Source organism: Nicotiana tabacum, chromosome 1 (assembly GCF_000715075.1).
Source record: "Nicotiana tabacum cultivar K326 chromosome 1, ASM71507v2, whole genome shotgun sequence".
Lineage (NCBI taxonomy): Eukaryota > Viridiplantae > Streptophyta > Magnoliopsida > Solanales > Solanaceae > Nicotiana > Nicotiana tabacum.
In genome coordinates this window covers 162173661-162245749 of record NC_134080.1, presented here as the reverse complement: position 1 = coordinate 162245749, position 72089 = coordinate 162173661, and the positions used below count along the sequence as shown (strand labels likewise).

The 72089-nt window shown below is 40.5% G+C and overlaps 2 protein-coding genes and 1 long non-coding RNA gene across 3 annotated transcripts; all 3 read right to left on the bottom strand.

Annotated features, from left to right (window-relative positions):
• Positions 1–31038: 31038 nt before the first annotated feature.
• On the bottom strand, positions 31039–55691 carry LOC142181435 (uncharacterized). Its single transcript, XR_012710084.1, has 2 exons — positions 55197–55691; positions 31039–54064 (listed from the first exon to the last, which is right to left on the bottom strand). It is a non-coding gene; the product is annotated as an uncharacterized LOC142181435 (long non-coding RNA).
• A 1128-nt stretch (positions 55692–56819) lies between these two features.
• LOC107795516 (pectinesterase inhibitor 9-like) lies at positions 56820–57848 on the bottom strand. Its single transcript, XM_016618177.2, has one exon. The coding sequence runs from the start codon at positions 57700–57702 to the stop codon at positions 57070–57072; it is 633 nt and encodes a 210-aa protein (XP_016473663.1). The 5' UTR covers positions 57703–57848; the 3' UTR covers positions 56820–57069.
• A 2731-nt stretch (positions 57849–60579) lies between these two features.
• On the bottom strand, positions 60580–61248 carry LOC142164249 (uncharacterized). Its single transcript, XM_075221824.1, has one exon. It carries the CDS (start codon positions 61246–61248, stop codon positions 60580–60582), a length of 669 nt encoding a protein of 222 aa, XP_075077925.1.
• Positions 61249–72089: the final 10841 nt, after the last annotated feature.

Here is a 72089-nt window from a genome sequence, read left to right as displayed (position 1 = left end):
GGGTTTGGCGGTTTTGGCTCGATCAGACTCAGCATACCCAATTGTCTCAACCTATGGAACAAACTGGTATAGTATTCTCCCAATGGAGTGAAGGTTTTCTTCTTTTGCAACCTCTCGTTCTTAAATGCTTGGTTGGGCCGGAAACCTGATCCAGGAAGGTTTCGGTAGGCTCTTGGGGGTGGATAGACATTTTGTGGAGCTAGGTATGTATTTTGTGGGACTGGCACACGCCATTGTGCATGGGCCGGAGGTTGGCTGTATGTTTGGGCATGGTGGACAGAAAAATGGGGGTCTGGTGGTGGGTAGTAGTGTTGAGGTGGATTATACGGGGTATGGGGGTAGGTTTGGTGGTGGGGACGAGGATGATGATAGTAGTGAGGTGAACCCCTAGGCCCGAACCAAATTCCTGAATTAATTGTTGCTACATCCTTTTTCTTCTTCTTTCCAATTACTCCCCCAGTCCCACTTTGAATGGCCTGGGTAGTTCCCTTAATAGCCGAGTAGCTCATAATTTTGTTGGACTTGAGCCCCTCTTCTACCATGCTCCCCATTTTCACTACTTCATTGAAGGATTTGCCTACAGCCGATACCAGATGACCGAAATAAGTGGGCTCTAAGGCCTGCAGGAAGTAATCCACCATTTCACTTTCTTTCATCGGAGGGTCAACCCTCGCTGCTTGCTCTCTCCAACGGAAACCATACTCTTTGAAACTTTCACTGTGCTTTTTCTCAAGTTTTGTCAAGGACAGTCGGTCTGGAATGATCTCGAGATTGTACTGGAAGTAACAAGCAAATGCCTAAGCTAGATCATCCCATGTGTACCGCCTTCCGTGATCTTGCCGGGTATACCATTCCAACGCTGAACCACTCAGACTCTGACTAAAATATGCCATTAGCAACTCATCTTTCCCACCAGCTCCTCTCATTTTGCTACAAAACCCTCTGAAGTGCGCTACTGGATCACCGTGCCCATCGTACAAATCAAACTTGGGCATCTTAAACCCTGCCGGCAATTGCACATCTGGAAATAGGCATAGGTCTTTGTAAGCCACGCTTACCTGACCTCCCAAACCTCGCATGTCCCTGAATGTCTGTTCTAAGCTTTTAACTTTCCTGAACATCTCCTCATGTTCGGGATTTTTGGACGGCTTCTCAACTTCTACAGGAAGATCAAAACGAAGAGTGTAGGATTAGGGTTCCGGAGCTTTGAAAGTGGGCTCTGGGGGGTAGTACTGGTTGTCATGATCTTGGAACAAAGGCTCGCTGGAAGATCTATGAAGTGTAGCGGGAGGGGGCGCCACGAAGACAGGAGTGGCTGGTGGAGGAGGTATGAAACTGGTTTGGGTGGTGGAGCTGGTGGTGTTTGGGAAGTTGTGCTCTGGTAGTGTTGGTAGATGGGAAAGCTCGGGGATGAATCGGTGGCAGGGTGATCCTGAGACTGAGCCAGTGGCGGGATAAAGGCAGGGTTGGTGGGGTAAGCTGGTGGTGGTTGCCCATTTGCCCACACCTGGTACATTTCGGCCATCTGCTGCTTCAACTTATACATCTCTTCTTTCATCGAATTAACATCCAACTCTTCCACCTCTATTGAAGGATCAATGACACTCGCATCAAGTTCCTGATTGGCCATGATCACTTTGTTTTTGGAACGGGTGTTGTAAGGGTGAGTTGCCAAAATGCCACACAAACTAACCACCTACATGTTACTTGACGACAATAGCAAACTTGTTAGCGATCAGGGTTTCATAGATAGGCAACCGTACATATGGGTGATGAATGCACCTAAGCAATTAAACGTTTCTATTATGTATTTGATCGGTTGTTTGCGTCATTCTGGCTTTTCCTTATTTCTATTTGCAAATACCCTTTTTCCTCTTTTCTTTCTTTCATGCTTTTCCATGCTTGATTTCTTTTTGTTTTTATCCTCTTATTTCTCTCTCTTGTTTTGACATTGTTTCCTCCCCATGGTTTCTTATTTTTTTTCTTTGTCTTTCCTCTCTTTTTCTCTTCTTTTCTCTTTTTTTTGGTTATGGTCGAATCCTATGGAGATTGCCTACGTATCATGATCCCGCATGAATCAGATCGAGCGTAGTTCTTGGGGATAAGTGTAAAAATAATAGAACATTTTTCGGGATTTTTAAATTTTCATAAAAAGCAAATGCTTTGATTACAATGACTCAAAAACTAACAGACTCAAAAAGAAACTAACAGACTCTGGTGAAAAGACAAAATAAAGACTCAAAAACAAACTAACGGACTCCAATAGAAAGAAACTACCAACTCAAAAATAAACTAACAGACTTCGACAGAAAGAAACTACCAACTTGAAAATAGACTGACAGACTTCGACAGAAAAAAATACAGACTCAAATAAAAACCACGAATACATCAGTGCCTCAACTTCTCCTGGGGCCCGCGGGACATCATTCGGTCTCGCCACGGGTCGACGCGCTAAATCCCCTTGGAGGTGGTAGAGATCTTCCATTATCCGGCGGACAAAGGTCATCACGGTGGCAAAGAAAATGGATCTAGTCATCTCCTCACAATTACTGCACTTCATTGCGATGTAGTCGGCGATCCTTCTGACTCTCTCTCTTATGACACCCTTTTCTTTCAACAAACGCCCAATCTACTGGGTCCTGGCTTCCAAAGTTTGTTCGGCTACATGATTCTGTTCTTGAAGTTGTTGCAAATCTCTTTCTAACTGTGTCATCGCTACGTAACAGTGTTCCCTTTCTACCTTAAAGTCTTTTGCCTGCTTGGTCATTTTGTTCTCAAAGATGGTGACCCTTTTCTTCAACCCCACAACTTTACTGTCATATTTCTCTTTTAATTGCTTAACGAAGCGCTCTCGTTCCTCCGCATTTTTAGCCAACTTTGCTCGAGCACTCGCTAATTGTGAGCACGTGATTTTTGCCCTATATGAATTATTTCCATAAATTCAAGCAAAATAAATCTTTCCCATTGTTTGCAATTTCGTGGATTTTTGTAGCATTTATTGTTAATTGCTTGCATTTATCTGTGCATATTTATTTTATTTAAATCACGAAAAATACCAAAAATATCACGCATGACATTTAGGCTTTATTTTTACATTTTAAGGATTAATCGGTAGTTTCTTTTAATTTAGGATTAAGTAGGTTTTATAATTTTTATAATTAGTTAATTAGTTTAATTTCACACTTTTGGAATTTAGAATTTTTAATTTGTAGGATTTTAATTAAAAGAAAGGGAAAAATTAGAAAACAAAAGAAAGGAAATTGAAAAAATAAGAGTTTAATTTGAATTTGGGCCAAATCCTATACCCAAATCTGATTCAAAACTTCCTTCGACCCAAGCCCAAATGCATAAACCCAACTACCCACATTCCAGCCCAATTGTTTTGGCCCATTAGCCTTTACCCTCATTAAAACCCAATCCCTAATTCCTTATAACAATCACATGATATACACATTAGGGAGGACCCCCTTCCGGATCTTTGAGAGAGCCATGGCGCTGCTCCTTGTCTTCTTCAAAAGAGAAAGATCAGAGAGCTTCCCCTGGAGATTGAGAAAACAAAAACGAACGGCGCCCCTGGAAGCTCCTGTTGCTTCTTCATTTTTTTTTAAAGGAACGAGCAAAACAAAAGAGGGAAAAAAATGGAAAATCGAAAAGGGAACTAAGTTTGGTTTTGGTTTCTGTACTTCTCTTCTCTGATTTGTCATTTAGTTCTTCGATAAGAAATGTAGTCCAATTTGATTTCAAACCAGAAAAATACATAAAAAAAGTATTTCAGTTTTCGTTTGCGGTTTTCAATTCTGGGGTTTTGTTGAAATTCAAGGTTAGTTTGTTGTATACGGTTTCAAGCTTGCTGTTCGATTGCTATGTTCGAGGTTGTCGTCGGCGTTGGTTTATGGTCTGTCGCTGTATCCGGTCGAGATCCCTATTTTGTTTGGTTTATCTTGCTGCTTACCTCAAATTAGCCGTCTCCATCAGCTTCTCTACTTCAACTTGTATTTGGTTTATAGTTGATTTCTTTTAAATATCAAGTAAGTTCTATGATCTCCTTGTATTTGTCTATGCAAATTGATAAATGAAATCTTGTATTTTGTCATACTAGATGTGGCTGGTGAGTTCAGTACGCTCATTTCTATGATTTGGTGCTGTTTGCGTTCCCATAATGTGAAATTACAAAAAAAATATAAAAAAATTGATATGCAAGGTGATAGAAGATCCAGTTAGTATGATTTTTTGTCGTTGTTTGTTTTGTTGAAATGTTCATTTTTAAATAAGTTTCCCATTTCTCTGTTACCGTGAGACGGTGTTGTGCGAGCCTATTGTTCTCGTTTCATTTTCAATATCTAATATTAATTGAGAACTAGAGTTTCTAAGTCTAATAATGACTTGATTACGTTACTGTTCTAATTTGCATTATCCCTTCTGAAATTGGATTGCTATTGCTATATGATGGTTCCCTGAAGTTACTTTTAAACTTTAAATTATGAGTTAAATTGCTATATCCTCATACCTCCCCAATTTAGTTCAATTAGAATCTTAGCACTACTTTACCTCAAGCGAGCCCAATTTCAAAGCTCATTTCGAAAGGTGCCTCAAACTTTAGCCAAATAATCACTTATGAACATCCATAGTTTGTTCTAAGTTGAGTGCAACCTGAAATAAATTGAGCCGGGCCAGGCCAAATAAAATTTCAAAACTTATGGCCCTCGCTTAATTAATTTTGAATCCTTAGAAATCGAGGTGTTCCATTAGTGAACTTTTCATGGCCCTCGCAAAGTTGCTAACGCGTAGTTGCTTTAGGCGCGTTATTTTAATAATTTACCTTCTTAAGCTCGGGTGCGCATTTATGTGACCCAAATCCAAATCTCAACAATGTTAGATGAAAATATGTCGAGGACCGTAGGTGCATTTATGTGACGTTGTTCAAGACATGTTTTAATAACGTTGCAATCATCCTAAAAATGAATAAAAGTGGTTAATAAGTTAAAATTGAACTATAGGTTAAAGCATGTATTAAAATCAGATAATAGGCCAATTATAACAGTTGAGCAACCGTGCTAGAACCACGGAACTCGAAAATGTCTAACACCTTCTCCCGGGTTAACAGAATTCCTTACCCGGATTTTTGTGTTTGTGGACTGTAAAACAGAGTCAATCTTTTCCTCGATTCGGGATTTGAAACGGTGACTTGGTACACCGTAAAATTATCCCAAGTGGCGACTCTGAATTTGATAAATAGATAATTCCGTTTTGATTGTCACTTAAATTGGAAAAACTCCCTTATATACTCCCTTACGGGGTGTAGGTAAAAAAGAGGTGTGACAGCTGTGGCGACTCTGCTGGGGACTGAACCCAGAATCTTTAGTTCAGGGTTCAGAATTCGAGCTTAGATGAATTGTTATATTTGGCTTTATTTATTATCTGATTTCATTACATGTTTGGGCCTAATGTGCTAAATGTTGTTTTTCACCGCTTTGATATTATCTGAACTGTATATATAAACTACTACGAAACCCTCTCTTCTCTCTCCCGAGGAGTGCACGCTGGTTGTGACTTCTTTCTGTTAGTGTCATGTCCCAAATAGAACGAGGTTCGGACAAGTTGCAAAGCCAGATGATATTTTGGTTACCGGTACGCAGTCCCCCTCGGCTCGAGTTGTCCGCTCGGGTAAGCCAGGTCTAGAACAATACACCCAGGTTTTAAACCTAGAATAACTCAGCCTTATGGGGTTGTCCGTCTAGGACAGGTGTACCCGAAATGAAAAGAATATCCTGATGCATCCTATGTGCTACATGTTGCATTTTTTCAAGGGTAAAAGGGCATTTGGCGGACCAATGATAGCCGATGGCAAATGAAAAAGGAAAAAACAAAAAAAAAGAGAAAAGAATAGAGGGTGAAGTGTAAAAATAAAGCAAGTAGGGCCTAGTTATGTTTTTGTTACATTTTTATTAAGAAAAAGAAAAAAATGAAAAGTCAAAAAGATTTTGCACTTTTTCATCGTTTTTCGAAAATCAAAAATCAAAAAAAAAAGAAGGGAAAAGAAAATAAAAAAAATGTGTTGCATGTTTCATCATTTTCAAGGAAAAGACAAAAAAAAATATTTTCTCTAAATTAGTTGTTTTTGTTTTAATTCTCGCCCGTATCCAATTTGCCCGAACTACGCATACCTGATTCTCGTCTTTCGAGGCATGATACGTAGACAACCCACATAGGGTCCGGTCTTCCTAGTAATCTTACGTTCTTGGCTTTGCGGGGTCTTAGCCAAATTTTGAACTTCTAGCCATCTTTTGGCCAAATAAGCCATTTTGCAAAAATAGCCTCAATCATGTCTTGCATGTGTCTTAAGGAATGTTATTGTCTCATATAGTGTTGGTTTAAGTTTTCTCATAAAGGTGTGGATCTACTTACCGGAGTTTGAGCATGACAGATACCTCAGGATCACTGCATTCAGGAGCTGCTTGAGGAGCCATTTTATGTTTTTGAGTCAATTGTTTTTGTTTTATATTCTAGTCATGTATAGTAGTATTCAGTTTTTTAGGTGATGTTAGAGTTTGTATTGTCTAGTTAAGTTTGCCTAGTCTTTTGTTATTGTATTTCTTATTTTGCTTTTGGAAATGTGACAAGTCAAAAATCCAAAAAAAAAAAAAAAGAAGAAATTTTGCGTTTTTATATTTTCGTCATAAGTTTTCTTTGGAATACTAATTTTAGAAATGAAAAAAATTCTTTTGAGATTGTTTTTACTTTAGGCAATTAAATTCAAAATAGAAATTATTTTTATATTTCCGTTACTATATTGGGACCAAAATTCAAAAAAAAAGAGAATTTTCTTTTAGTACCTCTTTAAAAGTTTTCTTTAAGATATTAATTCTAAAATCCGAAAAGATTTTCTTTTGAGGTGTTTCTTTGGGAAATTAGTGAAAAATGGAAAAAAAATTCTTTTTATTTTCATTAGAACTTTAGAATATTGTACATAAAAAACATACTTTGTCTTTTGTCTATCATTAAAATTTTTCCTTTAGGCAATCATAATTGAAATCCAAAAAATATTTTGTTTTATTTTGTTTATTGATTGTTTCGAATCTTGCGTCGGGATATCAAATGAAAATTCAAATACTTTTCTGTGGTTTATTCTTTAGATTTTCTTCATAAAAAAAAAGAATAAAAAAGGGTTTTTCTCTTCTAGGATTTTCCTTAATAACAAGTTTTTCTCGTTAAACTTGAGTTTAGAATAGGTTATAGAACATTCAGTCTAGGAAATTCAAAAAAAAAAAGATTTACTTCTTTTATTTCTCTTTTCTCATCGGAGTAGTCACTAAGGTAAAAAGGAAAAAAGAAGAAGAAAATGAAAAAGAAAACGTTAGTTTATGTGCTTTACTCTCGATCTTCCCGAACTACGTAAAGATCTGATTCATGCGGCGTCATGATACGTAGGCAACCTACATAGGGTTCGATCGAATTATTTTTTTATTTATTAAAAGAAAAGAAGAAAAAAAGAAAAAAAAAATGGTGAAATTATGGGATGTGAGAATTGAGAAGGAAGAAAAGAGCAACAATCAGAAAGGAAAAAGGGGAAAGAAAATGAGCAAGCTAAGAAGTGCAAGGAAAGAAAATAAAAGAGAAGATTCAAATGGACAAATTGGGATGATGCCAAGTGACCTTATGACCCTCGAAGTCATTCTAGAACCATTAATTGTTGCTAGGTGCATTGCACGCAATGTGATATTTTTGTTGTTAAATGCCCTAACGCTAACGGTATGACCCCATTTTGTTCATTTTGGTATCTTCATAGCAGAAAAGTGGTTGGTTTGTGGTTCTCGAAGTAGTGACTCCTCTCCATAACATAAAGTCAAAAGGCAATGGTAGACAACAACAAAACTGAGTTGGTTGATACAGGGTGCCCAAAAGCAATTGGTCGAACGGGACAATGAGTTGGTTGAAGAGGTGAGGATATTAAGACAACACATGACAGACATGTATCATGCCTGGATGACTGGGAAGGTACCACCCCCGCCACCACCTAGCTTCCTAGATGCTACCCTTACCCAAACATCGGTCATAGTGCCAGATGATCCCCCATATTCTCCTGAACCACCCGCTTATCATGGCTTTTCCAACCATCCTAGTAGCTCCATCACTCATCTTCCATTTACCTTTCCCAAAAATTGCCCTCCTTTCTTTTCCACCATCCCTAACAATGAACACTCACTCAAAGCTCACGGTGCCCAATATTACCCCTCAGAGGTTGCCCACAAAGTTCCCTACTCATACAAGCAGGGCCAGCGGGATGAGCCTCATGTTTAAAATGAAAAGTTCACAGGAAGAAAAGGGCGAGATGGGATACCCAGGGGGCTGAAAGGCATAGAACAGTCCTTAAAGAATAAGCAAGGAATGGGAGACCAAGGTAGCATGTCTTACAAAGAATTGTCTATGTTCCCCGACGTTTATCTGCCTGCGGGGATTAAAGTGCCAAGGTTTAACTTGTATGATGGATGTGGAGATCTGATAGCCAATTTGAGGGATTATTGCAGTGAAATGAGAAGTGTTGGCGAGAAAGATGATTTGTTGATGGCATATTTTAGTGAGAGCCTGACTGGGGCAGCTTTGGAATGGCATAATCATCAAGATGTCGGTAGGTGGCCTACATTGGGTGACATGGCTCAAGATTTCTTTCAATACTTTCAATACAAATTAGGCGTTACCCCAGATCGTTCCTCCCTATCTAAAATGGAAAAGAAGCTGGAGGAAAGCTTTAGGGAGTTTGGGCTCAGATGGAGGGAGCAAGCTGCTCGAGTCAATACCCCGATTGGCGAGGAAGAAATGGTTGAACTTTTCCTACAAACCCAGGGACCCACCTACTTCAGTCATTTGGTCCCGGTCTTGGGAAAGCCTTTCAATGATGTGTTAAAAATGGGGGAGATGGTAGAAGAAGGAATTAAGTCAGGCAAAATCATGAGTTATTCAGCATTGAAAGATACCACGGAAGACATTCAGAACATCCCAGTAAGCTTGGGTGGAAGAAAGAGAAACATAAAAGATGATCTGATGGGCATTCCTGCTCAACACTTCCAGCCTCGATATCGTCCTCGTGGATACCCTGGTGCACCAGATGACCCTCCCCAATGTTACTTCTCTCCACAAAACTCCCAAAATCGTACATCATTTTCCCAGTACCCTCTCCACAATGCACCACCATATGATCCACACTCACAAGGCCCGCGATGGCCCGTACTACTTCCCTAAATGTCTTACCCACGAGCCTACCGAAACCATCCTGGATCAGGTTTCCGGCCCAATCAAGCATTTAAGAATGAGAGGTTGCAGAAAAAAGAGAAGGCTCTCACCCCTATTGGAGAATCATATGCCAGTTTGTTCCAAAGGTTGAAGCAATTGGACATGTTGAAGCCGATTCAGATAAAAATGCTGAACCCTCTGTCAAAGAAGTTTGATTTTTCTCAAAGGTGCGCATATTGCTCAGGTGCCCCGGGTCACAGTACAGAAAAGTGTTGGCACCTGAAAAAGGCAATTCAGGAGCTTATTGATACAGGTGACATTGTCGTGCAAAATCCAGATGCAGCAGACACTAGCAAAAGTCCATCGCATGTGCATAATGAGACGCATATGGTGGGTATGACTTATTTTGAAAAGGAATATGAAAATTCTCTTGAGATCCTCGGAGGTCCACGTGCTACGAAGCTTTTAGCGCTATCAGGGGATGATCCTAAGAACGAGCAGGCAAAGGGAATCCAAAGGCAATCTGTTAAGAACAATGTGATGGAGACTTGTGAATGTCCTAGTATTGTTGATGCAGAAGTCAGTGGCTAAGATGTTGAGTTTGATGATTGAAAGACGCTCTTTTCTTGGTTAGCCAGGGAGGAGTTTTTGTGGTTTATTTTGTTGTCATTTCTGTTATCCGGGTTATTTCAAGGTTGTAATCCGGATATTGTCTTGTGACTCAAACCCTTCTATCCTTTTATTTTGCCTAGTTTGTTTAGTCATAGTAGCTCGTTTAGTATTGTCTAGGTTTGTTCTAGGTTTGTAACCCCAGTTTAGTTTGTTTGTTTTGTTGTCCAAACCCTTTCACCATCTGTCTAATGTAATTTTCTGTTTTTTGTAATTTCTAATCATTTTTGTTTAGTTCTCTTCTCCTTTTATAGTTCTTTTCATGCTGGTTCTAGTGACATAACATGCACGCATACTTCTCAGCCTGATCTTTAAAAGTCATTTAGTCAGAAAGCAATGAAACAATTTTGAAGATGATAAGGACGTTTGAGGGAAATAAGTAAAGGCATTTTGAGATCACTTCAAGCCCGAATTGTGTGAAACTGGGGCAGATAGAACATAAAGTAACCCTATTGAAATGCATCATGCCGCATCGGGTTGAAGCTAAAGGCAAGTTTGCCCAAATTGACAGGGGCCGTTCATGGTAATGAGAGTGAGAGTATTATCCAATGGTGCTTTGTATTTAACAGATGTAGAAGGCAAATGGGTAGAAATGGCCATCAATTCCGACGCGGTTAAGAGATATTATGTATGATTTCTTTGGTTAAATTGTATTTGTTTGTACTTGACATGTCTTGAAGATTGGAATGACGAAGACATTTTGTTTAGCTATCTAAACACTTTATCCTTTGTTACCCATTTGAGCCTTATTTATTTCCTTTCATACCCCTCTTTTGGAATCAGTAGCAAAGTTCAGAAACGCGAGCGCAAACGATAAGCAACGGAAAAGAGAGAAAAAGAGAAAGAAAAGAATGAAAAAAAGAAGAAAAAAAAGCAAAAAGAGAAAAAGGAAGAAACAAAAGAAAAGAGAAGAGAAAGAGAAAAGAAAAATCACAACAACAAAGCAATTCCTATGACATGAACTATGTTCGACATGATTCATTCTAAGGATACATAGGCAGCCTTATGGTTCGGTCCCATCAAAATAAAAATCCAAAAATCCCCCAAGCAAAGAAACTGGGGCAGAGGTTGTGGTTGTTGTAAGAAATCTGATTTTGAAAGTTGTAATCTTGAACCCATTTGAGTTGTTTTGAGCCCTTTGATACCCTTTCTTTCTAACCCTATCCAAAAGCCCACATTACGGTCCAAAGAAAGACATTCCGATCAGTCTTCGAGAGATGCTAAGTCGAGCAAGTAAAGGTAATTCATATCAGGGGTAACACTCCGGTCCAAACAAGGAAATGAAAAATGAGAAAGTCTTATTTGTGAAAACACTCATGGGCACCGTAAGGCGACGGGAGCTGAGAGAAATAAAAAATGAGAGAGTCCTATTAGTGAAAACCTCGCGGGCACCGTAAGGCAATGGTAAGTTGAGAGAAAGAACAAAATGAGAGAGGCTCGATGGTAAAAACCCTTCGGGCACTACAAGTCAAATAAGGATTGTGAATCAGATTGGATAATCGGAGCACTGAAGCCCAGTTTTATGGTTTAGGGGTATAACAGGAGTTGAACATCAGATTGCTCAATAGAATAGGCCACATGTGCATGTCATGGTCATTAGAGTTGGTATCCACATTTGATAGGTTTCTACTTTGTAGTTTTCTTGTTAGGAATCATCTCTTTCCTTTGTCCTTTACTCTGTTCCTTTTGTCTTGTTTACTTTCTCTTCCTGAGTCTGTTTGGTCAAAATAAGTGAGAAATGACTTCAAAATTTGCCACCAGCTTTCCAATCGCACAAAACAGGATTTGGCTAGCACATCAAAGTGGCATAAGTCAGGAAAGACAATAAACACATTGAGTTGGTAACAAACAACATGTTTTGGGATTCGCGTGAAATACAAAGGCTTGGTATATATCAATTCATGAACAATGCAACAGATAGAGGGTTAGAGTGAATGGATCAAAGGTATTTTCTATGATAAGATTGACAAAAAGGGGGCGGTAAACCAGTGACAAGCAGGATCTTCCAAGTAGAAATCAAAGTTATCATGGCAAGCGATGGAGCAATAGACCTCAAGGTCAAGGCCAGTGATTTAAATCAGGAAAGAACAACATGCGAACTGAGTGGATGGCAATTGACGTGCTTTGGGATTCATGAGAAACACAAAGGTTCAGTACATATCAATGCAAGAGCACAATGTAACAGATGAATGGTATTGGGTTTGAACGGATCAGAGGTGTTTTCCGTGATAAGGGTGACAGAGAAAGTGGTTAGTCAATAAACAAGCGAGGTTGTCGAGTAGAAATCAATTATCATGGGAAGTGAAGGAGCAATCACCCTCAAAGTCAAGGCCACAAACCAACCACCACATTTTTAAACTGACAAGATTTTTCTTTGATTTGAAACAGGGGCAAAAAATCTTGTTTGTTTCGGAGAAACCCTCCGCAAGGAAAGGCAATCACCAGATAGGTTTGACCATAAATTGTCAGGACCCTCCCGGAAAATGGGATCTAGTTTAAAATTCAAAATAATCATGAGTAGCAAGATCTAGCATAAGTGCGCCCCAAAGGAACATAAGTAGGCTTCAAAGTTTGCATGTTTGAGATAGGATTCAATTAAGAGTTTTCAGGACCCTCCTGAATAACGGGACCTAGCTTTAGGATTTCCATTGGATAACAAGGTTTAGAGTAAGTTCTATTGTAGGGTAATATAATTTAGCCGTAAGATTGTAACTTTTAAAATAATACTTGATTTTTGATTTTCAGGACCTTCCTGGATAATGAGACTTAGCTTTAAGACTTCCATTAGATAACAAGATTTAGCGGGAGTCACAACTTTAGAAGATATAACTTAGATTTAAAATCGTCGTTTAGTTAAGAATTATCAGGACCCTCCTGGATAATGGGATGTAGTTTTAAAACTTGCTTGGATAACAAGACTTACCATAAGATATACCTTCAAAAGACATAATTTAGCTTTAAAATTGTCATTAAATAGGAGTTATCAAGACTCTCCTGGATAATGGGAACTAGCTTTCATATTCTTAGTAATATTTGGTAACATGATTCAGTTTAACACTCACATATGTGCCCAGCTACCAAACTGGGGCAGAAAATTTTCTTTGTTTTGACTATTTTTGTTGAAATCAAGTACCCACTTGGGGACAAGGAGAATACATTTCAAGTCAGCAGTCAGGAGCCCACCTGGAGAGCACGAGAATACAGTTCAAGTTCAGCAATCAGGAGCCCGCTTGGAGAGCAGGGAATATATTTCAAGTTAGCAGTCAGGAGCCCGCCTGGAGAGCAGGGAGTACATTTCAAGTCAGCAATCAGGAGCCCACCTGGAGAACAAGGGAGTATAACTCAAGTTTTAGCTTTCAAGTTCTTATTGATATTTGGTAATGTGGTTCGTTTTACACTTACATATGTGCCCAGATACCCAAACTGGGGCAGAAAATTTTTCTTTGTTTTTGTTGAAATCAGGCGCCCGCCTGGAGAGTAGGGAATACATTTCAAGTTAGCAGTCAGGAACCCGCTTGGAGAGCAGGGAATACATTTCAAGTCAGCAATCAGGAGCTCACCTGGAGAACAAGGGAGTGTAACTCAAGTTTTAGCTTTCAAGTTCTTATTGATATTTGGTAATGTGGTTCGTTTTACACTTACATATGTGCCCAGATACCCAAACTGGGGCAAAAAAATTTCTTTGTTTTTGTTGAAGTCAGGGGCCCACCTGGAGAGCAGGGAATACATTTCAAGTTCAGCAATCAGGAGCCCGCCTGGACAGCAGGGAATACATTTCAAGTTTAGCAATCAGGAGCCCGCTTGGAGAGCAGGGAATACATTTCAAGTTCAGCAATCAGGAGCCCGCCTGGAGAGCATGAGAATACATTCAAGTTCAGCAATCAGGAGCTCGCCTGGAGAGCATAGGAATACATTCAAGTTTAGCAGTCAGGAGCCCGCATGGAGAGTATGGGAATATATTCAAGTTAAGCAGTCAGGAGCCCACCTGGAGAGCACGGGAATACAGTTCAAGTTCAGCAATCAGGCGCCCACCTGGAGAGCACGGGAATACAATTCAAGTTTTGGCAATCAGGCGCCCACCTGGAGAGCACGGGAATAGAATTCAAGTTCAACAATCAGGCGCCCACCTAGAGAGCATGGGAATACAGTGCAAGTTTTGGCAATCAGGCGTCCACCTGGAGAGCACGGGATGTAGTTCAAGTTCAGCAATCAGGCGCCCACCTGGAGAGCACGAGAATACAGTTCAAGTTTTGGCAATCAGGCGTCCACCTGAAGAAAAGGGAAAGCATCTAAAAATTACAATTCAAGTCGGCAACAAAGGAATTCCACTTGGAAAATACAAGACAACAAGGCAACAGGAACTGCAAGATTAAGTTTGAAGATATAGATATGATTCTTTTAATTCATAGATCATAGTTTAGCCTAACTCCTTTTATTTTGTCATGATGTAATAAGGAGGTCAGTAAGCAGTAGTAGCAGCAGCAGTAACAGTGAAATCACAGCTTCGTGGTAGTCCTAGCTACCGAAACTTCCTGAACTACACTGACCTGTTTCCTTTATAGCCAAGGATATGTATGCAATCTCGGAAGCGGGGTGCGGTCAAATCTTTCAAAAAAGCTTCCCACGGAGTATTCAAACGGGCAAAAATCGCTCGTATCCGCTCACATTATCTTTGCGCGAAAACTCTTCGTGTTTCCGAGCAAAGAGGGGCAGCTGTGAGCACGTGATTTTTGCCCTATATGAATTATTCCCATAAATTCAAACAAAATAAATCTTTTCCATTGTTTGCAATTTCGTGGATTTTTGTAGCATTTTTTGTTAATTGCTTGCATTTGTCTGTGCACATTTATTTTATTTAAATCATAAAAAATACCAAAAATATCACGCATGACATTTAGGATTTATTTTTACATTTTTAGGATTAATCGGTAGTTTCTTTTAATTTAGGATTAAGTAACTTTTATAATTTTTACAATTAGTTAATTAGTTTAATTTCACACTTTTGGAATTTAGAATTTTTAATTTGTAGGATTTTAATTAAAAGAAAGGGAAAAATTAGAAAATAAAACAAAGGAAATTGAAAAAAAATGAGTTTAATTTGAATTTGGGCCAAATTCTATACCCAAATCTGATCCAAAACTTCCTTTGACCCAAGCCCAAATGCTTAAACCCAATTACCCACACTTCAGTCCAATTGTTTTGGCCCATTAACCCTTACGCTCATTAAAATCTAATTCCTAATTCCTTATAACAATCAGATGATATACACATTAGGGAGGACCCCTTCCGGATCTTTGAGAGAGCCACGGCGCTGCTCCTTATCTTCTTCAAAAGAGAAAGATCAGAGAGCTTCCCCTGGAGATTGAGAAAACAAAAACGAACGGCGCCCCTGGAAGCTCCTGTTGCTTCTTCATTTTTTTTTAAAGGAACGAGCAAAACAAAAGAGGGAAAAAAATGGAAAATCGAAAAGGGAACTAAGTTTGGTTTTGGTTTTTGTACTTCTCTTCTCTTATTTGTCATTTAGTTCTTCGATAAGAAATGCAGTCCAATTTGATTTCAAACCAAAAAAATACATAAAAAAAGTATTTCAGTTTTTATTTGCGGTTTTCAATCCTGGGGTTTAGTTGAAATTCAAGGTTAGTTTATTGTATACGGTTTCAAGCTTGTTGTTCGATTGCTGTGTTCGAGGTTGTCATCGGCGTTGGTTTATGGTCTGTCGCTGTATCCGGTCGAGATCCCTGTTTTGTTTGGTTTATCTTGCTGCTTACCTCAAATTACCCGTCTCCATCAGCTTCTCTGCTTCAACTTGTATTTGGTTTATAGTTGATTTCTTTTAAATATCAAGTAAGTTCTATGATCTCCTTGTATTTATCTATGCAAATTGATAAATGAAATCTTGTATTTTGTCATACTAGATGTGGCTGGTGAGTTCAGTATGCTCATTTCTATGATTTGGTGCTGTTTGCGTTCCCATAATGTGAAATTACAAAAAAAAAATATAAAAAAATTGATATGCAAGATGATAGAAGATCCAGTTAGTATGATTTTTTGTCGTTGTTTGTTTTATTGAAATGTTCATTTTTAAATAAGTTTCCCATTTCTCTGTTACCGAGAGACGGTGTTGTGCGATCCTATTGTTCTCATTTCATTTTCAATATCTAATATTAATTGAGAACTAGAGTTTCTAAGTCTAATAATGACTTGATTACGTTACTGTTCTAATTTGCATTATCCCTTCTGAAATTGGATTATTATTGCTATATGATGGTTCCCTGAAGTTACTTTTAAACTTTAAATTATGAGTTAAATTGCTATATCCTCATGCCTCCCCAATTTAGTTCAATTAGAATCTTAGCACTACTTTACCTCAAGCGAGCCCAATTCCAAAGCTCATTCCGAAAGGTGCCTCAAACTTTAGCCAAATAATCACTTATGTACATCCATAGTTCGTTCTAAGTTGAGTGCAACCTGAAATAAATTGAGGCGGGCCAGGCCAAATAAAATTCCAAAACCCATGGCCCTCGCTTAATTAATTTTGAATCTTTAGAAATCGAGGTGTGCCATTAGTGAACTTTTCATGGCCCTCGCAAAGTTGCTAACGCGTAGTTGCTTTAGGCGTGTTATTTTAATAATTTACCTTCCTAAGCTCGGGTGCGCATTTATGTGACCCAAATCCAAATCTCAACAATGTTAGATGAAAATATGTCGAGGACCGCGGGTGCATTTATGTGACATGGTTCAAGACATGTTTTAATAACATTGCAATCTTCCTAATAATGAATAAAAGCGGTTAATAAGTTAAAATTGAACTATAGGTTAAAGCATGTATTAAAATCGGATGATAGGCCAATTATAAAAGTTGAGCGACCGTGCTAGAACTACGGAACTCGGAAATGCCTAACACCTTCTCCCGGGTTAACAGAATTCCTTACCCGGATTTTTGTGTTTGCGGACTGTCAAACAGAGTCAATCTTTTTCTCGATTCGGGATTTGAACCGGTGACTTGGGACACCATAAAATTATCCCAAGTGGCGACTCTGAATTTGATAAATAGATAATCCCGTTTCGATTGTCACTTAAATTGAAAAAACTCCCTTATATACTTCTTTATGGGGTGTAGGTAAAAAAGAGGTGTGACACTAATTCACCCTCTGCCTTGTTCAAATCGAAGCCATACTCACTCACCTTCTGCCTAAGGTTCTTTATGAGTTTTTCATCTTTTGTGCTTCTGTCGGGATTTTCAGCTACTATTTTCATTTTCTGAATCTGGGCTCGAAGGGCTTCATTTTCTTTGGCTAGTCTTTTCTTTTCACCCTCATCCGCCACGACTTATAAACCACTCTCGAACCGAAGATCCTTGACTTGCTTCTGTAGCTTGCTTATGGTAGCCCTATACTCATTTTCTTTGGCCAACCAAGCCCACTGTTCTTGTGATGCCTCGACAAATTCCTGAAGATGGGGTATTTTGGCCGGCCTCCCAAACTCAATTTCCCTTTTATACCAAGCAAGGTACCCCGGTGAAACTTCACCTTTGGATCTATCACGTACACAGGTATTTGCCGTCAAGTATTGACACTCACTCCAAATCTGGCGGACTGCTGCTTCATGAAACTGACCATCAGGGCCAATCTCGACTACTTGAGCACTAATATCTTCATCTTTCAAAAATATTTGGCATCTCCCCAGCTGTCTCAAAACTCAGTATGGGGCATAAGGATGGATACTCCTGAGACCCATCAAGAGGAAATAAGGCCCGGTAGCTGGCATGTATATGATCTCATCTACAGGAAGCCATCCAAACGTCCACTCTATTTGGTTTGTAGTGAGGGAACGGAGGTGTGATACCCATTCTGTAACCCTTTCTAGCAAGCTGATTCCATCAACCCTTGTGTAAAATTCCTCTATGCAGGTTTTCTCTGTTGACCCATAACTCATGAATTGAGGACGATGGCATGTATATTCAATCATCCACATCTGCAGCAACAAATTGCATCCCTCAATAAAGTCTCCTCCGGTTTTGCAGGTTGTGAGAATGCGGAAGATTTCTGCTACTATCGTGGGTGCGAGGGTGCTTTTAGCCTGAGTAAGCAAAGTGCTGACAATCACAGCTATTCATATGTCGATATTCCCGTCTTTCCTAGGAAACACCAGAAGTCCCAAAAAGACCACCATAAAATCAAAACACCTGTGTTCTTCCCATTTGAAGCGATTCCCTTTGCTACAAATTTTATTTTCTGGATTATTAAACCCTCCTATGTGACTGTATCTCTAGTATATAAACTGCGGAGTAGAAAAACCGACTGCCAAATCTGAGTTGTGAACCCCCCTGCTTATCTTTAAGGAGTCTAGGAATCTCTGCACAGCGACGACTCTTGGAGCAACCAGATACTTGTGTCTCAGAGGAATCTCAGTGCTCCCAATATATCCGGCTATTTCTTTCAAAGTTGGGGTGAGTTCAAAATCTGAGAAATGAAACATGTTGTGGGTCGGGTCCCAGAATGTAACCAACGCCTTTATGATGTCCCCTCTAGGCCTGATCTTCAACAACCCGGTGAGTCCTCCCAAGTATAGATTGACCTTATCTAGCCCTGATTTACCCAGATTTTTCCACCACATACACAGCTCCAAAGGGATCTTGTTCATGGTTGTTATTGACAAATTTTGACTCGTGCTCATTCTGCACATTTATTAAGGTGATTAAGCAAAATCATGACTCATTTGACTCAAGAAAAGTTAAATTTATTTTCAAATTGTCATTTCAAAAATAAAACCCGGCTTTGCAAATACAGCCTTTCAGCACCTCCGGGGAGAAGATTTTAAGGCTGTGCTTGCTAACCGGCTAAAATTTGAAAAAGAGACCAAAGGGTGGCTGTTCTTGCTAAAACAGCCTTTCGGCGTCCTTTTGGGGGCATTCGGCTATTTTAGACAAAAATGGCATCACCCCGCTTATTTAAAATAATTTTTTCTGTTCTTTTAGGCTATTTTTGCAAAAGAGAAGTTGGACCTGATGGGGGTTGCCTACGTATTCCACATCCGGTGAGAATCAAACTGGCGTAGTTCGGTCAATTTTGACAAAACAAAAACCAACTCCTTTTTCTTTTTTTTCAAAACAAAACAAAATTTCTTCTTCTTTTTTTTTTTTCAAAATTCCGGCAGAGTTTCGGTATATTTTGGGACATCGGTTTTTCAAAACAGAAAATTATCTCTTTCAGCTTTCTCATTGACTTCCCCTAAATTTTCCCTTACAAGCCGGTCAACCAAATCCGAAGCAAATGAATGCACAAGTAGTAATTAAGATGCATCAGGATGGTCTTTTCATTTTGGGTATACCTGTCCTAGACAGACCCAACCCCTGTGTTGAGTCTCCAAAGTCAAATGCACATGATGCAAACAAATGTTCCTACTAGGGATCCGGCATGAGGCTGAGTTATTCTAGGTTCAAAACCTGGGTATTTGTTCTAGACTTGTGTACCCGAGCGGACAACTCGAGCCGAAGAAGGGGCTACATACCGGGAACCAAAAGGCCATCCGGCTTAGTAACTTGTACGAGCCTCTTTCTCTTTTCAAGGTATGACACTAACAGAGTAGGGAGTCTCGACCAGCGAGCACATCCCCGAAGATGAGAAGAGAAGGGTTTCGTAGCAGTTTATATACAGTTCAGATAATATCAAAGCGGTAAAAGCATCATTTAACATATTAGGCCCAAACATGTAATAAAATCAGATAACAGATAAGACAAATACAATAATTCATCTAAGCTCGAATTCTGAACCCTGAACCAGAGATTCTGGGTTCGGTCCCCAGCAAAGTTGCCAGAGCTGTCACACCTCCTTTTTCCTTACACCCCCGAGAAGGGTATATAGGAGTTTTTTCCAACTTAAAGTGACAATCGAAACGGGATCATTTTATTAAAAATTCAGAGTCGCCACTTGGGATAATTTATGGTGTCCCAAGTCACCAGTTCAAATCCCGAATCGAGGAAAAGATTGACTCTGTATTACAGTCCGCGAACCAGAAATCCGGGTAAGGAATTCTGTTAACCCGGGAGAAGGTATTAGGCATTCTCGAGTTCCGTGGTTCTAGCACGGTCGCTCAACTGTTATGATTGGCCTATTATCTGATTTTAAAACACTTTCGAACCTACGTGCATTTTAACTTTATAGCCGCTTCTGTTCAATTTTAGGAAGATTTCAACGTTATTAAAACACGTCTTGAACCATGTCACATAAATGCACCCGCGGTCCTCAACATATTTTAGGTAACATTGTTAGGATTTGGATTTGGGTCACATAAATGCGCACCCGAGTTTAAGAAGGTAATTTATTAAAATAACGCGCCTAGGGAAACTACGCGTTTGTAACTTTGCGAGGGCCATGGAGATTCCACTAGATGGCACGCATCGAATTCTAAGGATTAAATTAAAATTAATTAAATGAGAGCCATGCAATCGTCATTTTTTTTTGGCACGACACACCTCGATCTCCAATTTCAAAAGAGAATTCAAGCTAAATGTTTGAGGGCCATAAATTATTTAAGTTATTGAATATGGCTCGCCCCAACTAGTTAATAGTCTAATTAATTAACACTAAATGTAGTTAAAGGTTCCATTTAAACTAACTAAGATGGTTTATGTGAGGGAAAACCAATCCATTACACAAAAAGGCTTGAGCCAATACAAAAGGACTGATGGTCCAACAAAAGAAATGGCCCGGATCTCGTTCGAAGAACTTTCAGAATTGGGCCTCGTAATTGAGCCCAAGTTCGGAGCCCTGCAGCTGCTGAGCACCAGGCTCAACATCGAATCCTTACAATGTACGAGCAAGCTTGAAGCTGTAAATGAATTCAGAGGGACAACAACGAGACTAATACATATGCAAGCAAACTTTGGAATCGTCTTTAACTTATCAATAGCCAATTACACGACATCCAATAATGATTTGATCTTGAAAGCAATTGTGAGTTCCAGTTCTAATAACTAATAGTAGGTAGCGGAATTTAACATTTTCAACATCATAACAACACGACTAATCACATTACTTTTGTACAGAGGTTACAATATCAAATTATTTTTGGTCATTCAGCATCTAATACCACCAATAGTCTTTTACCAGCAAACAAATTACTAACCCAGACTCCTAAAAGGAAACTTCAAATAAACAGCTGAAATTCAGAAAAGTAATACAGAATACTGCATATGCAAATACCTATTATGAATGTCCGTGAAAGTCCCTTTATACATATACACCAATTCAAACTTTTGAAATCCAAGCAACTAAGTCATAACTTGTTCCATGTTTCAAACCAAAGCTAATTCTAGAACAAAGAACTTAGTAGGTATACCCAACAATAAGATGATTACAAACATAGTCATACTCTATTCAACCCTAAATATACTCGACCAAGCTATTTCTGAACTAAGTAATACACATTATGCATGAAATTGAAAGAGACAGAAGTGAGAATTCAATAGCAACCATCATCCAATTTGTTCATATTTCAGATTCAAGCTTCAGACTACATTTAAGTGGTGTCCATGGAATTGACAAATACCTGAAATGAAAGGAAAGGGGATGTAAGGTCAGCAGTAAAAGCAGCGGTAAGCAGCAGCAGAAATAAACCTCCCAGAACCAACATTAAACCAAGAATTGTGGTGCAGCAAACAAAACAAGCAACCAAAACTTCAAACCAAGCCTTTTAAACCATCAAACTCAAACCATTTCAGCTCCACTTAGGCCAGAAATAATTTTAGGAATTGAAACTGGATAAATCACAGGGAAAAAAACCCAATGAAACAATAACGTTTTACTAAAAATTGCTAACCGTCTTTGTTTTCTGAACTTTTCTCTTCTTCCCTTTGAAATGCAAGAATGAGATGCCTTTAAAGGCAAGACAATAGGGCAACCTTAAGGGCTTAGCTTTTGCCCCTCAATCCTTTCTTAATTTTTATTTTTGCTACTTGGTCCCTAAATTATTGCCTTGCTTGCCAAGTAAGGCTCTTTTTCAGCTTATAGGAAGCTTCCTAGGCAGTTATTTGAGAGCTTCCCTTAGCCAATTACCTAAACTGCCCCCCAAATGCCCCTTAATTACACTCACCAACTCACAGGTCAAGCTGACCCAAAGGCCTGATTTGATACGGGTTAATAACCCAGGTTCAATTCCTTCTTGGTCTTCTGATTCCTTAGAGTCCAATTAAAATCAAACGATGATTCCAATTTTGAAAAACTGACCCAAACTTTCCTTAAACAAAGCAGCCTGGAACCATTTATTTAAAAGCAGCCGAAACCGAAAGCAAAATGAATGAACTAACCCATCTAATTTCATAACAGCAATTTAACTAAATCATGGCCTAATTTCATTAACTAGGTGATTAAACTGATGACGAAACCATAATTATGCTATTAACACAAAGACTTAGACAAACAAGATAAGGTGGACTAAAGAAATTAGATAATCAAGCTTTTGAACTTAGAAAACCCAAACAAACTTCGACCAAACCAAAAGAGGAGGGATGAGGAGGAAGATGAAACAGTGAAACAAAATACAAGAGGGGAGGAAGAACTTACAAAATCACGGCTCGAAACCTAATTGAAACACTGGCTTAAACGAAGAGTGATGTTACTCAGTTGTTCTTCGTAAGAACAATTGAACAAAATCACTTTCATGTTCAAACAACCTTCAATCTTCAGAAGAGCAGGAGCAGGTAGCCATGCAGACCATGGAATCAAGGATTAACACACTTTGACCTCTTGGGACTTCGGACCCTATCCCTAGATTCAAAATTTGACGGAGTCAGGAAGGATTCGAGGGGTATGGGTTAGGGGTTTGGAGAGAAGAGGTCATGGGGATTTCAGGATGTTAGTTTGGGGCTGTTTGGTGGTGGTGCCGCCACCTTGAGGCAGTGGAGAAAAGGGGCGGCGGGCTAGGGTTTGGGGAGATGGGTCTCTGAAGGGAGAGGAGTGAAGGAGACGATATCGGGGGGTGGGGCTTTCAAACACTTATATATCATTCGATCCCCACTTCGCAGCCATTAGATTAGGCAAACATCGATGGCTAGGATCACACCTGAACTAAATGGGGTCGTTTTGTTTAGTGGTGGGGGGGGGGGGGAATTGGGCAGAGACGGGTTTGGGCTGGGTTTTGAAGGGTTTGAACGGGTACAAAGGGGAAAAAATTGGGCATGGGTAGAAGGGTTGAAGACTTGGCCCAAGTCTGATATCCTCACTCTTTTCTTTTCTATTTCAAAACAATTTATCCCAAAATTCTTTTTCTCTTCTTTTTTTTCAAAATTAAATTAAAATCTAAATTAATTCCTAGAACTTAATTAACTAAGAAAAAATAATTAAACCTAGAATGATAATTATCACAATTAATTAAAAATAAATTAACAGAAGGACTACTCAAAATCAAAGCTAAAATTAAAAGTGCAAATTAAACTATTTTTTGTGATTATTCCCATTTTATAAAACAACTAATTTGCTAATTAATCCTTAGAAATGCAAAGTCAAATCCTAAATGCAAAATGCAACATATTGTTTTTTTTTTGTATTAAACGTGCACAGGTAAATGCAAACAATTGACAGAAAATGCCACAAAAATCCACAAAATGGCAAACAATGGGAAAAATTATTTTGTTTTAAATTTGTGAGAGTAATTCATATAGGGCAAAAATCACGTGCTCACAACATTTGTATACAAGCCTCTAAGAATACATAAGATCATAAAGGTTGGGACATGGTCTTGCCATTCCAATCAATACATGTACTAATCATACTGACCATAGAAGCAACTCCAGAGTAAATGGAGCGCACCAATACCTTTCGCTGAGCTGTTAACCTACTTGGAGGGCTCTCATTCTGTCTATCGGGACTTGCAGACATGAAACGCAGCATCCCCAGGCAAAAGGGACATCAGTACGAATAATGTACCGAGTATGTAAGGCACATAAATAAGTATATAAAAGATATAGAAGAACATGGAGTAAATGACTCAACCTGTAAGTCTTGATAACTTTATAAATCATGAAATACTTATATTGTCATGCATATGCGTATGAAAGTCATGTCGTGCATAGGTACATGTGTTTGTAACATCATCAAGCCTCTAAAGGCATCCCATCATATCATCTCGGCCACTGTGGGCAAAATCATCAACGTATACCAGTTGATCAGGTGGTGGTGCGTATATAACACTGTAACCTTTATATATATATATATATATATATATATATATATATATATACGTGTATATAACACCGTTTGGTCATGGATCAATGTACATGTATAAATGAATGCAATTCATGAGAAGTACGTCAATAAAATCTCTCTGGACGTCATAAGACCATTATACCTCTGATTAATATCATGAAACAAACTTTATCAACTTGCGTATTTTCTAATACCCATGAATAGACGATAGAATAATAAGACATATAGGAATTTAAGAACATAGACATCTCTAATACTTCTCTTAATAGAGTCATTTATGGAATTTGTGCATTTGCTCGTTTTGTTCGTGTCGTATAGATCATGCCAAAAAGAAAGAAGGGATATCTTTAATATACCTGGACCGATTTTCTTGATAATTCCTCTAACACACTTCTTTTGTGATAAAACACGTAACGTCGGATCGAAGTAGGGAAAAAATTCGTATGATATTCTTGAGTAAGATTGCACCGTACTCCCTTAAACTTGTAAAATCTTCCGTTGCTAAGATGCTAAGAAATCTATTTGAATTTTTGTTACAAGATAATCTTGTCACAACCATAAGAATCCTTGTATGAAATGGGCTGAATCTTTAATCCCTCATATTATAGAGACATCAAATCCCTTATGCGATTTATAGGGATTTTTTGAACCTTGGTAGATGTGGGCGCCACTAGGTGATGACTAAGCCACCTATTGTAAGTCGTTTTGAGAATTAACATCTCGATTTCCTATTAACTGCTTTCTCCATGTTTTTTTTTTCTGTTATTGTGATTTGCCGGGGTGGTTCATCTTGAGTTTTGGTGTGTTTTGGGACACTTAGTCCCTAAATGAAAGCTTAAGTCTTAGAATTTAGACAGTAGTCGAAGCAGTGTGAAGACTGCTCCGGAATAGAATATTGTCGATTCTGTTAGCTCCTTTGGTGATTTCGGGCTTAGGGGCGTGTCCAGATTGTGTTTTGGAGGTCCGTAGCTTAATTAGGCTTGAAATGACGAAAGTTGAATTTTTGGAGTTTCGAGCAATAGTGGAATTTTGATATTGGGGTCGGAATCTGATTCTGGAAGTTGGAATAGGTCTGTAGTGTTGAATATGACTTAAGTGCAAAATTTAGGTTCAGTTGGACCCGGTTTGGTTAGTTTCGGCATCGGTTGTAGAATTTTGGAAATTCAAGTTTATTAGGTTTGGATTGGAAGGTGATTCGTGATTTTAGCATTGTTTGATGTGATTTGAGGGCTCTACCAAGTTCGTATGATGTTTTAGGATTGGTTGGTATGTTTGGTTGAGGTCCCGGGGGCCTCAGGTGAGTTTCGGATGCTTAAGGGATTTGAATTTGGACTTGGGCAAATTTCTAAAGTGTTGAACCTGCTGTTCGCACCTGCAGAGTTCAGACCGCAGGTGCGGTGCTACAGAAGCGGCAGAGTGAACCACATAAGTGGAATTGGACTTGTGCATCAGGGGCCGCATATGCGGCTGGGGAACCGCAGATGCGGCCCCTGCCCGGATAAGTGATTTCCGCACCTACGATGGTTTTTCCGCAAGTGTGGTACCGCTGATGCGGTGGACCCCCTCGCGGAAGAAGGATCTCTCGTAGAAAAAGGGCCAAATCGAGGGTTTTATCCCATTTTCAATTTTGGGACTTTTGGAGCTCGGTGGGATGCGATTTCTTGAGAGATTTTGAATGAAAAATATTGGGTAACGAATTCTAACTCTAGTTTGATTCTAATACATTAATCTATTGTTATTTTTCTCATCTAATTAAGGAATTTGAGGGTGGAAGTTTAGAAATAGGGGAAAAATTTTCCCAATGGAAAATTTGAGTTTTGAATAGGAATTTGACGTCGGATTGGGCTGATTCATGTACGAGTGAACTCGTGTAGTGAATGGGTGTTCATAATTCGTGTTTTTTACTCGATTCCGAGATATAGGCCTGGGAGAATTTTTGGACGTTTTTCTATTTTCTTACCTTAGCTTTGAATTAATTAGTTAAACAAGTTGCTTTTAGTTTTATTTACGTTATGTAATTGATTTGATTAGATTTGGGCCATTCGAAGTTGGATACTCGTGCCAAGAGCGTGATATCGGATTGATTTTGAGCTTGGTTCGAGGTAAGTGGCTTGCCTAACCTTGTGGGGGAATTTCACTTAGGATTTTGGTACTATTGTTATATGAATGTCGTGTAGGTGAGGTGACGAGTGCGTACACGTGCTAATTATTGAAAACCCCCTTTTCATTAAGTAAATATCTATGTTTTCCTTTAATTGTGCAATACTAGTATGTGAAGTCTCCTGTTTAGCTTAGGAAAGCATGCTTATGCGACTTAACTGTCTTATCTGCTTTAACTGTTTTACTTGGATTCTGTGTATCATGTTTAGAGTAGGGATTACCTATCTCCTGATATGAACTTGAATAGACCTGTAGATTTTCTTATTGAGACTGTGGTGTATTTACTTTGGGACTACGGAACGGTATTCCGGGAGATCCCCCATGCATGTTTATTTTGGGACTACGGAATGGTATTCGGGGAGATCCCCTGCATATTTATACTTGGGACTATGGGATGGTAGTATTCGGAAGACCCCTCTGTACTGGATATTTACTTAGGGATTACGGGACGTTATCCTGAGAGATCCCCGGTTGCTATTTCCGTGTACTGAGTTATTCCTTTGTGTGATTTCATTTTTTATTGATTGTTAGTATTTTAACTATACTGCCATATTTCATGCCATTTTTCCTCGTTATATATAATAACCAGTAGGGCCCTGACCTGATCTTGTCACTATTCGACCGAGGTTAGGCTTGGCACTTACTGGGTACGGCTGTAGTGTACTCATGCCCTTTTCTGCACATGTTTTTCATGTGCAGATCCAGGTTCTTCTTCTTCTCAGCCATACTTCCAGTGAGGCGAGTGGATCCAGAGACTTCGAGGTATATCTGCTGCGTCCGCAGACCTAGAAGTACCTCTCTATTCTGCCTTTAGTTATAGACTTTTCCCTGTATTTTCTTCATTATTAGACTTATGGAGTTAGAAAAGCTATGTATTTCTTTAGCTTGTGATTCATGAGATTTCGGGTTTAGGGAGTGCTATGTTTAGTCGAGAGTGTTATTATTGTATATGCCGAGCGACATTTTAAACTCTTTTATTATACTTACCTGTTAATTGTTAGTTTTGTATCTTAAATTTATTTTCCGCATATTGTTAGGCTTACCTAGTCGTAGAGACTAGGTACCGTCAAGACAGTTCACGGAAAGAGAACATGGGTTGTGACACCTATCTTTCTTCATTTGCCACCTTGAAAGGTGACTTAAGAGTCACAATCCATGGGTTTGTGGGCTGGCACGTTTTTGGCTTTATAAAGATTATCCAATAACTTAATTAAGCTTATCCACAAATCTTTAATTAACTTGTTAATCTCCCACTAACTAATAATCCACATAATTAAGAATTATCTCAATTACTTAAAATACTATTCACTTTTAACACACTTTATATATATTACTAGCATGGTTATATGGTACCTTGTATGGTACTAGTCCATAAATATCGGGTATTATAGCTCTGACCGTATTTTATTCCAAATCGACCAACTTCGACGAAACTCACTTTCTTCGATTCGCTTACCCTCTCACCTTTACAAAATTAATTATCACTTGTTTGAAATAGCATAATACTTATAATCTCCAAATAATCTTGTCCTTGAACCGATGACAATTATCTTATGATAATTTCAACGTACAATACTACATGGTATAACATCATCATAATATAATACCGCAGGGTGTAACATCGATGTAATACTGCGGGGCGTAACATAAAGTGGATGATTTGGAGCTTTGAAGACTGAGTAGAAGCCTAAAGATTTAAACCGGAATCGCATTCGCATATCGAGGACCAAGTCCGAATGTTAAAAATTGAGAAAAATTCTAGAACGGTAAAAATTGCACTACCGTACCGCAAGTGGCACCGCAAAGCGGAGCAGTGCATATGGAGCTTGCCTAACAGAAAATGCACACTCTGATAAACTCCACAAGCGCGGTGCATGGGGCGCGCTGTGTATTTTGGTGCACTATTTTCCTACTTCGGCTTGAAAAAGGTAGTTTCATCCGAACCCGTTCTTACATAGTATAAATATACCAAAAATATAATTTTAGCAGAATTTTGACCTATGAAATATTGGAAGAGCATTGGAGACTCTATGGCACAAGATTTCATTATTCTTCATTAATTCAATACCCGAGATTGGATTGAATTTATATTTTCTTTTTCAACTTTATCTGTGATGATTTCTCCAATTATTATGTAGTACTTTTTCTTTACGGTTATTTAATAAACATAATGTATCGATTATTTATTCAGGAATTCGATTCTTGATACTTATCTGAATTAATTCAAGGGGTTTTAATTTGTATTATGTTGTTACTCGATATTTTACTTAATCGAAAGAGGAGTATTTATATTGAATCCCTTTGCATCTTATGCTCTAGTTAAATTAATGATTCTTCTGGGTAATCGACCATCTGACACGTACACGTCATGGGCATCCTGCCTTTCTATGTTCTATAGAATTGTATGTAACAATTGAGAGTGAAGATATTCTACATAATGTGAATATTCCATCCAAAAGTTTGCTTTGAGATTTTTCGGGAGACATGGTCCAAGACCGATGAAAAAAAAAGCACAAGAAGAGTTTGATAATGGCTGGTATTTAAAGGCCCTTAAGAAAGAGGGTAGAGTCTCTTGAATTGTTAATAATTGATCCATAATATAGGAAAACACTCCGGAAGTTACCCTTTAGATTAAAACCATTGTTATATTCATAGCAGTTGTTCATAGTGCTTCCAATTGGGTTAATCCTGGGGAAACAAAGTTTAATCTAAAGAGAAACTTTAACTTGAAGTATAATCTGATTATATAGGGAATTTGTGAGAATCACTAATATTTTAGAAGTGAATTAAAATAACAATTGAATTCTAAGATAGTAATCTTGCACCTGTCTAGTCAATAGCTCTTATTTTCCCCCATTGATTATTTCTTCGTTACTCAACTCTAGTCTTTTTGCGATTAATTATTACTTGCTTTAATTTTAATAGTTAATCTTAGTTCATAATCATTCAAACCAAAAGTGTTAATCATCCTGGATAGCAATTAACTAGAAACTACTCGAACATGGTTTAAATTCAGTCCCTATGGAGACGATAATTTATCTATACTATCTTGGCTAGCAAGTATTAATTTTCTGAATGTGTTTTGCACTCGTCACAATAGTTTTAGCCAAAATTTTATATTTATGTTGAGAAATTTACTTAATATACATAAATAATTTATTTTGTACACAATAAGCTATTTTTTCTAGAATCCAAAACTCTTAAAACTAAAATTTTGAATTCGCCCCTATCAGAATAAGCTACAGGAGAAGATTAAAGTTTCATTAGAGCAGGTCGTATTACGTGAATAGGCTTGTGCCATTGTGCGCAGCCGATAAAAAGAGTATAAGTAAAGTTGGTTAAGTTTTGAAATTTATTTGGGCAAGCCCTGGAGTTCTTAAAGTTATGGGTGAGATCAACATAGTGAAGTGCTCGATTCTTGATTTGCTAAGCAGAGGCGGACCTATGTTGATGGTTGAGGGGTCACGGGATCCCATTAACCTCGGCAAAAACTCTATATATATTTCTTATATATATCTCTGCATATATTTGGGACTCCTTAAATATATTTCGTGTGCCCAAAGACACAAAGAGGCAAATTGGAGGAGTCATTTTTATGGCACTTAAGTTTCTAGCTTTGCTGGAGGTCGTGGGTTCAAAACCCACTTTGCCTCTCTTTTTTATTTTACTCTCTTTTTTATTTTACTTTCTTTTGAATTCAACTAGCTTGTACTTAATATAGCAAACTGCTTTACTTTTTACTTTTATCTATTACAGAATTCAAATATAGTTTAGTTTTAATATATAATAGTCAACTTACTTAACTTTATTCTTTTTCAAATCCCTTCCTTAAACTTAAAAGCCTCAAATTGTAATTTATCACGCTTCAGAAGTAGAAAAATACAAATCCTTCTTCCACACATTTCTTCAACAATCACTTTGATAAAGTAGTGGATATCCGTCAACTCTGATTCGGCAATGACAACTAATTAAGAGTTTGATGCTTTTCTTCAGTTCTTTAACTATTAGCACACCCTTAATCTTGATTTGTTTAGTAAGTTTTTTGATAATTTTTGAAGTTTGAACACCCTTTTGAAGTTCTTTAACTATTAGCACACCCTTCCGTAGCACATTTTGCAAAGAACTCCCTCTCTTTGTTAGATGCTTTCTATTTCTTTAGAACTTCTTTTTATTTGTACTTGGATGATAAGTCATCACAATCATTGAGTTTTCAAAGAGTTGCTCGCCAAATTTTATCGCTAATAATTAGCATACAATGATGCCCCCGTCGTGCTCAAATCCTGGATCCGCCTCTGTTGCTAAGTTGTAACCAAATTGCTCCTGTTCCCGTATATTCCCTTTAAATTGTAATTGGCAGTATATGTTAATTGAGTGAAAACTCTAAAATTTAGCTTATACTACATCATTGTGAAAAGAATTTTTATATTATATATCATATCATATTTAGCTAATGTAACAAAATAATGTATTTTATTTTCAATATTACGTTAGGTTATGACCAACATATCAAGAGCACAAAATTTGTAAATTATGAGGAGAAAAGTGTAGATAGAAAATAGAAAGGGAAAAAATAGTTAGAAAGGAGAGAAAAGGAATCAGGCTATGGTGATGAATCAATAAAAAAATTCTTCACCAAAAGATAACAATTTCGATTTCAGATGGAAGTAGCTCTCACCAAATTCAAATCAAGACGGAGATCGCTAAAAACTATAGGTAAATGTACAAAGTTTATTGCGCAAAATGAAATCTGAGAGGATCTTGGTCCAACCAGAAAAAAAAAAATCAAACTATTATTCTTTTATTTTACATGAGTTACAACAAATTTGATTTCCCACGTACATACATACCAAATAAATAAAAAATGAATTTAACTTTTAGACACTAGCAGTGCAACATAATTTTTACACTATCAACTAGTTACCTGAAAAATCAGGTAGACGAACTGCTATAATAGGTTAAAATAGAACAATAGTAATAAAAATTATAATTGTGTATATAAGTTAAAACCCATAAAAAATAAGAACACACCACAAATTCAAATACCATATGACACTAATATTTAGGGTTTGTTATTGTCACAGCTAGCATGATGAGAAGTCTTATACTTAGCAGCAAATCCATTAAACAAAGCTAGAGCGTTGCTAGTAACTTGTGCAACATTAAGAACCTTAGCTTTAATAGTAGCCTTCACTTTACCACCCTCGGAATAACCAGAAAGCCCATCCATGCAAGTGTAAACATCAGTTAACACTGTACTAAGCCAAGTTTGAACATTATTTTGATGCCATAAAAATTCTTTGTATGCGGTGAAATCAGGGGGATCCATTTCCCGCCATTAAGGTATATTCGGAATGTCATGTCAGCTCCTCGAGGCTATGGGATCATGATCGTGCTCGTTATCTTGAGGATCATCTGCCGCCCTGCAGAGGCTCCGAGGTTAAGGGATCTGTCCGCAACCCAGCAAATGTTACGAAGACGGGGAACTCCCGAGGCAAGCAACTAGAATCAATAGGCTCTGGTGTCATATCTAGCTGTCCCATCCCCGTATATTTACATTTAATACATTCTATACCATACTGCGTTCCCTCGCCTATATAAGGGGAACCCATACCACTTTATAAGAGGCTGATGTTGCTCCATTTCTCCACTAAAGCAATAATATCTCTCTCTCCCTTTCTCCTATTTTGTTCGTTCTCACTGGCTCGAGGCCGCTTTAACATCTATTGTCTTCTTACTTATTTCATGCTATATTGCGCAACTTTGGCTGTAAAGAGCCATGGTTGATCGTATCCTTAATTGTTATCCTATTTCCGGTTGCTCCCGATAGCTCGAGCTCGATTCGAGTCCCGACTCCGAGGTCCTTATCGACCGGCTTTGCATCCGGGCAACAGGCCCCTTTGGTTTAATTACTGTCTTTTTTTAGCTCGCATTTCATCGTTAAGCTTCACGTTCTTAGCATCAACTGCTCTAACAATTAGCTCAGGAATAGATCACGTATTTTTAGAATTCCATTAATTTAATTGTTATTATCATTTTCACGGTAAACAGTTTGGCGCCCACCGTGGAGCTAAAAATAATAGTGATTATTTTCTTGCTAGTATCGTCACACAAACGCACATTATCTTTCACACTTTTTCTTGCCCAAGATCTTTTGATTTTAGGTTAATGTCCGGCTCGGTAAGCAAAATCGAGAACGACTACCCCGAAAACCACGGCGAAAACAGTATGCTGCTCTAGAGGTTAGTGCGACACCACAGGACCCCGATAGCGCATTTAGGTCGATTCAAGCAGATGCGGGCTTGCAAGGCGAGCAATAGGTCGACGAAGCCTCGTGCACCGATGACAGCATACAGCGCATTGACCGACAAAAATCTCAAAAAACCCCGGCCCGGGTAGAACAGGAGGTTAATCTTCATGTTATTTTTGAAATGTTACAGGCACGACAGTTGGCTATCGCTCAGCTGCAAAGTCGCCCGGAGACTCCCAACGCAGTAGCGCCGGAGACACCTCCTTACGCCGAGCTAGTACCCGAGAGATCAAGTAACGATGGATCGGTAACCGACCCCACCACAGTGAGGTTTCTTGAGAAACTCTATGAAAGGATTGAATCAGGTTCGTGGAAGCTCTTACAGCAACCGTCTCCCAAGGAAATGATCCCGAAACTCGCTTCACAAAAATATAGAACGTCGAAACCCCCTAGGTGCGACAGGACCTCAGATCCCTACAGGCGCACCACCACTTACGTGAGCTCATTCAAAGGCAGCGACCTCCAAGATGATGAGTTCGAGCCTGTCTCGTTAAGGAAGTTTGAAAATACTCTCTCGAAAGAAACCATGACGCAGTGCCACCGCTTGGCACCTGATCTCACAGACTCGCTTACCATACCAGCATGGTCCTCCACGGAAGCACGCGTCGACGCCATCAAAGTAGTACCAAGAGGTCCCGATACACCTGAGGCCAAACGAAGAAGAAATGCAATACCGCGGGAAGACGCACCCCATTCCCTGATAGGAAGAATGAGATCGCTCCCAGTTTTGGACGATCGGGCAACACAGGCCTTCACCAGAGGCCTGAACGAAGCATGCCCGATGACTCCAGGACATTTCAAGCGAAGCCTGATTAGATACCCAGCCAAAGTCTAGTTGGATGCCCACACCCGGCACCAGCCATGAATCGGGGCCATGGACAACCGTCTGGGAACCTCCTCGGGTTCGGTATATTCAAGCAGACTCCCGCCAAAGAAGCTAATGCCAAATGGATGGAGGTATCATCCATGCGCTGCGAATGGAAGGAATGACTCGAGATGCAACCTACCTCACAACAATAGGGAAATAGCCAGAGGACAGCACCCTCGAAGAACCTCCAATGGAACCATATTCAACAAGGCACAGCTGGCAGGGAAACCCCGCCCAGTCGAGTATGATTTCAGCGTTGTTATACCAAACATCGTGATCACCATAAGCGAAACCGGGAATGCCAGGTGGCTCAGACCTATTTGACCAAGACCCCTTCAAGAGAACCATGGCATGGGGCAACAACCGTAGGGCGCACGCGGTTACCGGCTCAAAAGAACGACAATTGTGCTATTCAATAGAGATCACCACCAAGTATCATCGAGCGGTCAGGTCCGTATCCAGCTCCAAGGGAGGAAGGAGATCGGGAAAAATGAAGCTGACAAGCCATGGCGTATTGCCACGCAGTAAAGGGGCGATGGCACCCTTCAAAGACCCATAAAATGCAGAGTGAAAGGGCTCATTGCCGAGGAAAGATGGGTCCGGGGAATATACCCAAAGGACACCCTTTCATCCAAGGAAAGGGACGCCGAGACTTCGCCTCGGCCTCGTATTAATGGGATTCGTAACCCATCCATCATTTGACCTATTTCAAATAATACATGTGTTCGTGAGTGCAAATGGTTCGATCAATTATACCGACGATGTCAGGCCAAAGATAATGGGGCGGTTCGGACTAACGAACCAAATCACTCTGACACCTCGAATCCTTGAGGGTTTCCAGATCCCGATCGCCACAACAATTAGAAAGGCTCTCCCTCTATACAGCCCGCCTGAGCTCGGGCAGGAACGCCGAGCCTGTGAAACATGGACGTTTCATTCAAATGACGACGACCACACCACCCGGAGGCGACTTCGACCACACTCCGCCAAAGGTATTAAACTCCACGACAGAGGTGGGACTAAAGTATTCGACAAGGAGCTACAAGCGACGAGTGGAAATCCCTTACCATATGACCATCGCCAGAATCAATGCCTCTACCCTCGAAGGGATCAAAGGGTAAGCAGAACCACATCTTCGGCCAAGCCTGGTTGAACACAGCAGAAGGCTGTATTAAGGGCTCGCGCCTCGAAATGGCAGAAACATACTAGACCTCGAAACGTCGCCCACACATCCCGCAGCAGGGAAGAACTACTCCGCTCCCTTGTTGTTTCTTTTTTTTTTCTAACCTATATGCAGGCAGTCAGCCGAGGCATTCATAAGTTCTAACTCCACTTGGAGATCCGAGGCCTCTGCGGTGCCCGCCGTGCTCTCTTCACTCGACCGGACTTCCAACCTAAAGAGGGTCCCGCCAGCAAGATTATTAGCAGAGCAGCACACCCCCCCCAAAAAGAGGATCCGACGACATCACGGGCCTTTCTTCTACAGTCAGACGATGTGCGATGGCCTTCTATTAAGGACACTCCCCCCTCGGAAGGGCCAATAAATGGCAGGCTAAGTTTCAAAACGGAATCATGTAAACGGATCAGATTATCAGAGGAGTCGCACCCACGGGGGCTGAGCTCACAGCAACGAGACGACATGTATTTACAGCCTATATTTACACCAAGCAATAAAGAATATCTTTTCGGCATTTCATACTTTGTAAAAGGCTATATCGGCATATTTGCAGCAAATGCCTCTCCGCTGAATACGTCCCGAGATACTCCGAGACTTAAATGGTTCAACGCCCACACGGCCCTAGGGTCGGAATCCCAGGCTCACAAAGCCCTCACAATGTAACTCTGAGTTCACGAGAAGCGGTCTTCAAGCTTAAACAAACCCGATGACTCGGAGACTATCGCCAATCGCCGAGCACTGGAAAATCTGAAACTGTAATACCCCTAGCGGGCAGACTCGGCATAACCAGATCTATTCTACATTATACAAACTGTAAGACCTTAATAGGCATGACAAACTGTAAGACCTCAATAGGCATGACAAACTGTAAGACTTTAATAGGCATGACAAACTGTAAGACCTCAACAATCATGAAAACCCCGAAGTTCAGGCTATACATCGCATTTGTAAGAATCCCTAAAGGGCATACCCTGGGCATAGACGCCTAAGCTATCGCTTGGGATCAAAAATGGCTACGGCCAAACGTACATGACTATGGTCAAAACGGCTGATACAACCAAAATAACGCGACTCGGGGATGCCCGACTGTCGCTAAAAATTGTAGGCTACTACTTCGAATATACTTCGGAAAGAACCGATTAAAACAAGCTTCCCTCAACAGGCAAAAACGAGCTCCGACCATGTCGGCTCCAAATCGCAAGAGCGTCGATCTACTCGACCTATAAGCTATGAACCTTACGAGGTGCTCGAAAAATAGCCGACAATGACTTGAAATTGAGGTTCCTCTAGAACCGATGACGGGTCAGGCAAAAATACTCTAAAAGACCTTAACGAGCGGAAACAAAGCCTACAAAAAAGCCCACGGGCAAAAACAGCATAAGAGGCATTGTCACCAGCTAAGCTAGCCTACGGGCCTCATATTGAAAGGTCTCTATGGCCAAACATCGTAAAAGCCATTGTCACCAGCTAAAATATTTTGACAACGTGAGGATTAAAATGAGCTCGAATCATAGCCCGATTCGGATACCGGATCCAAAATAGTTAACTATGCAAGCCTCTGGGCCACATACTGAAAGGTCACAACGACCAAGCGGCATAAGTGCCACTGTCGCCAGTCCAAAAATACTTTGGGGTCAATTAAAGCTCGAGCCGCAACACGACTCGGAGACTAGACCAGAAGCTGTTGAAACAACCAAATGCCCAAGGGCAGGAAATAAAATAAACAATATCTCCAGCCCGAACAAATGCAAAACTCGAGGGTATATTAAGCTCGAGTCGAACCCCGACTCAGAGACTGAACCCGAAGACAGTTAAAACATGCAAGCCTAAGGGCAAATCTGGGATCGAATCGACCCAATGGAAACTCCAACAAGCAGACATACAGAAGATACAAGTTGCGAGGTTTCCCCTCTTATTACTACATATTGATGACGAAGCACAATCTCGGCATGCATCGTATAATGAAAGCTATATATACACAACGAAGAAGGCAGGGAATATTCGTTCCCCCTTTTCTTCCTGTAGCTACGGGCCGACGGTCTCCTCCTCATCATCAGACATCAAGAACATGACATCGAACTCCTCTCCTTTGGCTTGTTCGATCTCCTCAGAAAGATTAAAGTCTCTGGCATGAATCTCCTCAAGGGTCTCCCTCCTGGATCTGCACCTCTCGTACTCCCTGCTATTGTTTGCATGATCGAGGGTCTTCTTTAGCTCGGCATTAGCGATAGCGGAACTCCTTGAATGAGCCGCCATTTTTTTGCCCTGCCCTGGTATTATTCATTACAACCTCGGCCCGGACATTCACCACCTCAGTTTTCTCCCTTAATAGCTCGGATGAGAGTCTCGCGATCATCTTCACCCAAGCAGAATCATTCGCACGGGTGACCTGGATTTGCGCCTCAAGAATGGATGTCACGGCCTGAGCCCTCTCTTTGGCCTCAGAATGAAAACTAGCACGCGCTTGCAGCTCAGTGAATTCACGTTTGGCTTTGCCGACCTCGCCCCAGAGTTGTTCCATCTCATCCGCCTTGTCCTTCAACTAAAACATCAACACGTCAAAGAAGGCAAGGAAAAAAAGGGAATACAGGCCAGTGCGAAATGCAGAATACCTGTTTCTCCAAGAGGGCCTCCTGGGCACGGCTTCGGTCTACCCTACGCCGTAAAGAAACGAGCTCACCTTCCTTTGCCGCATAAAGAAGTTTGAGGGATTTTTCCCTTTCTCGAGCCTCCCGCAATGGGGCCTCGCAATGTAGCAGTTCAGTTTTGAGCCTATCAAAAGCCTAAAAAAGAAAATCCAGGAGAGTAAAGGGAAGAGAAAGGAGCACGGGGCCAGAACATCCCTACCGCAGCCGAAAACTCTATACAAGGCCAAAATGATGAGCCTCGTCGAGAGCCGAAGCAACGTCTGATGGTGCATCAATCCCTGAAGCTTGCCGGCCAACCGAATTGCTTCCCCTCAACCGCTGCGGAGAAGGCGCCTCACCACAATCCTTCTCGCACCACGGAGCACCTTTCCTTTTGCCAGCGCTCCTTAATTCTTGGGCCAGCAATTCTCCTCCTCCCTCGGGGAACCCAGTCTCACCTCGAATGAGCTCCCAACACCTACGATGGAGGAATTAGGGGAATTAGTAAAAAGGAAGCCATCCCTAAAAAGGGGGGGAGGAACGCCAGGCACCTATCATGATGTTTCGCCTCCAATCTCCCTTTTGAAAGATCTCACCACCGGCGCCTATCGTGAGCCCAACAAGCTGCCAACCTATGAGACCATTAGGGTAAATCAGGGACCTCACCGGGCAACCAATGAGTTGCTATAAACAAAGGACTGGAAGACATCATTATGGGGCCAACTTCATATGAAGAGAAAGACAGTTCGAATAGAGTGCTTACGTGCGGAGTTCCATTTCTCAGGAAACGGTAAAAATTCTTCGGGGATAATGTCGGTTGTCCGGACTCGAATGAACTGACTCATCCATCCACGATCCTCATCCTCCTCACTGCCAATCGTAGAAGCTCGAGTGGACCTACGCTGAAGAGCAATTAGGCCCTGGTAACGTAATGGCCGGTACAACCTTATAAGGTGACTGAGGTAAACTCTATCCCGGCCTATCAACAAAATATCTCATCGACTGCACTATCCTCCAGAGAAAGGGATGAACCTGTGCCAACGTTACTTGATACCTTCTACAGAAATCAAGCACGACCCGACCCGGAGAACCCGGCGCGAGAACATAGGTATACACGCTTAAGAAACCCTCAACATATGTCATGACACTCTCCTCGGGGGAAGGTACTTATAGAATCACGTCTTCCCCCCATCCGCACTCTCTCCTGATCACCCCGAGGTTCTCCTCCCTCACCGATAAAATAATCCTCAACACGTTCTCCCGATGGCCCGGAACATTGGGAGGCTTCCCCGGTGTGGCGACCCTCTTCGAGGCAGCGCACCCCGGGCCTCGATCTCCCAGCATCGGGGAGAGCCGTTGGCACCAACCAAAGGTGGAACGCAGGAAGGAATCCCTTTCGTCTGAAGATCAGGTGTCGAAGAAGCGGCCATGACTGCGATAGAATAAGGAGAAAAAGAGGAGGATCCAGGCAAAAAACTTCCTGAAGCAAAGAAGTGGAGGAACTCGCACAAAGCGCCAGGCTCTATAGAGGAGATAGGCTTATCAAAGACTGCAAAATCGCCGCTTGAAGGGCGTATAGACAAATATATAGGGGCCAGGCAACAACTGCTCAATTGCCCAAGAAGGCCAATTAATTCTGGCCGCGTTAACATTACCTTCTCCTTGGGGAGTGCACTGGCAGAATCATCCCAGGCTCCCACATAATTCATAAAATCAAGGGACCTCGGGAGATCCCCAACGTCGCAAATATTGGTTCAGAAGAGCTACTAACTCAACCTCGAGACATGGCTAGTCTCGGGGCCCCCGGTCCGTCCTACGAAAATGCTCCAAAGGGCCGATGCTCGAGGCTCGGAAGCAAAACAAAAGAGAGGGAAAGCAGCAAGAAGGACTAGTAGAATAAAATCTCCTTTCATACATTGACAAAAAGGAAAAACACCTTTACACCATTCGTCTCCCAGGATGGAGAACACATGGAACAAAAAAGAAGGCATACAAAAAAGGGCTCGGAGACTACTCCTCGCCACGATCATCTTCACCCCCATCGGGGGCAATCAAGAGTGCCAGTCTTCCCTACGTCGCACGAACCTCCTCCAGGTCAGAAGACAACTCGAAGCCTCTGGCTTTGAGTTTTTCCAGGACCTCCCTCTTCGCCTCCGCTTTGGCATGTTCGACAGCTCGGACCAGTTTTTGCTCAGCCGCCAGGGATATGTCACAAACCATTGTATGCGCTGTGACCGCATCCTCATTATAAGTGGTAGCATCTCGTTCGGCCTGAGACTTAGCCGCGGATAAAGTAGCAGTCTCCCTGCGAGAGTCCAAGAGAAGGCCCCGGGATGTCACCAATTCCCCGATCACAGCCTTACTCCGCTCCTTCAGCCCAGAGATCTCCACTTCCAATTGACTAATCCGTGAGCTGCTCTTCTCGACCTACAATGAAGGGCAAGATGGTGAATATGTGAACATATAACATGTATGAATACGGAGTAAAAGAGCAGGTATGAGCAAGCCAGAATACTTGAGCAGCAAGAGCGGCTTTCCCCTGGAGCACCGCCTCCAAAGAGGTCCGAAGCTCCCAACTCTTTATCTCCCCAAGTGCCACGAGCCTCCGAGTCTTGTAGCTTCGAAGCAATGTTATGATGATCCTTCTCATGACAAGAAAGCTCCTCATGAAGCTGGAGGATGGCATGATCATACATCTCTTTACACTGTGGCACAACGAGAAAGTTAAGAAGGATGATGAATAATGACCGAGAGCGAAAAGAAATGCGCAAGGAGAAGTTGTCACCTGCTGCAGGGACTTCTCCGCCACTTTAACGGAACCAGAGACATCTAGATCATCTCTGTCAATTACACCATTAAAAATGTTGGCAATGAAGCCTCCCCCTCGGAAAGGGGTACTGACCGTGGTGCCGATCATCCTTTAAGCATCCCTTAGCTCCCCTGATGAGACTGGAAAGTTCTAAATAAGATCATTCGGGTCGTCGATTTCTCCAAATAGCAACCCATGTTCTTGGAAAGCCCCGAACCCCGATCCATTAGGACCAACGGTCCTGCTAGCGGAAGCCACATCGAATCCGTCCGCATAATTCGAAGCTACATCAGCGTCCTCTTCGAGGACTCACGGTTTCTTAGCCCTACCAGACCCAGCCATCCCAGACTCAGCAACCTCCGACCGGGGCTCCTATAAATCTCTCATGCTAGACCTAGTTCTCCTCCTCAACGGACTTCCATCATTGTCCTCATCTTCGACATCAGGGTTTAACCCGGAGGTTAGGGCAGCAGTTTCATCAGGACAAGCAGTGGCCGCCTTGTCTTTCCTTTTCTTGTTCATATCAAGATCTAAGGCCTCTGCTTCACTGTCGAGGGTGGCCTCATCTGCATATTCTCGCCAAGGCCTGCACCAACATAATAAACGTGATATGTTGTTGCTTAGATCTCGGAAGGAAATAGAAAATACAGAGCACGAGCGGTAAAGAAACCTCACCGTGATTATTAGCCACCCAACGCTCCTTAGCCATGGCAGTACAAGACCGAATACAATACAGGAACCTTTCATCCAAATGCCTGATCCATCCCGCTAAGTCTGGGACCACCTCGGGATTACAAGAAGCGGCTGGAGAGAGCACAAAGGGGTTATCGTGACAAACAAAAGAGTAATTGAGAAGTGGCTAAAGGAAAGTTCACTTATGTCGATCGTTCCATCTCTCTGGAAAGGGAATCCTTCGGGCTGGGATGATATCTGAGGTCCTCACTCGAATAAACCTGCTCATCCATCCCTTGTCCTTCCCCTCATCAACGCTCGTGAAGAAAGACTTTTTGGACCGATGTCGAAGCTTGATTAAGCCTCGATACAGCCGAGGGCAGTACAATCTGATCAAATGGCTAAGGGTAAAAGCCTCGCTTGTGACCCCTTCAGTAAAGTGCCTGAGCATTAACACGATCCTCCTAAAGGATGGGTAAGTATGACCGAGGGTCACCCGATATCGGGCGCAGAAGTTAAGGATAATCGGATCGATTTCCAAAGGAGGAGATTCGATAGATTTATCAGGACCCAGGGTGAATGGGTAAGTATATATGTAAAGAAAGCTAGCCTTGAAGTCAGTAATGTTGTCGCCTGGGCCGGTAATCTCTACTTCTAGTGCCTCGCTCCATCGGCAGTCCTCCTTCACTTTGTCAGCATCGGTCACGACGCTAACATATCGAGATATGTGCTCATATTGACCCAGCATAGACGAGGGAGTCTCGATGTCGAAATCCTTTGGCGTGTCAATATTGGGAGGAGTCCATTGCTCTAAAGTGGGAATCAATTTGTTTTCCCCCTTAGGTAATCGGGATGATGATGCAGTATCATTCCGTCAATGGATTGTCCTAGAAGTCCTGGCCATGAGAAATGGTAAAACCTTCATGTGAAAAGAGGGAAAGATGTCAAATAGAAAAATTCTGATTCACGGGCTTGAAGGAAGGGTGAAGATGGGGAGTATCTAGCAACCGGTGCATTTATAAGAATTGCTGGGGAAGCAGAAGAGACGAGCCTACGACAGTTCGTGGGTTTCTCGATTACGCAATTGACGGCGGCCCTGCATGGTTCTTTGTGGCATATCATTTAATTCTCTTAGACGGTTGACGTCATGGTAATAATGACCTCGAGATGACGATTGAATATCGTTTCCTATTACTTCGTTCTAGGAAATGCAGAGTCTATTTGTATGCAATGAAATCAGGGGAATCCATTTCCCGCCATTAAGGTATATTCGGAATGTCATGTCAGCTCCTCGAGGCTGTAGGATCATGATCGTCCTCCTTATCTCGAGGATCATTCGCGGCTCTGAAAAGGCTACGAAGTTAAGGGATCTGTCCGCGACCCAACAAATGTTACGAAGACGGGGAACTCCCGAGGCAAATAGCTAGAATCATTAGGCTCTGGTGTCATGTCTAGTCGTCCCTTCCCCGTATATTTATATTTAATGCACTCTGTACCATACCGTGTTCCCTCGCCTATATAAGGGAAACCCATACCAATTTATAAGAGGCTGATATTGCTCCATTTCTCCACTAAAGCAATAATATCTCTTTCTCTCTTTCTCCAATTTTGTTCGTTCTCACTGGCTCGAGGCCGCTTTAACATCTATTGTCTTCTTACTTATTTCATGCTATATTGCGCAACTTTGGCTGTACAGAGCCATGGTTGATCGTATCCTTAATTGTTATCCTATTTCCGGTTGCTCCCGATAGCTCAAGCTCGATTCGAGTCCTGACCCTGAGGTCCTTATCGACCGGCTTTGCATCGGGGCAACATGCCCCTTTGGTTTAATTACTGTCTTTTTTAGCTCGCATTTCATCGTTAAGCTTCACGTTCTTAGCATCAACTGCTCTAACAACTAGCTCTGGAATACATCACGTATTTTTAGAATTCCATTAATTTAATTGTTGTTACCATTTTCACGGTAAACAGTTTGGCGCCCACCGTGGGGCTAAAAATAATAGTGATTATTTTCTTGCTAGTATCGTCACACAAACGCACATTATCTTTCACATTTTTTCTTGCCCAAGATCTTTTGATTTCAGGTTAATGTCCGGCTTGGTAAGCAAAATCGAGAACGACTACCCCGAAAACCAAGGCGAAAATAGTATGCTTGCTCTAGAGGTTAGTGCGACACACAAGACCCCGATAGCACATTTAGGTCGATTCAAGCAGACGCGGGCTTGCAAGGCGTGAAATAGGTCGACGAAGCCTCGCACACCGATGACAGCATACAGCGCATTGACCGACAAGAAGCTCAAAACACCCCGGCCCGGGTATAACAGGAGGTTAATTTTCATGTTATTTTTGAAATGTTACAGGCACGACAGTTGGCTATCGCTCAGTTGCAAAGTCGCCCGGAGACTCCCAACGCAGTAGCGCCAGAGACACCTCCTTACGCCGAGCTAGTACCCGAGAGATCAAGTAACGACGGATCGGTAACCGACCCCGCCGCAGTGAGGTTGCTTGGGAATCTCTTTGAAAGGATCGAATCAGGTTCGTGGAAGCTCTTACAGCAACCGTCTCCCAAGGAAACGGTCCCGGAACTCGCTTCACAAAAATCCAGAACGTCAAAACCCCCTAGGTGCGATAGGACCTCAGATCCCTACGGGCGCACCACTACTTACGCGAGCTCATTCAAAGGCAACGACCTCCAAGATGATGAGTTCGAGCCCGTCTCGTTGAGGAAGTTTGAAGAAACTCTCTCAAAAGAAACCATGACACAGTGCCACCGCCTAGCACCTGGCCTCATAGAACTCGCTTACCATACTAGCATGGTCCTCCACGGAAGCACGCGTCGACGCCATAAAAGTAGTACCAAGAGGGCCCGATACACCTGAGGCCAAACGAAGATAAATGCAATACCACGGGAAGACGCACCTCATTCCCTGATAGGAAGAATGAGATCGCTCCCGATTTTGGACGATCGGGCAACACAGGCCTTCACCAGAGGCATGAACGAAGCATGCTCGACGACTCCAGGACATTTCAAGCGAAGCCTGATTAGATACCCAGCCGAAGTCTGGTTGGATGCCCACATCCGGCACTAGCCATGAATCGGGGCTGTGGACAACCGTCCGGGAACCTCTACGGGTTCGGTATATCCAAACAGACTCCCGCTAAAGAAGCTAATGCCAAATGGATGGAGGTATCATCCATGCGCTGTGAATGGAAATAACGACTCGAGATGCAACCTACCTCACAACAATAGGGAAATAGCCCGAGGACAACACCCTCGAAGAACCTCCAATGGAACCATATTCAACAAGGCACAGCTGGCAGGGAAACCCCGCCCAGTCGAGTATGATTTCAGCGTTGTTATACCAAACATCGTGATCACCATAAGCAAAACCGAGAATGCCAGGCGGCTCAAACCTATTTGACCAAGACCCCTTCAAGAGAACCATGGCACGACATAACAACCGTAGGGCACGCGCGGTCACCGGCTCAAAAGAACGACAACTGTGCTATTTAATAGAGATCACCACCAGGTATTATCGAGCGGTCAGGTCCGGATCAAGCTCCAAGGGAGGAAGGAGATCGGGAAAAATGAAGCTGACAAGCTATGGCGTATTGCCACGACAGTAAAGGGGCGACGACACCCTTCAAATATCCCTAAAATGCAGAGTGAAAGGGCTCATCGCCGGGGAAAGATGGGTCCGGGCAATATACCCAAAGGACACCTTTCCATCCAAGGAAAGGGACGCCGAGACTTTGCCTCGGCCTCGTATTAACGTGATTCGTAACCCCTCCATCATTTGACCTATTTCAAATAAAACATGTGTTCGTGAGTGCAGATGGTTCGATTAATTATACCGATGATGTCAGGCCAAAGCTAATGGGGCGGGTCGGACTAATGAACCAAATCACTCTGATACCTCGAATCCTTGATGGATTCCAGATCCCGATCGCCACAACAATCAGGAAGGCCGCTCCCTCTATACAACCCGCCTGAGCTCGGGCTGGAATGCCGAGCCTGCGAAAAATGGACGTTTCATTCAAATGACAACGAGCACACCACCCGGAGGCGACTTCGACCACACTCCGCCAAAGGGATGAAACTCCATGACAGAGGTGGGACTAAAGTATTCGACAAGGAGCTACACGCGACGAGTGGAAATCCCTTACCATATGACCATCGCTGGCATCAATGCCTCCGCCCTCGAAGGGATCAAAGGGTAAGCAGAACCACATCTTCGGCCAAGCCTGGTTGAACACAACAGAAGGCTGTATTAAGGGCTCGCGCCTCGAAATGGCAAAAAGATACCAAACCTCGAAACGTCGCCCACACATCCCGCAGTAGGGAAGAACTACTCCGCTCCCTTGTTGTTCTTTTCTTTTGCTAACCTATATGTAGGCAGGCAGCCGAGTCATTCATAAGTTCTAACTCCACTCGGAGATCCGAGGCCTCTATGGGGCCCGCCATGCTCTCTTCCCTCGACCGGACTTCCAACCTAAAGAGAGTCCCGCCAGCAAGATTATTAGCAGAGCAGCACCCCCCCCAGAAGAGGATCCGACGACATCACAGGCCTTTCTTCTACAGTCAGACAATGTGCGATGGCCTTCTCTTAAGGACACTCTCCCCTCAGAAGGGCCAATAAATGGCAGGCTAAGTTTCAAAACGGAATCATGTAAACGGATCAGATGATCAGAGGAGTCACACCCACACGGGCCGAGCTCACAGCAACGAGACGACATGTATTTACAGCCTATATTTACACCAAGCAATAAAGAATATCTTTTCGGCATTTTATACTTCGAAAATGGCTATATCGGCATATTCGCAGCAAAGGCCTCTCCGCTAAATATGTCCCGAGATACTCGGAGACTTAAATGGTTCAATGCCCACACGGCCCCAAGGTCGGAACCCCAGGTTCACAAAGCCCTCATAATGCAACTCCGAGTTCACGAGAAGCGGTCTTCAAGCTTAAACAAACTTGATGACTCGGAGACTGTCGCCAATCGCCGAGCATTGGAAAATCTGAAACTGTAAGACCCCTAGAGGGCAAACTCGGCATAACTAGATCTATTCTATATCATAGAAACTGTAAGACCTCAATAGGCATGACAAACTGTAAGACCTCAATAGGCATGACAAACTGTAAGACTTTAATAGGCATGACAAACTGTAAGACCTCAACAGTCATGAAAACCCCAAAGTTCAGGCTATACATCGCATTTGTAAAAATCCCTAAATGGCATACCCTCGGCATAGACACCTAAGCTATCGCTTGGGATCAAAAATGGCTACGGCCAAACGTACATGACTATGGTCAAAACAGTTGATACAACCAAAATAACGCGACTCGGGGACGCCCGACTGTCGCTAAAAATCGCAGGCCACTACTTCGAATATACTTCGGAAAGAACCGGTTAAAACAAGCTTCCCTCAACAGGCAAAAACGAGCTCCGACCATGTCGGCTCCAAATCGCAAGAGCGTCGATCTACTCGACCTATGAGCTATGAACCTTACAAGGTGCTCGAAAAATCGCCGACAATGACTTGAAATTGAGGTTCCTCTAGAACCGACGACGGGTCAGGCAAAAATACTCTAAAAGACCTTAACGAGCGGAAACAAAGCCTACAAAAAATCCCACGGGCAAAAACAGCATAAGAGCCATTGTCGCCAGCTAAGCTAGCCTACGGGCCTCATATTGAAAGGTCTCTATGGCCAAACAGCATAAAAGCCATTGTCACCAGCTAAAATATTTTGACAACGTGAGGATTAAAATGAGCTGGAATTGTAACCCGATTCGGAGACCGGATCCAAAATAGTTAACTATGCAAGCCTCCGGGCCACATACTAAAAGGTCTCAACGACCAAGCGGCATAAGTGCCACTGTCGCCAGTCCGAAAATACTTTGGGGTGAATTAAAGCTCGAGCCGCAACACAACTCGGAGACTAGACCAAAAGATGTTGAAACAACCAAATGCCCAAGGGCAGGAAATAAAAAAAACCATCACTGTCAGCCCGAATAAATGCAAAACTCGAGGGTATATTAAGCTCGAGTCGGACCCCGACTCGGAGACTGAACCCGAAGACAGTTAAAACATGCAAGCCTAAGGGCAAATCCGGGATCGAATCGACCCAATGGAAACTCCAACAAGCAGACATACAGAAGATACAAGTTGCGAGGTTTCCCCTCTTATTATTACATATTGATGACGAAGCACAATCTCGGCATGCATCGTATAATGAAATCTATATATACACAACGAAGAAGGCAGGGAATATTCGTTCCCCCTTTTCTTCCGGTAGCTACGGGCCGTCGGTCTCCTCCTCATCATCCTCATTATTAGACATCAGGAACTTGACATCGAACTCCTCTCCTTTGGCTTGTTCGATCTCCTCCGAAAGATTAAAGTCTCTGGCATGAATCTCCTCAAGGGTCTCCCTCCGGGATCTGCACCTCTCGTACTCCCTGCTATTGTTTGCATGATCGAGGGTCTTCTTCAGCTCGGCATTAGCGGCAGCGGCACTCCTTGAATGAGCCGCCATTTTTTGCCCTGCCCTGGTATTATTCATTACAACCTCGGCCCGGACATTCACCACCTCAGTTTTCTCCCTTGATAGATCGGATGAGAGTCTCGCGGTCATCTTCACCCAAGCAGAATCATTCGCACGGGCGACCTGGATTTGCACCTCAAGAACGGATGTCACGACCTGAGCCCTCTCTTTGGCCTCAGAATGGGAACTAGCACGCGCTTGCATCTCAGTGAATTCACGTTTGGCTTTGCCGACCTCGCCCCAGAGTTGTTCCATCTCATCGGCCTTGTCCTTCAACTAAAACAGCAACACGTCAAAGAAGGCAAGGCAAAAAAGGGAATACAGGCCAGTGCGAAATACAGAATACATGTTTCTCCAAGAGGGCCTCCTGGGCACGGCTTTGGTCTACCCTATGCCATAAAGAAACGGGCTCACTTTCCTTTGCCGCATAGAGAAGTTTGAGGGATTTTTCCCTTTCTCAAGCCTCCTGCAATGGGGCCTCACAACGTAGCAGTTCGGTTTTGAGCCTATCAAATGCCTGAAGAAGAAAATCTAGGTGAGTAAAGGGAAGAGAAAGGAGCACGGGGCCAGAACATCCCTACCGCGGCCGAAAACTCTCCACAAGGCCAAAATGATGAGCCTCGTCGAGGGCCAAAGCAACGTCCAATGGTGCATCAATCCCGGAAGCTTGCAAGCCAACCGAATTGCTTCCCATCAAACGCTATAGAGAAGGCGCCTCACCACAAACCTTCTCGCACCAGGGAGCACATTTCCTTTTGCCAGCGCTCCTTGATTCTTGGGCCATCAATCTCTCCTCCTCCCTCGAGGAACCCAGTCTCACATCGAATGAGCTCTCGACACCTGCGATAGAGGAATTAGGGGAATTAGTAAAAAGGAAGCCATCCCTAAAAAAGGGGGAGAGGAACGCCAGGCACCTACCATGATGTTTCGCCTCCAATCTCCCTTTTGAAAGATCTCGCCATTGGCACCTATCGTGAGCCCAGCAAGCTGCCAGCCTATGAGACCATTCGGCTAAATCAGGGACCTTACCGGGCAACCAATGAGTTTCTATAAACAAAAGACTGGAAGACATCATTATGGGGCCAACCTCATATGAAGAGAAAGATAGTTCGGATAGAGTGCTTACGTGCGGAGTTCCATTTCTCAGGAAACGGTAAAAATTCTCCAGGGATAATGTCGGTTGTCCGGAATCGAATGAACTGACTCATCCATCCATGGTCCTCATCCTCCTTGCTGCCGATCACAGAAGCTCGAGTGGACCTACGCTGAAGAGCAACTAAGCTCCGATAACGTAATGGTTGGTACAACCTTATAAGGTGACTGAGGTAAACTCTATCCCGGCCTATCAACAAAATATCTCATCGACTGCACTATCCTCCAGAGAAAGGGATGAACCTGCGCCAATGTTACTTGATACCTTCTACAGAAATCAAGCACAACACGGTCCGGAGAACCCGGCACGAGAACATGGGTATACACGCTTAAGAAAACCTCAACATACGTCATGACACTCTCCTCGGGGGAAGGTACTTGTAGAATCACGCCTTCCCCCCATCCGCACTATCTCCTAATCACCCCAAGGTTCTCCTCCCTCACCGATGAAATAATCCTCAACACGTGCTCCCGATGGCCCGGAACATTGGGAGGCTTCCCCGGTGTGGCGACCCTCTTCGAGGCAGCGCACCCCGGGCCTCGATCTTCCAGTATCGGGGAGAGCCGCTGGCACCAACCAAAGGTGGAACGCAGGAAGGAATCCCATTCATCTGAGGATCAGGTGTCGAAGCAGCGGCCATGACTATGACAGAATAAGGAGAAAAAGAGGAGGATCCAGGCAAAAAACTTCCTGAAGCAAAGAAGTGGAGGGACTCGCACAAAGCACCAGGCTCTATAGAGGAGATAGGCTTATCAAAGACTGCAAAATCTCCGCTTGAAGGGCGTATAGACAAATATATAGGGGCCAGGCAACAACTGCTCAATTGCCCAAGAAGGCCAATTAATTCTGGCCGCGTTAACGTTACAATCTCCTTAGGGAGTGCACTGGCAGAATCATCCCAGGCTCCCACATAATTCATAAAATCAAGGGACCTCGGGAGATCCCTAACGTCACAAATATTTGTTCGGAGGAGCTACCTACTCAACCTCGGGACATGGCTAGTCTCAGGGCCCCCGGTCCGTCCTACAAAAAGGCTCCAAAGGGCCGATGCTCGAGGATCGGAAGCAAAAAAAAAGAGAGGGAAAGTAGCAAGAAGGACTAGCAAAATAAAAGCTCCTTTAATACATTGAAAAAAAGGAAAAACACATTTACACCATTCGTCTCCTAGGATGGAGAACACATGGAACAAAAAAGAAGGCATACAAAAAAGGGCTCGGAGACTACTCCTCTCCACGATCATCTTGACCCCTATTGGGGGCAATCAAGAGCGCCAGTCTTCCCTACGTCGCACGAACCTCCTCCAGGTCAGCAGACAGCTCGAAGCCTCTGGCTTCGAGTTTTTCCAGGTCCTCCCTCTTCGCCTCCGCTTTGGCATGTTCGACAACTCGGACCAGTTTTTGCTCAGCCGCCAGGGATATGTCACAAACCATTTTATGAGATGTGACCACATCCTCATTATAGCGGCAGCATCTCGTTCGGCCTGAGACTTAGCCGCGCCAAAGTAGCAGTCTCCCTACGAGAGTCCGAGAGAAGGCCCCGGGATGTCACCAATTCCCCGATTTCTCCAAATAGCAACCCATGTTCTTGGAAAGCCCCGAACCCCGATCCATCAGGACCAACGGTCCTTCTAGCGGAAACCACATCGAATCTGGCCGCATGATTCGAAGCTACATCAGCGTCCTCTTCGAGGACCCCCGGCTCCTTAGCCCTATCGAACCCAGCCATCCCAGACTCAGCAACCTCTGACCGGGGCGCCTGTAAATCTATCACGCTAGACCTCGTTCTCCTCCTCAACGGACTTCCATCATTGTCCTCCCCCCCCGACATCGGGGTTTAACCCGGAGGTTAGGGCAACAGTTTCATCAGGACAAGCAGTGGCCGCCTTGTCTTTCCTTTTCTTGTTCATATCAAGCTCTAAGGCCTCCACTTCACTGTCGGGGGTGGCCTCATCTGCATATTCTCGCAAGGCCTGCACCAACATAATAAACGTGATATGTTGTTGCTTAGAGCTCGGAAGGAAATAGAAAATACGGAGCACGAGCAGTAAAGAAACCTCACCGTGATTATTAGCCACCTAACACTCCTTAGCCATGGCAGTCCAAGACCGAATACGATACAAGAACCTTTCATCCAAATGCCTGATCCATCCCACCAAGTCTGGGACCACCTCGGAATTCCAAGAAGCGGTTGGAGAGAGGACAAAGGGGTTATCGTGACAAACAAAAGAGTAATTGAGAAGTGGCTAAAGGGAAGTTCACTTACGTCGATCGTTCCATCTCTCTGGAAAGGGCATCCTCCGGGCCGGGATGTTATTTGAGGTCCTCACTCGAATAAACCGGCTCATCCATCCCTGGTCCTTCCCCTTATCAACGCTCGTGAAGAAAGACTTTTTGGACCGATGTCGAAGCTTGATTAAGCCTCGATACAGCCGAGGGCAGTACAATTTGATCAAATGGCTAAGGGTAAAAACCTCGCTTGTGACCCCTTCAATAAAGTGCCTGAGCATTAACACGATCCTCAAAAAAGGACGGGTAGATATGATCGAGGATCACCCGATATCGGGCGCAGAAGTTAAGGATAATCGGATCGATTTCCAAAGGAGGAGATTCGACAGATTTATCAGGACCCAGGGTGAATGGGTAAGTATATATGTAAAGAAAGCCAGCCTTGAAGTTGGTAATGTTGTCGCCTGGGCTGGTAATCTCTACTTCTACTGCCTCGCTCCATCGGCAGTCCTTCTTCACTTTGTCAACATCAGTCACGACACTAACATATCGAGATACGTGCTCACATTGACCCAACATAGACGAGGGAGTCTCGATGTCAAAATCCTTCGGCGTGTCAATATCGGGAGGAGTCCATTGCTCTAAAGTGGGAATCAATTTGTTTTCCCCCTCAGGTAATCGGGATGATGATGCAGTATCATTCCATCGAGGGATTGTCCTAGAAGTCCTGGCCATGAAAAATGGTAAAACCTTCATGTGAAAAGAAGGAAAGATGTCAAATAGCAAAATTCTGATTCACGGGATTGAAGGAAGGGTGAAGATGGGGAGTATCTAGCAATCGGTGCATTTATAAGAATCGCTGGGGAAGCAGAAGAGACGAGCCTAAGGCAGTTTGTGGGTTTCTCGATTACGCATTTGACAGCGGCCCTACACGGTTCTTTGGGGCATGTTATTTAATTCTCTTAGACGGTTGACGTCATGGCAATAATGACCTCGAGATGATGATTGAATATCATTTCCTATTACTTCGTTCTAGGAAATGCAGAGACTATTTGTATGCAGTGAAATCAGGGGAATCCATTTCCCGCCATTAAGGTATATTCGGAATGTCATGTCAGCTCCTCGAGGCTGTAGGATCATGATTGGCCTCCTTATCTCGAGGATCATCTGCAGCCCTGCAGAGGCTCCGAGGTTAAGGGATCTGTCCGCGACCCAGCAAATGTTACAAAGACGGGGAACTCCTGAGGGAAGCAGCTAGAATCATTAGGCTCTGGTGTCATGTCTAGCTGTCTCATCCCCGTATATTTACATTTAATGCACTCTGTACCATACCGTGTTCCCTCGCCTATATAGGGTGAACCCATACCACTTTATAAGAGGCTGATGTTGCTCTATTTATCCACTAAAGCAGTAATATCTCTCTCTCTCTTTCTCCTATTTTGTTCGTTCTCACTGGCTCGAGGCCGCTTTAACATCTATTGTCTTCTTACTTATTTCATGCTATATTACGCAACTTTGGCTATAAAGAGCCATGGTTGATCGTATCCTTAATTGTTATCCTATTCCCGGTTTCCCTTGATAGCTCGAGCTCGATTCGAGTCCCGACCCCGAGGTCCTTATCGACCGGCTTTGCATCCAGGCAACAGGCCCCTTCGGTTTGATTACTGTCTTATATAGCTCGCATTTCATCGTTAAGCTTCACATTCTTAGCATCAACTGCTCTAATAACTAGCTCGGGAATAGATCACGTATTTTTAGAATCCCATTTATAAATTTAATTGTTGTTACCATTTTCACGGTAAACACTCTTCTAATTGCCCATCTAACTTCAAATTGTGAAGCACTTTTTCCACGGACCCTTATCACTCCGAGGCCTTTTTTTAGTGCTCTTTCCAAAGATATTTTTGAATTCAAGCAGCTCTTCAAACACTTCTTCACTCGACAAGGGAGTAGGTGCAGGTCTATGCTCCTCCTTACCATCAAAAGACTTCTTATCTCTTCGGAATAGATGATCACAAGGCAAAAATCTTCGATGGCCCAAGTAACACATTTTGTGACTATGTTTGAGATATTGAGAAAATGTGTCATAATTGCAAGTGGGGCATGCTAATCTCCCCTTAGTGCTCCATCCTAAAAGCATTGCTAATGCTGAAAAGTCACTAACTGTCCACAATAAAGCAGCACACATTCAGAAAGATTGGTTGGTTTCAGCATCAAATGTGTCTATCCCAGTTTCCCATAGCTCTTTCAACTCTTCAATTAATGGATGTAGGTACACATCTATATCATTTCCGGGAGATGATTGACCAAGAATGATCATAGACAACATTACATACTCCGGCTTCATGCAAATCCACGGTGATAAATTATAGTTCATTAACATAATAGGCCACGTGCTATGAGAAATGGTCATGGTCCGAAAACGGGTTGAAATCATCACTTGAAAGACCCAATATAACATTCTGAGGATCTCTAGAGAAGTCTGGATGCAAAGAATCAAAAGCCTTCCAAGCTTCCTCATCAGCAGGATGTCTTATATTCCTATTATTGGGTTACTCATTGGCATGCCATCTCATTGCAGCAGCCGTTTCAGGACACATGAATATCCTCTGAAGTCTAGGCTTTAAAGGAAAGCACCTTAAAACCTTTGTAGGGATTTTAGAGCTTGCTTTAGTCAAAGGACCAGTACTGTTCCATCTTGAAAACCCACAAATAGAGCAATTATCGACATTCGCATTTTCTTTCCAAAATAACATGCAATCATTAGGGCATGCATGTATTTTTTTATAATTAAGACCCAAATCTTTTATCATGTTTCTAGCCTTGTTGAAAGATTCTGGTACTTAAGAAAATGGAAATGTCTTTTTTATCAACTCTAACAAATCAGAGAAAGCCACTTTACTCAACTCATGCAATAATTTAAGAAAGTACAATCGAATAGTAAAACTCAGTTTACTAAAATTTTCACACCCCAGATATAACTCTTGTTTTTCTTCCTCCGGCAATTTGAAAAACTTCTTTGCATATTCAGATAGTCTTTCCCCAACTTCTTCTTCATCCTCTGCCTGACCATCTATGTTTCTAAATGTATCATAAAGTAGTCCATCAATATCGTCACGCATGGTAGAACTTTCATCATCATTGCTTGAATGAGGTGTGTTTCTCGAGGAAAATCTTTCCCCATGGAAAACCCATTTGGTATAACTATCAACAAACTCATGAACAACCAAATGATCCTTCACCACATTTCTATAATGCCAATAGCGATTCATGCACTTTTTGCAAGGGCATAATATTTCATTTCCTTGGGCGGCTCGTTCAAATGCCTTATTAAGAAAATCATTCACTTTACGGATATACTCATCCGTCCATCTCAGGAGATTCATCCAAATTTTATCACCATTATCCATAGATATCCTATACGATAAAAGTAAATCAATAAAACTAACCAAATAAACCAAAAACATACTAATTTGACATTGACCACTGCTTTTAAGGCAAGTCCCTCTACACTATAACAAGCACGTGAGCATCTGAAGACAATAAAGTATTAATGTTTGATGGAACTAAGGACATGACTACAAAATTGCATTCATGCTTTCCATTTCCAAAGAGTTGAGCACCTATGCCTGTGAAATTGTTGCACTTTTGTATGAATAGAAGCATAAATCCAACGAAAGACCAAGTCAAACAAAAGACAACATAGTCTCATCACAACCCATCAGAACAATATAATATACACGGTAGAAGAAAAATAATTTACTAAAAAAAGAATATGTCACCAAAGTTCAGATTCTTAGCATGAGTTCTGCTAAAATCACGAGTTACAATTATTCTTTAAGATACCTTTGAATTTTAGAAATTATGAAGAACTTTATATGCATAAAAGCTATATTGGTTAATCACAAAAAACAAAAGAACAACCAGAATTTGGATTATTTCTAGTTTAGGCATAATTCCATATCTTGATAAAGAACTACTTATCAAATTTCTAGTTTATGATTTCTCAAAACTCAAGGTTACTTGAACAAGTTGACATCAGATACAAAATAGTCCAAAACAGATACCAAACTGTTTTTAAAAAATTGAGGCAGCAAAGGTTTAGATTTTAAATCTGGTCATTTTAACTTTTGAAGCTTAAACTTCCTTATATTATACTCTTGCTCATTCTTATCCTGACTTTCTTTAAATTCCGCATCTGATTGTGATAATTCGAGGACACAATACAGTGCCATCTATCCGAATTTCTTTATTCCTTGAGTGTCAAATTTTTCAATGTCTAAAGAAGACCTACAAATTCAGTATTGTGATTTGGAAACAATTCTTTTCCTTTTTCTGATGGGTTGTGATTACAGGTTTATACACCGATTTTATACACCGATCTTCACTATCTATGCATACAGGTTGAACAAATCATCAGATTATAGTATAGAAGATCATATGCAGATTTGACCTGAAGTGAAATCATATACACTGCTCACACCATAAAGCTTAAAGGAAAAAAGAACGATTATAGAATATAATGCCCAAATTACAAAGGAAAAATTACCTGAAGTTGATTTCTCACTGATTACCTTTTGGGTCGAAACTTTCTTGCGATTTAAAATATTTCTACACCCGTAATCGCTGACTTTAAATTATTCCTCTGTTTTTCAGATCCTTCGAGTGAAACAAATAGAGTTTGGGAATTTTGTGTTAGCAATCGAGATTTGGAAATTTTTGGTTAACAAATAGATTTGGGGATTTGGGAATTTAGGACATGAGTTTGATAAACTTAAATGCAGATGATATAAAGTAAATCACCAACGACAATGAGATTTGAGGAACGTTTGCTGGTGATTTGCGAATAGACCAAACGTTGGGGATTTGGGACGGTGATTTGCGAATGAGGGATTTGGGATGGTGATTTGAGGAAGGTGAAAATTTAGGTTTGCTGGTGATTTGAGGAAAGTGAGAATTTAGGTAGGTTTGGAACGTTTGATGCCAAAGAATGAGGTTGAGGAAGATGAGAGCATTGGAAGTGTCGAAGAAATTTTAATTTAGTTATTATATTTACCAAAATAAAATATATAAGAAATAAAAGGAAAAAAGGGTTATATTGGCGGGTTTAGCAAAATTCAGGGGGAAAAATGAGGAGGGAACAAAATACCCATTCCGATATTACAAAATTTCTAAAACCGTTACTACAAATAGTCCTATTGGGACAGTTGACAAAATCGTTCCTATAAAGAAGACCTATGGTAACGGTGAACTGTCAACTGGAACGGTTTAGTATCTAAAGTGTGTTGATTTCATCCAAATTCTATTGTAACGATTGTAACCGTTACTGTATCTAATCTATTGCAACGGTTTAATAACCGTTTCCAAAACAACTGTTCCCGTAGGCCTATTTTCCAGTAGTGTACCCTGTATTTCTGTAAGGGGCTGTTTTAAAATAAAGAAAAAAACACTATTATATTATAGATTTATTTTATAAAAAGGATAAAATTTGTAGAAGATAAATAGGCATTTTAAAAGGTCAACTTTGATATGAAAAGGAGAATAATAATTGTTCAAAGTTGGATCCGACTATGTTAGAATAAGCTACACGAGATGATTAAAGTTTCATTAGAGCAGGGTCGTATTTACGTGAATATATAGGCTTGTGCCGTTGTGCATAACCGTTAAAAAAGGCATAGTTAAAGTTGGTTAAGTTTTAAATTTTATTTGGGCAAGCCCTGAAGTTCTTGAAGTTATGGGTGAGGTCAACATAGTGAAGTGCTCGATTCTTGATTTGCTAAGTTGTAACCAAATTGCTCCCGTTTCCGTATATTCCCTTTAAATTGTAATTGGCAGTATATGTTGAGTGAAAAATCTAAAAGTTAGCTTATACTACATCATTGTGAAAAGTATTTTTATATTATATATCATATCATATTTAGCTATTGTAACAAAATAATGTATCTTATTTTAAATATTATCCTAGGTTATGACCAACATATCAAGAGCACAAAATTTGTAAATTATGACTTATGAGATTACGATTTCGATTTCAGATGGAAGTAGCTCTCACCAAATTCAAATCAAGACGGAGATCGCTAAAAACTATAGGTAAATGAACAAAGTTTATTACGCAAAATGAAATCTGAGATCATCTTGGTCCAACTAGTTACCAACCAGAAAAAAAAAGTCAAACAATTAATCTTTTATTTTACATGAGTTAAAATAAATATGATTCACAGTACGTACATAACCAATAATGAGTGTGACATAATTTTTACACTATCAACTATAGATACATGAAAGATCAGGCAGACAAGCTGCGACAACAGGTTAAAATACAGTAATATAATAAAACATATATACACCAACTGTGTATATAAGTTAAACCCATAAAAAAATAAGAACAGACCACAAATTCAAATACCATATGACACTAATATTTAGGGTTTGTTATTGTCATAGCTAGCATGATGAGAAGTCTTATACTTAGCAGCAAATCCATTAAACAAAGCTAGAGCGTTGCTAGTAACTTGTGCAACATTAAGAACCTTAGCTTTAATAGTAGCCTTCACTTTACCACCCTTGGAAAAACCAGAAAGCCCATCCATGCAAGTGTAAACATCAGTTAATACTGTACTAAGCCAAGTTTGAACATTATTTTGATGCCATAAAAACTCTTTTAATTGCCCATCTAACTTCAAATTTTGAAGCTCTTTGACAGCATTTGTGAGTTGGGAAACACCATGAGAGATATGAACAAAACATTCTCTTATTGCTTGATAATCCTTTGCCTTCATTTGCTTAGGTTCCTTGCATACCTTTGCTATATAAGCTTTTGTATGTAGAGCCCTAACTAGGCTCACTTTCAAGGCAGCTTGAGCTATTTCTTGAGGATCTTGTGATGTTGGATTTACATATTTGGATAAAAATGTCACACATGGTTCTGGATAACGCGTTCGCCTGCATTGTGTCTCTATGAAGGTCGAGTGAGGACGCAATCGACTAGTGCTACTCTCGACTACAGCAACAACAGAGAGGACAAAAAGCAAAAGAGGAATATTAATTTTCCCCATTGATAAGAGGGATTGTTCCACGGGAGGTGAAAGACTGGGTGAATGGTATTATAGTTTATTGAAAATTGAAGAGCGATTCTTCAACTTTGGAAATGCAAGGAAAAAATTAAAGAGCTAAATTGATGAAGAGAGATTGAGATGATAGAAAGGGTTTGTGATGGAAAAATATGAAGAGTATGCATGGTCTTATATAGAAAGGTTTGTCACATGCATGGAGAATTTGACTTCGTTCATTTAACGTGCGCATATGAAGACTTCCATAAGAGGATTACTGTATTTAATGATAATTTAATTGGTTTTAGTTGTTGCTAAGCTAGACGTGCCAGTTGCTTGAAACAAGCAGCTGTCAGATTTTGGGTCTCGTGAACACATGCCTTAATTCTTGTTACAACAATATATTGGAGAAGTAATTTAATACTGCCTTAAGAGTAAAATTAAAAAATTTAGAAGTTAAATTACTTATCCATATAAAAATATATTATTTTTCTGAACAAAATAAAAAGAAAAATATGTCACGTTAGATGGGACGGAGGGAGTATAAAGAACATTGGAAAAGAATGCAAGGGAAGTTATTCACCCATACAACTTTACGCATATGATTTTATTTTGTGGTCAACTAATGCTCAATTTGGCGTAGAATATCTATAATTCTATTAAGTGCAGTAATCTTTTGTTAGCGAAATTGACTATGAGACCTTGACGCATTATTTGTACGTTCATTAGTAATTAAATTAAAGTATGTTTATAAATATTATGGGGTACGGTGTTCGGTTCGACGGAAGACACTTTTAATGAAATGTATTTTCCTAAAAAACGATTTCTATGAAAAAATATTTCCTAAAAAATATCTCCGGATGTTTAATTGAACGAAAAATATTTTTCAAAAAGTTAAATTAAAGATCAGTAATAAGACAATTACTAAAATGGGGTCTAGCACAGACATCAATTCTTGTTACAAGCATAAGTAACATTTTATCTAATGCTTGGCTTGACAGTTAAAGAAATTTGGAAGATAACGCAAGGCAAGTTATTATTTATTCATCCATGCTACCTTACGCATTGGATATTTTTCTTTTTTGTGGTAAATTTATGTTTAATTTGAGTAGACCTGGTTTTCAAGGAGTTGAGTAATGTTTTATTAGCCAAATTATTCTGAAAGCTTTGAACAATTACTTATGTGATCAATAATGATTAAATATTTAGTCCATGATACGATTACGACCTTCCCCAGAAAACAGCATTTTCCTCATGAAATTGATAGATTGCTTAGAGCAAATCTCCATCTGGTGAATTATGCCAACTGTTCATAGAAGGCAGCTGCTTCCTCGTTGATGCTTACGGCAACTTGTCTCGGACAAAATGAATAAAGAAAACATATGGAAATAGCTTTCACGAACATTATGTTGGTGGACAGAAAATAAAAATGTTCCAACTTACCTAGTAATTACACACACAAATTAACAGTACCAAGTGGAGATGATAATTACTAACAAAATAAATCTACTGAACCCTTATGATAATTTGAAGAGATCTTAGTTAATTGAAGTTTCTCTATTAACGGGTGGTTATATATTATGTGTTACTTGAGAAAGACTGCATATTTAGGTTATTGTTGAACAATGTCATCACTACTAGGTATATGAGAGATTAATATTGTGAGTCTAAAAGCAAGTTTAGAAGCTTTGACGGGGTCGTAGTGAGTTGTGAGAAATTGCTAGCTAGAGTAGTTCGAGCGAATACGACCAATATAATATATATTATAGTAAGTTAAGTGCTCACGATCTATAGAACAAATTGGCGAAATTATAAATGACATAACGAGAAGGAATCAGAAAATTCGGGAAGTAACTTCTGGCCTCCTTTATCTTGAATTCAAACCATTCTCTAGTTAGTGATAGTTTTACTGCATTTTCTTACTTGCAATATGTTAGTTTCTAACACTCAAAAATTACAGCTTGATAATACGTAAATTGTTTTACTAGATTTCTTGGCAGTAGTGAAGGTTTTAGTCAATAGGCTGTTTCCTTGTGGGATTTGGTTTCGGACTCTTGAACATAATTGTATTTGTAGCGATCACATAGTTGGTCTTGATCAATGTTCCTCCTACATATATTATCTTTTGCTACTCCCTCTATTTTATGTGATATTCTTCTATTCCAAAAAGAAAAATGACACTATTTTGTATTTTATGATCTAACTTAAAAATTCTAATTTTGTCCTTAATGACATATTTTTATTATCACAAAATATCATGATATGTTTAATATCACAAGTTCCAGCAAATTTTATATTCTCATTATTAAACTTTCATATAAACAATACCACATGAATTAATACCGAGGGGGTAGTAGCTTACGAATACATGTTCAATCGACCATTAAATGTGGAAAGTCTTGGAGAAAAAAAGAAGAGATTCGAGATCTCGTTACTTACATTCATTATGTCTTCGAAATATATGGTAGGTCATAAATTGAGAACAAATGAATGTGATTTGCAAGTTGTGTAGATCTCCAGCAAATTGCAGAAGTCCTCTCTGCTGATACTTTAATATTTTTAGGAATAGATTATTTATAGTTTTGATTAATTTAGGTCGGGGAATTTTAGTTAGTAGACTCCAATTCAAGTTGAAGGAAGGAAATGGTGTTAACTAAGGGAAGGTTTTCTTAACCGACCAATTATTAAACATAGAATTAATTTATTAAAAACCCTTTAGTATCATATCATATGGCTGATGATGATATAATCAAAGGGCAATTTAGTCAAGACACATAATCAATCACTATGTTCCATTTTAGCTAAAATTACCAAACTACCCTTTTAATCTAAAACGACCTTTTTTTTTTTTTTGGAGAAGTGGATAATATTATTAATAATAGCCTACAGTGACATTACATCACTATTACTAATAGTAGGAATAATACTTAGGTTTTCAAACATTGCTAGTTTGTTACATATGGAGCTTGATAATAGTCTAGTAGTAGATGTTGCATTCTTGTCTTTTTGGATCACCCTCTTGACCGCATCTGGTGGGGAGTTCAAAATAGTTGTAGTAGAGGTTGGTTGTTGTTTGCAACCCAATTTACTCAAAACGTGTGCCACCTTGTTGCCTTTGCGGAAGCTATGCCGGACCACTGGATTTCCTAATTTCTTCAACAAGTACCTGCATTCAAAGATAATGTTAGTATAGGCAGGGAAGCTATTATGCTCAAGTAGTTGGATTATATCCGTCGAATCAGTATCAATCTCCAGTGAGGCTAGCTTTTTTTCATAAGCCAGCTTTTGCCATGTATGAAGTGCTAGTAATTCTGCATGGGTAGGGTTATAGGCTTTGATTTTGTTAGCAAAACCTACAATCATGTCCCCTTGAGTATTTCTTATAATGCTTCCAATGCCTCCAGGCTTATGGTTACCCAAGAAGGAAGCATTTAGGTTTAGTTTATAAGTTTGGGGTGGTGGGTACCATTTAATGTGGATAGGAATTTTGTCTGTGGGGCTTTTGTATTTACACTCTAGTAATTTAAATTCAATGGTCTGTATGTTTACCATTTGGTAGTTGAGTGTTTTAGAGAAGTTGTGGAAGCAGTTATTGTTTCTATTTAACCAGAGGTGCCAAATTGCAAATGGGAATACGTCCTCCCAAGTTATGCAGTTGTGTGTAAAGGTTATTTGGAGGTCTTTGATTGATAACAACCAGTGTTTGTTATTAGGGATAGCATTAATGTCGATTCCCCTATTGTTCCAGAATATGCGGGCAACTGTGCACTCGAGAAAAATATGGGTTATGGTTTCTTCTGTTGCCTTACAAACTGGGCAAGTATTGTCGATAGAACCTCCAATTTGATGAAGGTAAGTTTTAGTAGGGAGTTTATTTTTAAAACATTGCCAGAGGAAAAATTTGATCTTGTTAAGGGTATGGAGTTTCCAAATCCAATCATAGTCAGTGCTAGGTTGGATGTAATGGTGAAGCAGTTTGTAGACTGAATGGGTGGAGAAGGTGCCATTTGTGTTGAGCGACCAAATGGGGGTGTCTATGAAGAGGTGGTTTGTTGAAAGGGAGATGGAAGAGATATCCTTTTTAATATTATCGGGGAGTTCAAAGGAGATTTGTGACCAGTTCCACTGGTCGTTTCTCCAAACCTGGTTAAGGGTTAAGTTGCTATCATTTTTGTTAAGTGGACCATGAATTGAAGCACGTCTATTTGTTTTGTTAGGGGTCCAACATCCAAAGTAGAAGTTTATGGCTTTCCCATTGCCAACATCCCATGAAATTCCTTTGGCAACAGTTTCCCACCCTCTCAAAATATTTTGCCAAATGAAGGAGGCGTTTTTAGTATTTGATCTAGGACTGTATTTTTAGATTAGGGTGTTTGCCCACATTGTTGATGGATTGACGAATAATCTCCATTCTAGTCCTGCTAGTATGCCTGGTTTTTGTGGGTTGCCATAGGTATTCCCAGTCCTCCCAGTTTTTAGGAAGAGTTACAACATCCCATGAGATGTAGTGTATCTTTTTTTTTTGCGGAGTTGTGCCCAAAATAAAGTCACGCTGAATTTTATCAATTTGATGTAGGATCTTCTTTGGGAGAGATATGTATTGCATATTATGATTTGGAATGGCATTGGGGGCAGCCTTTGCTAGGGTTGTGCGTCCCGCAAGAGTTAGGAAATTTGTTTTCCATTTTGAAAGTTTGTTACGCATTTTATCAATTACAAATTGAAAGTCGGAATGTTTAGGTTTGTTATTGAGGATGGGGAATCCCAAATACTTGTCAAATTGAGTTGTTGGATTGATGTTAAATAAGTCAATTGTATAATCTTTGATGGCAATTGAGCAGTTACTTGAAAAGAGGATTTTGGATTTGGTGTTATTTATTTTTTGTCAAGATAGGGAACAAAAGGTTACTAAAGAATAGTGAATGGTATTTATGGTTTTTTCATTAGCCTGTGCCATGAATGTCAAGTCATTTGCATAAAAGAGGTATGACAGATGAGGTCCTTTTGTCCCAATTCTAATGGGATCCCACAGAGTTAGGTCAATTTGGTGATTGATATATACAGACAACAGTTCCATGCATAATATGAATAAATAAGGAGATAAAGGATCCCCTTGTCTGATACCTCTCGTGGGTTCAAAGAAATTAGTTTGTGCACCATTTACCAAGACTGCTCTCTTGCTTGTGGAGATGCAGTTCATGATTAGGGTGGTGATCTTTGGTGAGAACTGAAAGAAGGTTAAGGCCTTGTAGACAAAAGACCATTCTAACCTGTCAAAAGCATTTTCTAGATTAATTTTAATTATCAGTTACCCATTCATCCCTTTCCTTTTTTTAAGTTGGTTAACAACTTCTTGTATAATAATAACATTATCACATGTCCTCCTCCCCTTTAAGAAGCTAGCTTGGCATGGGCTGATGAGTTCATTTAGAAAAGGTTGGATGCGGTTAACAATTATTTTAGTGATTATTTTATACGTAGTATTACAGAGTCCTATTGGTTGAAAATTATTGAGGTTATTTGCATGCTTAAATTTAGGGATGAGACATAATAAGGTGTGATTCATTTGATCAGGAATTTTGGATCTGGCAAATATCTCGTTACAAAGCCGGATAATAAAAGCACCCACAATATTCCAATATCTTTGGTAGAAAATGGGGTGCATACCATTAGGACCTGGGACCTTGTATGGCTTGAATGAGTATATATAGGTCCAATGGCCTATGAAGTGGGAAGAGGTCAATTTTGGCAAAGTTTGTGTGATCATTTTTAATAGTTTTCCAATCTGATTGTGTATTATTGGTTGTGAACACATTTTGGAAATATTGGTGGCTGTGCTCAATGATTTTCTGACGATCCGTTATTTAATTTCTAGCGTTATCCTTAAAAAAGAAAATACTGTTACGCCTATATGCCTATTGAGGATAGAAATATGAAAGAATTTTGTGTTGTTGTTGTTATAGTTGTTGTTCTTGTTGTTATGCTCTTTGTAGTATTCTTTTTCATCATTTATAGCTAATTAAAGGGAAATCAAGGAAAGAAGATAAAGATTAAAAAAACTGAAAATAAAAAAGGGAAAATTAATATAGCATTCCTTGCAACTGTTAGCAGAATTTTAACCAAAGATTAGATTTAGCAGCTAAAGCTTAAAAAAATTGATAATGGATAGCCAAATCCTACAAAACAAACTAAAAAAATAGGAGAATTTAAATTTTCAACTCCTAATTTCACACTTGTTCCTTTTTAAAGTCCAGAGTCGTCCAAAATAATCGCACATATTCATCAAATATTCAATCTCATGAGTTCAAACGATTTCTTGGCAATAAAATGTATATCCTCGTGTATGTCAATATATACTCATGTATATCTTTGTTACACTTGTAATAGACAATACTTGCGATATGTTTATATCACATTATATATCATATATATCAATGTATATCACACACATATTTGGATGGGTATGCAAAGATATACAAGGGGATATACTCTGATATACATGTGGATGCACAACTGATATATATGCATGAAGATATACACATATATAAAACCACCATAACCACCAAAATCCGGCCCAAGCTACACCAAATCTTCTTCAACTGAGCTTAAATTTCATATTTAGCCTCCCAAATATGTGTTGCGGAAGCCAAATGTATATAGTGTGAATAAGTCACAACTACTATACCAAAAATTATGACAGCCACCAAATAATAAATAAGACAATAAAGCAACAATAAAGGAAACACCAGAATTTACGAGGTTCGGCTAATTTTACCTACTCCTCGGACACAACCAATATTTTATTTCACTCCAAAAATACAAGTGAAATAATACTAAAGAGAGAAGATACAAATGTCTTAAACAGATGAGAAGGCAAATGAGAAGTGTGTTTAAATCCTAAACATTAAGCCTCCTTTTATAGGAAAAAGTTTCCCACCAACTCCTTAACCCACCGATGTGGGATGGAAATTTGACATATAATTCAACAAATCTCCACCTTGGCAAAATTCCACATCTTCAATTTTCTCTCGGTAACAAATTTTGGTTGTGTCTTCATCTTCAATCTTCAGTGTTCAACAATGTTGATCAAATCCAAACAATGTTGAAACTTGATCGCAGTCACCACCTTTGTCAGCATATCAGCAGGATTCTCTATAGTATGAATTTTCTTAATCGTGACTCCACCTTCTTCTATGATTTCTCGTACAAAATGATACCGAACATCAATGTGCTTCGTCCTTGCATGATAAACTTGGTTCTTCGCTAATTGAATAACACTTTGACTATCACAAAAAATTGTGATACCTTTTTGTTCAACACCAAGCTCCTTTAGCAATCCTTGAAGCCAAATTGCCTCTTTCACAGCCTCTGTAATAGCCATGTACTCTGCCTCTGTTGTAGACAAAGCAACTGTTGACTGCAAAGTAGACTTCCAACTAACTGGTGCCTTTGCAAAAGTAAACACATAACCAGTAGTTGATCTTCGTTTGTCCAGATCACCCGCAAAATCTGAGTCACAATATCCAACTACAGACTGATTGTCTTCCTACTCAAAAACTAACCCGACATCTACAGTATTATGAATATACCATAGAATCCACTTCACAGCTTGCCAATGCTCCTTCCCTGAATTCTGCATATATCTGCTAATAACTCCAACAGCTTGTGAAATGTCAGGCCTTGTGCAAACCATTGCATACATCAAGCTACCAACAACATTTGCGTATGGTACCTTTGACATATACTCTCGTTCAGCTTCATCCATTGGCGACATAGTAGTACTTAGCTTAAAATGGGAAGCAAGTGGAGTACTAACTAACTTAGTCTTGTCATCTATGCCAAAACGTTGAAGTACTCTCTTCAAATATTCCTTTTGAGATAAACAGAGTTTCTTTGAACGTCTATCTCTAATTATCTCCATGCCAAGAATTTTCTTTGCCTCACCCAAATCCTTCATCTCGAACTCCTTCTTCAGTTGAATCTTCAACTTATCAATTTCTTCCGAATTCTTGGAAGCTATCAACATATCATCAACATATAGGAGAAGATATACAAAGGAACCATCTTTAAGCTTGTGCAAATACACACAATGATCGTATTTGCTTCTCTTGTACCCTTTGCCGCAACATAAACTCGTCAAATCGCTTGTACCATTGTCTAGAAGATTGTTTCAACCCGTACAACAATTTTTCAAGTTTGCACACCATATTTTCTTTTCCAGCAACTTTGAATCCTTCTGGCTGAGTCATGTAGATTTCCTCCTCCAAGTTTCCATGTAAAAACGCAGTTTTTACATCCATCTGAACTAGTTCCAAATCCAATTGTGCTACCAAAGCCAACATAATTCTAATGGAGGAATGTTTTACAACTGGAGAAAACACTTCATTGTAATCAATTCCCTCCTTTCGAGCATATCCTTTGGCCACCAATCTTGCTTTGTAGCGAACATCTACTTGGTTAGGAAATCCTTCTTTCTTTGCAAATACCCATTTGCACCCAATTGCTTTCTTTCCCTTCGGGAGATTGGCCAATCTCCATGTATGATTCTGATGAAGGGACTGTATTTCATCATTCATGGCAATCCTCCACTTATCTTCTTCTAAACTTTGGACAGCGTCTTTATAAGTGGTAGGAACATCATCAGCTACAATTGAGGTTGCACAAGCAACTGTCTCTATGAGACGAACAGGTTTCGTTATTGTTCTTTTTAGCCTGCTGGTTGCTATTGATTCAAGTTGTTGTTGAGGTTCCTGAGTTGGAATCTCCTCTACTGGCTCTCCTTCCAGAGGGTAATCTTCATTTGTTTCCTCCTCTGCTTCTTGTGTAGGAAAAATAAATTTTCCCTCAAACTTCACCTGCTTAGAAAACACTTCATTGTAATCAATTCCCTCCTTTTGAGCATATCCTTTGGCCACCAATCTTGCTTTGTAGCGAACATCTACTTGGTTAGGAAATCCTTCTTTCTTTACAAATACCCATTTGCACCCAATTGCTTTCTTTCCCTTCGGGAGATTGGCCAATCTCCATGTATGATTTTGATGAAGGGACTGTATTTCATCATTCATGGCAATCCTCCACTTATCTTCTTCTAAACTTTGCACAGCGTCTTTATAAGTGGTAGGAACATCATCAGCTACAATTGAGGTTGCACAAGCAACTGTCTCTATGAGATGAACAGGTTTCGTTATTGTTCTTTTTGGCCTGCTGGTTGCTATTGATTCAAGTTGTTGTTAAGGTTCCTGAGTTGGAATCTCCTCTACTGGCTCTCCTTCCAGAGGGTAATCTTCATTTGTTTCCTCCTCTGCTTCTTGTGTAGGAAAAATAAATTTTCCCTCAAACTCCACCTGCTTAGAAAACACTTCATTATAATCAATTCCCTCCTTTTGAGCATATCCTTTGGCCACCAATCTTGCTTTGTAGCGAACATCTACTTGGTTAGGAAATCCTTCTTTCTTTTCAAATACCCATTTGCACCCAATTGCTTTCTTTCCCTTCGGGAGATTGGCCAATCTCCATGTATGATTCTGATGAAGGGACTGTATTTCATCATTCATGGCAATCCTCCACTTATCTTCTTCTAAACTTTGGACAACGTCTTTATAAGTGGTAGGAACATCATCAGCTACAATTGAGGTTGCACAAGCAACTGTCTCTATGAGACGAACAGGTTTCGTTATTGTTCTTTTTGGCCTGCTGGTTGCTATTGATTCAAGTTGTTGTTGAGGTTCCTGAGTTGGAATCTCCTCTACTGGCTCTCCTTCCAGAGGGTAATCTTCATTTGTTTCCTCCTCTGCTTCTTGTGTAGGAAAAATAAATTTTCCCTCAAACTCCACCTACTTAGAAAACACTTCATTGTAATCAATTCCTTCCTTTTGAGCATATCTTTTGGCCACCAATCTTGCTTTGTAGCGAATATCTACTTGGTTAGGAAATCCTTCTTTCTTTGCAAATACCCATTTTCACCCTATTGCTTTTTTTCCCTTCGGGAGATTGGCCAATCTCCATGTATGATTCTGATGAAGAGACTGTATTTCATCATTCATGGCAATCCTCCACTTATCTTCTTCTAAACTTTGGACAGCGTCTTTATAAGTGGTAGGAACATCATCAGCTACAATTGAGGTTGCACAAGCAACTATCTCTATGAGACGAACATGTTTCGTTATTGTTCTTTTTTGGCATGCTGGTTGCTATTGATTCAAGTTGTTGTTAAGGTTCGTGAGTTGGAATCTCCTCTACTGTCTCTCCTTCCAGAGGGTAATCTTCATTTGTTTCCTCCTCTGCTTCTTGTGTAGGAAAAATAAATTTTCCCTCAAACTCCACTTGCTTAGAAGCACCTTTATTTTGTTTGGTATCTTCTGTTACCTTATTTACCATAGCAGATTCATCAAGGGTAACATCCCTGCTGAATATTACTTTTTTGTCATAGGACACCATAAGCGATATCCTTTGACTCCAGAAGTAATTCCCATAAAAATAGCCTTCTTTGCCCTTGGATCCAATTTTGACTCTGTCACATGATAATATGGAGTTGAGCCAAACACGTGCAAAGAGTCATAATCTACATCAGGCTTTCCATACCATTTTTTAAATGGTGTCTTGCCATCAACAGCAGCAGATGGTAAACGATTAATAAGGTGGCATGCATATGTAACTGCCTCAGCCCAAAATTCTTTGCCCAAGCCAGCATTGGATAACATACACCGTACCTTCTCCAGCAAGGTCCGGTTCATATGTTCTGCCACTCCATTCTGTTGTGGTGTATGTCTGACAGTGAAGTGTCGGACGATGCCATCATTTTGACAGACCTTATTAAAATGATCATTTTTGTATTCACCTCCATTGTCTGTGCGAATACACTTGATCCTCTTGCCTGTTTGATTCTCCACCATCGTCTTCCATTTGAGAAAAATTCCCAACACTTCATCTTTGCTCTTCATTGTATACACCCATACTCTTCGGGAAAAATCATCAACAAAGGTTACAAAATAGTGCTTCCCACCCAATGAAGGTGTTTTGGAAGGACCCCAAACATCAGAGTGTACATAATCCAAAATGCCTTTAGTATTATGGATCACTGTACCAAATTTAACCCTTGTCTGTTTCCCTTTAACACAATGCTCACAAAACTCCAAGTTGCAAGCCTTGACTCCTTTTAACAATCCTTGATCTAATAGAGTTTTCAAGGATTTTCCTCCAAAATGTCCCAAGCGCATGTGCCATAGCTTGGTTGCTTCTGCCTCTTTGTCGTCACTGGATGTCACTGTCGCTGTCCCAATAACTGTACTACCACGATAGCAGTACATATTATTGTTCTTCCGATTAGCCTTCATTACCACTAGTGCACCTGAGCATACTCTCATCACTCCATTTTCTGCAATAATTTTGAACCCTTTTGATTCAAGGGCTCCCACAGAGATGAGATTCTTCTTCAAGTCTGGTACATATCGAACATCTGTTAATCTTCTGATCATTCCATCGTGGTTCCTTAATCGTATTGAACCAATACATATGAGGTAAGAGGGATGTTATCCGCTGTGTGAATGATTCCATATTCTCCTTCTTGAAAATCCACGAACCAGTCCCTGTTGGGACACATATGATAGCTACAAGCCGAGTCCATCAACCATATGTCTGATGATGTTGATGACTCTGTTGTAACTAATGAGAAGTCTGAATCATCATAATCAGCTACATTTGAATCCATAATGGCCTTTCCATTATTATATTTGACATTATTCTTCAACTTCGGACAGTCTTTCTTCCAGTGCCCTTTTTCTCGACAAAAGGCACATTCATCTTTGCTGGGTCTGGATCTTGACTTGGATCTTCCCTTCTTTGTCCTCGTTTGATTTTGAGGACGACCCCTCACAAACAGTGCTTCTCCTTCTCCGCCCTTCTGTTTTTCTCGCTTTCTTTGTTCATAGCTGTACAAAGCCGAGCAGACTTCTCTGAGAGAAACTTCGTCATTTCCATGGAGTAGAGTAGTTTCAAGGTGCTCGTACTCATCAGGAAGTGACTCCAACAACATCAAGGCCAAGTCACCGTCATCATAAGTTGTATCCATATTTTGCAAATCTGTGACCAACTTATTGAAACTGGTGATATGTTCATTCATCGTGGTACCAGGAACATAGGTGAAGTGAAACAGTCTCTTCTTCATGTACAATTTATTTTGACTGTTTTTCTTCAAAAATTTATACTCCAGTGCTTTCCATAATTTACTTGCAGAAGTTTCCTTTGTGTATGAATATTTCTGCTCTCTAGCAAGGTAGGATCGAATGGTACCGCAAGCAACACGGTTGATAATTCTCCAATCTTATTCTCCAATAACATCTGGTTTCTTTTCTTCAATGGCCAGATCTAGCCCTTGTTGAAAAAAGACATCTAGAACCTCGCCTTGCCTCATCCCAAAATGTCCGGACTCGTCAAAAATTTCTACCGCAAATTTCGCATTTGACACAATTCTTGTTATAAGTGAAGATACCAATGATGACGTATTGTTGACACTTGATGTAGATTCTTCTTGTTTATTGTCTCCCATATTTGACACAAATATTATTTAATAGCTGACGACACAAATCAAGATTATTTCCTTTCTGATGTAGAAGATCAGACTAAGCTGCAACTACAGAGCATACTCAGACAGAACCTTGACTCAGTTACCAAGATAAATCTTTTCTGATGTGGAAGATCAGACTATGCTGCAACCATAGAGCATACTTAGACAATACCTTGGCTCTGATACCAATTGTTGCGGAAGCCAAATGTATATAGTGTGAATAAGTCACAACTACTATACCAAAAATTATGACAGCCACCAAATAATAAATAAGACAATAAAGCAATTGTCAAGGAAACACCAGAATTTACGAGGTTCGGCTAATTTTGCCTACTCCTCGGACACAACCAATATTTTATTCCACTCCAAAAATACAAGTGAAATAATACTAAAGAGAGAAGATACAAATGCCTTAAACAGATGAGAAAGCAAATGAGAGGTGTGTCTAAATCCTAAACATTAAGCCTCCTTTTATAGGAAAAAGTTTCCCACCAACTCCTTAACCCACCGATGTGGGATGGAAATTTGACATATAATTCAACAATATGTTTTAAAGATATTGCAATAACACCCATCCGATTTAACAACACTTGTCGGATTTCAAATTTGAAATCCTCAACCTTCAAGCTTCAGTAATAAAATTTTCAAAATTTTGAATTTTTGGGATGATGAAGAAACAATGTGTTCTTGTAGCCCTGTAAGTTAATATATAGATGTGTGTTTAGTTAAGGTATGTTTGAAGCCTGAAATGTTGGTGAGATCAATTGAAATTTATAGAAAGATTCAAGAGGATAATGTAGCTAGTCTACTAGGATCTAATTCGAGAGAAAAAGAGAGAGAGTTGTTGTTTATAGCCTGTTTGGCCAAGCTTCTTTTTGGCCAAAAGTGCTTTTTTATGGTCAAAAGTACTTTTGACCAAAAATTGAGGTGTTTGGCCAAACTTTTGGAAAGAAAAAAAGTGCTTTTGAGGAGAAGCAGAAGCAGAAAAAAGTAGCTTCTCTCCAAAAGCACTTTTTTGAAAATCACTTTTGAGAAAAATACATTTAGAAGCAGTTTTTGAAAGCTTGACCAAACACTAATTGCTGCTCAGAAGTGTTTTTCAAACTAATTAGCCAAACAGAAACCGCTTCTCACCAAAAGTACTTTTGAGAAAAGTACTTTTGAAAAAAAATACTTCTCAAAATAAGCTGATTTTTACAGCTTGGCCAAACGGTAGTGACAAAACTTTTGTGAATCAACACAAGTAGAGTAGTTGCTAAGAATGTTGTTGTTTCTATTGATCCAGATATTCCAAAGAACTATTGGTATAAGGCACGCTTAGGGGATAGTGAGATTATTGTGCATATCAATAGTATTATCTTTGGATATACAGGTAGCCCTAGTCTTATCTTTATAATTTACAGCACGTGTGTTAATGGAGAAGACAGACCACACTTGACAAGTTTTAGCGCAAGAGAAGATTATATATATATATGGAAAGTATCTTCAGTACTATTGTAGTGCGAGCAATGAGGATCTTATAGCAGTTATGTTTCATTGATGGAGCATATGCGAGTAGGCAGTCGATCATGGAGTAGGAGCCAAAGGAAGAATTTATGCTTATTGAGGCAATTGCCTTTCCAGATCCACTGGTGAGTCTATTGATAGGTGTTTTGGTGATTTATAGCTTCAGTAGTATATGCAGTTTTTGTGCTAAAGGATCCATTCATTCAAGTTCCAGTAGAAGCAGTCATGATTGTTTTTAGTGAATGGTAGATATGTATTAAGAATAAGATTAGCAACTTCTATAGGAAGTTCGATTGGAATGTTTGAAAGGTCCCAACACTTGTTC

What these genes read in the sequence shown, in the direction of transcription:
- LOC107795516 (XM_016618177.2), bottom strand. Translation starts at nt 57,702, where the DNA reads ATGGGGAAAATTAATATTCCTCTTTTGCTTTTTGTCCTCTCTGTTGTT.
- LOC142164249 (XM_075221824.1), bottom strand. Translation starts at nt 61,248, where the DNA reads ATGGTAAACATACAGACCATTGAATTTAAATTACTAGAGTGTAAATAC.